Genomic DNA, 72,089 nt, shown 5'->3' on the forward strand with positions numbered 1-72,089 from the left:
AGTAGTCAATATATAATAATAGATAGTCAATAGATAGTCAATAGATAGTCAATGTTTCTAAAACTGTTCGGGACCTTAAATGGATGGCAGTTGTATGTTTTGTTTTAATTCTCTTTTAATTTAGTTGTTTAAGAACTCCTGGTACGTTAGTGTGATAGAAATGTGTGTGTATTTTGCGTGTATGTGTCTTGGTGTGATCAAAATGTGTGCGTATGTTGCATGTATGTGTCTTGGTGTTATACAAATGTGTGTGTATGTTGTGTGTATGTGTCTTGGTGTGTTTGAAGCTCCGCAATGTAGTTTTGGGAACAAAAACATGACATGTAGAATAATGTTTCAGTGGTTCTCTATAAAGTGCATATGCTCACTGTAGATTTTAAAGGCAAATACAAAATACTGTGAACTGTTACCACAAAAAAATGAAAATAAGGGAAAAAAACTACTGTTGATACACATCTGGTGTAAGATTAAGTAATGGATGAAGAGAAATACAAAATACAACAAGTAAACCCTGCATCAACAGCATATAAATACTGCTGGCCTGGGAATGTAACAGAAACTATCAAGTAGGTCCAAGCTTTTGCATCACTATTAAGGCATTCTTTAACAGCATCATAACACATTAAAACACATTTAGCTGGTTAGTGTTTGTCCTTGTATTTAAAGATATATCCATTAATTATGAATTTATAGCACTAGTACATTTCCATAATGTTTTGAATCGTTAGTGCAGTAGATCGTTTTATTATAATTATAGATCAGAGCTTTAATAATATAACTAATGGAGTTGATTTGTCACTCTGTGCTCAGTGATGCACAGTGATCAGACTATATATGCATCACTGTGCCTCACTGCATCACTGAGCACAGAGTGAAGTTACCATCTTCCTGGACTTTTACTTTTAAAACAACATTGTCAATATTACACTTACAATACACTTAATGTAGATATCTATTTGTTACTGTATTTATATTAGCATGTACATACATTACATAGGAAATGTGAATCCCGGACCGTATTTTATTTTATTCTTTATTCTTAGGCAATTTTTTGTTCTTATTTGTGATTTGTTTTGTCTACCTAAATGTTTACTGTGAGCAATTTGTAGTGCCAAATTTCCCTCGGGATGATTAAAGTATTTCTATTCTATTCTATTCTATTTATGTTACAGGGTTAGGTGCTGGGAATGTGGAGATGTAAGGGGTGCACAGAAACTGTATCAAATAGGTTCAAGCTTTTGCATCACTACAGGTTAAGACATCCACGATTTGGAAGTAGTTCTCCCTTTCCATGTACGTACCTGCACTGCCCATGTACATTTAAGACGTGGAATTCCCTTATTGTCCACCACAATAAAACCCATTCCACTGGGGTCACTCATAAATCCCCACAGTGGTGTCTTCGATGGCCTTGTTGATGTCTTCATCCATATACCCTGTAGAAAACAGACAAAGGTTAAACAAGGGCTAACACTATATTGATTGAAAACCTTTATTTATCCCTGAGGGGAGATTCAGATGTCCATTACAGCATAACAGCAATTTAAAAACAGTTAATACATAACATACACTTATTAGTATGTGTTAAAAACAAGATGGACAAATACATAGGGATAAAAATAGCTAAAATAGGGCTAAAATAGAGCTATAAGTGGTGAAAAGAAAAATAAACAAGTCCAACCATGATGTTAAATAATTTAATTAATTGGTTACAGTCCACAACCCAGCTCCTCCAGTCCACAGCAGTTAGCCCGTCCTGGCCCTGCCTGGTTGTGGAGCCTGATTGCCACCGGCACAAAGGACTGCCCGAAGCGCTTTGTGGTATGTCGGGGGGGGGGGGGCTAAGTCTGTGGCTAAATACTAAATATGTCTCAGCCCTGACAAACAGACATACAGTGGCATCAATATAAACATATACTTTCTGTTACAATTAGTCATGGGTCAGACCTTACTCTGCATGGACTACAAGACCCAATGAGAAAAGAAATAAGCACTGATCATTGTACATGCCACATATTCTCGCACAAGGCTTTCTGGATCTTCACCCATGTAGATACACAGTCCCTTCAGGATACACTCGTCCAGCATCCACATCATCACACTGAAATTTCTTGATTAGTGTCTTAATTCAGCCATTGTGCTTTATTTTAAAGTCTAACTGTTATATGACTACATATTTCTCTGAGAATATAACAGCAGGATTCCTACGATGCCACAAGCCTTGCTGCGAGTAGTGTTGCACGGTATACCAGTATTGAAAAAGTAACGTGGCACTAGAGGTTTGAAAGCGGTACTATACCTCATTTTAGAGGAAAGGTTCAAACTGAGACAAAAAGATGCAAATAGTCAAAGGAAAAAGATGAAAAATAAAAGCACTCATGGCCTCCTGTACAATCATTTGTGGTAACAAAAAAAATCATTTCCATAGCCTTTCCTCAATAAAAAAAAACTTAATTCCCCCAAAACAGCCATAATTCATAACTTTACAGGTTTTTCATGACAGTGGGACCAGTTAGCACTTACGTCAGCCATTTGTCTTTTGAGCTTTTCCCCTAGCTGTCCTCTCCTCTTTTGGAACAGCTTCATCAGGTTGTCAAGAGTGGAGATCAAGCTGAGACAGGAACTTGGACTGAAGTGGCATGGTGGTGATTCTCTTGAATTCAGCATTGATCTGAAAACAGGTAAAAAGCACAGGAATCAGAATAAAATGGTTAGAGGGTAGAAAGCCACTGTTATATATACAGCCGATCAGGAAGAGGGAGATATCATATAGCACAACGAAATATACAATCATATTAGCAGTTTGACAATGGACCCAAGACTTCCCTTGTAACGTTATCAACAGCAAATCCAAGATGAGATAAGCCATACCTCACTGACTTCAAAGAGAGCTGGCCACCTTGCCATGAAAGGCTCCACCATTGGTGCATCACGGACGACTTCAAGTCTTCTATGTGCGAAAGTCTTCTCCATCTTCAGTTTCACAACATCTGTTGTTCCTCTTCTTCACATCCAAGAGTAGATCTTTCTGCATGGCCTCCAGACTTTCCTCCGTTTCTGCTGACGGGTATGGTGGGCAGAAGTTAACCTCTGCTCTCTTGGCCTTTTTGACACCAAAGGCTGCACGCTTTCCTGTTGGTTTGTTTCTTAAAGAGTTCACCGTCACCTCTGGGCAGCCCAGTTGTCTCAGCTCTCTGTGGTAGTTACCCAATTTATATTTTAAACTCATCTTCCATGCGCCATATCCAGTGCTGGACCCCTTCTCAGTTAAACATGGATGTGCCTTGATAAGACTCTGGGCTGTTTGTTCCATCTCCGTATCACTGTATATACTTTATACAGAACAATTTCCTGCACTAAACCATCAAGGATGGCTGACTTCAACTTGGGATCAGGGGTAAGTACAGTGCCATTTTGACTATAAGCTAAATTTGCCTGCTGAAGTTTTATTTCAGCATCATAGGGGAACTTAGGCACGTGAAAAACAGCAGGCCAAGAGGACCGTGAGCTCCTAAACTCAATTGATGGCAATACATCTGGATCCACAGATTCAGGCACTTGAGAAGAAGTAGGCCAAGAGGACATTGTAGACTCAATCCATGATATTATATCTGTATCCACAGTAGATCCATCCGACGAGAGCAGAGAGGTATTTCCAGAGAAAGGACGGAGAGCTTGGGGGTTTAGGACTGGATAGAGAACAATGGGCCTTGACATATCCACAACTTTAAGAGTACCTTTGTCTTCTAGTTCTGAAATGGAGGTAAGGTTAAGGTAATCATTTCCAAACAAGGAGTCCTTAAATTGAAGTCTGAAGCTGCCCTGAAGTCCACACTGTTTCTTCACTTCAATAACAAGGCCATCAATGGATGCAGGGAATCCATGGGAGAGAGTCAATCTCTGAGAGCTGCCATCAGTCAAGATTATCTTAAGGATCACAGGAGTCGCCATCTTCAAAGTATTTTACTCTGTAGACACACACAAAAAAGTTATTAGACATCATATATTGCCTTCTCTTTCCGAGTGACCCCAGTGGAATGGGTTTTATTGTGGTGGACAATAAGGGCATTCCACGTCTTAAATGTATATGGGCAGTGCAGGTACGTACATGGAAAGGGATAACTACTTCCAAATCGTGGATGCCTTAACCTGTAGTGATGCAAAAGCTTGAACCTACTTGATAGTTTCTGTGCACCCCTTACATCTCCACATTCCCAGCACCTAACCCTGTAACATAAATCAAGACCATCATTAAAGCTCTGATCACTAGGCCTAATTATAATAAAAATGTCTACTGCACTAACAATTCAAAACATTATGGAAATGTACTAGTGCTATCAATTAATAAATAATGGATATATCTTTAAATACAAGGACAAACACTAACCAGCTAAATGTGTTTTAATGTGTTATGATGCTGTTAAAGAATGCCGACGATACTCAACTCTTCCTCTCCTTCCCTCCCTCAGATATCCACGTCTCTGAGCGGATCTCGGCCTGTCTGTCCGACATCTCCGCCTGGATGACGACCAACCACCTCAAACTGAACCTAAGCAAAACAGAATTGCTCCACCTGCCGGCCAAATCCTCCCCCCTGACCGACCTTTCCATCACAGTCGAGAATGCAGCTGTGACCGCGTCCCCGACCGCCAAGAACCTTGGTATTGTCCTCGACGACCAGTTGAACTTCTCTGCTCACATCGCAGCGACAACCAGAACCTGCCGATTCCTCCTGAGCAACGTCAGAAGGATCCGCCCCTTCCTGACAAAAGAAGCCACCCAACTCCTCGTCCAATCAACAGTCATCTCCCGCCTCGACTACTGCAACGCACTGCTCGCTGGCCTCCCGGCCACTGCCACTAAGCCTCTTCAACTCATTCAGAACGCAGCGGCCCGCCTGATCTCAAACCTACCGAAGTCGGCCCATGTCACCCCACTTCTTAGGGACCTGCACTGGCTCCCCATTGCTGCACGAATCCGCTTCAAGGCCCTCGACCTAGCATACCGTGCGGCAAAGGGAACTGCTCCCGCCTACCTCCGGTCAATGGTCTCTAACTACACACCCTCAAGACCCCTACGCTCTGCATCTTCTGGCCGCCTCAGACCTACTCCTATCCAAGCTCCGGGAGGGTCAAAGAGAAGTCGCCTATTCTCAATCCTTGCCCCACAATGGTGGAATGAACTACCCACCACAGTTAGGACAGCCGAAACACATCCAATCTTTCGCCGTCGACTAAAGACGCACTTCTTCAACCATTATCTGAATAAAATAAAATAAAATAAAAAAATATATCTAACCCTAACCCTAACTAACCATACTGTCATGCACTTGTCCTAATAAACTAACCTACACTGTAGCACTCAACACTTTGATGAACATTGTTACTCAGCTGATAGAGTTGTGCCCTTCCTGATGGCTTGTTGTACAGAACTTGTAAGTCGCTTTGGATAAAAGCGTCAGCTAAATGACTAAATGTAAATGTAAATGTAAATGATGCAAAAGCTTGGGACCTACTTGATCATTTCTGTTACATTCCCAGCACCTGTAACATAAATCAAGACCATCATTAGTTACATTATTAAAGCTCTGATCTCTAGGCCTAATTATAATAAAAATTTCTACTGCACTAACAATTCAAACCATTATGGAAATGTACTAGTGCTATCAATTCATAAATAATGGATATATCTTTAAATACAAGGACAAACACTAACCAGCTAAATGTGTTTTAATGTGTTATGATGCTGTTAAAGAATGCCTTAATAGTGATGCAAAAGCTTGGGACCTACTTGATAATTTCTGTTACATTCCCAGCACCTGTAACATAAATCAAGACCATCATTAGTTACATTATTAAAGCTCTGATCTCTAGCCCTAATTATAATAAAAAGGTCTACTGCACTAACAATGCAGGCTTCAATCTATGTTGTTTAGTCTATCTGTTCAGTACTGTCTCAAGATGCACAATGAGATCTTCTTCTTCTTCTTCTTATTTGAATTTCCGACAGTGTAGACGCATCGTGGCGTATTACTGCCCTCCGCAATTCTTTTTATGGGCTCTTCGTCTTCTTCTACTTCACCTTCTTCTTCTTCTTCTACTGGACCCCGTCATCAACTACATTGTCCATTGGAGTGCAGCTAACGCTGCTACTTCCTGTCTGAGCCCCCCTCCGCGGGACCCTCCTTGCCCCCTGCGATCTTTTTCTGGGCTGCTTTGTCCCTCGCAGCCCCCTCAGCCAATTCCCTAAGCACCACCTCCCAGTCCAGACCTTCCATACCCAGATGTTGAACCGCTATCCTAACAATCATCTTCACCATCGCTGTTCTACCCTTAGCCTCTGCCATACCAGTAACTACCCCTGCCACGAAGGCCACAATACCTAATTTCTCCTCCCTTCCCCTCTCTCTTTCCTCCTGCTCTACCCTCTCTGCCAAACGCCCTCCTTCAACCCCCTGCACCCTTTCTTGGCTGCCCTGTCCCACCCTGCTAACCGCCTCAGCATACGACAACTTACCCTCCCTTCTCACACCATGAACCTGAAACAAACAATAATTTCACTGATCACTGCAGTGTTGAGCTTATTTCTGTTCATCAATGGGACTTCATTTAGCTAGCTAGTAGTTAGACAATATAACACAGTGAGCTAGCTAGCCAAGTAACGTTAGGGCCCAGTCACACATTCACAATTATTGCAGGAGAAAATGCGCCTCCCATTCTATTTTTCACGCATGTGTGACCGGGCCCTAATTAACCATAGCTATCGTTAGCTAGCTACCCAGCTATAAGCATACCTTAGGGCTTAGAGGCACTAACTAACATTAGCTAGCTTTTCTAAAGCTACCGTTAGCTAGCTCGTCTATTGTAGCTAACGTTAGCTAGCTTGTCTATTGTAGCTAACGTTAGCTAGCTCGTCTATTGTAGCTAACGCGAGCTGTCCAAACATTTTATGCTGTGTAGCTAGCCAGTGGCTAACCCAACGCTTGTCTGATACAGAATTGTAAAATCATTACATATAATTTCCACAAGTAACTGGACCCAGGCATAATGAACCTCAAACTAGCTAACATTAGTAGCCCCTTTCGTAATGAAACAACGTTAGCAAAGTTAGCATTGACAAGAAACACCAAGACTTTTGAAATGGTTAAGTTACATACTGTACGAAAACAGCAATATAACATTAGAGGAAATGTCGCCAGGTGCCCACTTGAACACCAACATAAATCAATTTGATGAACTTACTTTCAATTTGGGAGTTCTTTCTCAAAAGAAGAATTTTCAGTTCTTCTCTCAACGAGTCGGTCACACTTTCTTGCGGTTGAATACTATTTCCGGTACTATTTCCGGTTGGTGACTTGAACTCAACTCAATTTCACTGAGTTGTCAGTTTTCAATCAACGCGAGAGAAACCAGTAAATTCAACATTCTCCATAAACAACGGAAGTTTACTTTATTAAAACATGATCACAAAAGGATTATAAATGAATTAGTTGAATGCACTAACTGTATTCGTGTAAATTCAAAGACCTGCTCTTTCCCATTTTTTCAGTGTTGTACAACGAGCAATTTGCCAGTTCTTCAGAGTTAATTATGGGATTTTATTGTCAAAAGACAGAATTATATTACAAAGAATTATATTCTTATTCTTGAAATGGTAAATGGCTGTTTTATTTTATAATTTGTGCACATTTTACCCATAGGAAAATCCCATATTAACTCTGAAGAACTGGTCCTCTGCGAAACGCTCGTTGTACAAGTATCGCAGAGAAAATTCAAAGGTACTCACAGTTGCACAAGGGTTTCCGACAGAGAAACACAATGGTTTGAAAGCTCGGCGTTGCTAATAAACATTTTAAATATTCTTTTATAAACTGCTGGTCAACACTGCTCAAAACGGCTTTAGCCGACTGATGCGCCTTGTACAACGAGCGTTTCGCCACTTCTTCAGAGTTAATTATGGGATTTTATTGTCAAAAGACAGAATTATATTACAAAGAATTATATTCTTATTCTTGAAATGGTAAATGGCTGTTTTCTTTAATTTTTTTTACAATTTGTCCACATTTTACCCATAGGAAAATCCCATATTAACTCTGAAGAACTGGTCCTCTGCGAAACGCTCGTTGTACAAGTATCGCAGAGAAATTTCAAAGGTACTCACAGTTGCACACGGGTTTCCGACAGAGAAACGCAATGGTTTGAAAGCTCGGCGTTGCTAATAAACATTTTAAATATTCTTTTATAAACTGCTGGTCAACACTGCTCAAAACGGCTTTAGCTGACTGATGCACCTTGTACAACGAGCGTTTAGCCAGTTCTTCAGAGTTAATTATGGGATTTTATTGTAAAAAAAAAGAAAATCATATTCGTAAGTAAAATGGTAAATGGCTGCTTTTTTTTTTTTTTTTTTTTTTTACAATTTGTGCACATTTTACCCATTCACATTCCATAGGAAAATCCCATATTAACTCTAAAGAACTGGTCCTCTGCGAAACGCTCGTTGTACAAGTATAGCAGAGAAAATTCAAAGGTACTCACAGTTGCACAAGGGTTTCGGACAGAGAAGCGCAATGGTTTGAAAGCTCGGCGTTGCTAATAAACATTTTAAATATTCTTTTATAAACTGCTGGTCAACACTGCTCAAAACGGCTTTAGCTGACTGATGCGCCTTGTACAACGAGCGATTCGCCAGTTCTTCAGAGTTAATTATGGGATTTTATTGTCAAAAGACAGAAATATATTACAAAGAATTATATTCTTATTCTTGAAATGGTAAATGGCTGTTTTCTTTTACAATTTGTGCACATTTTACCCATAGGAAAATCCCATATTAACTCTGAAGAACTGGTCCTCTGCGAAACGCTCGTTGTACAAGTATCGCAGAGAAAATTCAAAGGTACTCACAGTTGCACAAGAGTTTCGGACAGAGAAACGCAATGGTTTGAAAGCTCGGCGTTGGTAATAAACATTTTAAATATTATTTTATAAACTGCTGGTCAACACTGCTCAAAACGGCTTTAGTCGACTGATGCGCCTTGTACAACGAGCGTTTCGCCACTTCTTCAGAGTTAATTATGGGATTTTATTGTCAAAAGACAGAATTATATTACAAAGAATTATATTCTTATTCTTGAAATGGTAAATTGCTGTTTTTTTTATTTTTTATTTTTTTTTTACAATTTGTCCACATTTTACCCATAGGAAAATCCCATATTAACTCTGAAGAGCTGGTCCTCTGCGAAACGCTCATTGTACAAGTATCGCAGAGAAAATTCAAAGGTACTCCCAGTTGCACAAGGGTTTCGGACAGAGAAACGCAATGGTTTGAAAGCTCGGCGTTGCTAATAAACATTTTAAATATTATTTTATAAACTGCTGGTCAACACTGCTCAAAACGGCTTTAGCTGACTGATGCGCCTTGTACAACGAGCATTTCGCCAGTTCTTCAGAGTTAATTATGGGATTTTATTGTCAAGACAAAGTAATCATATTCGTAAGTAAAATGGTAAATGGCTGCTTTTAAATTTTTTTACAATTTGTGCACATTTTACCCATTCACACACCGACAGCAGCGGCAACCATGCAAGGTGCCAACCTGCTCATCGGGAGCAAGTAGGGGTTAAGTGTCTTGCTCAAGGACACATCGACACGCTGCCCGGGGAGGAGCGGGAATCTCCGGATTGCCAGACAACTGCTCTACCTCCCGAGCCACTGTCGCCATGAAACTAGTACTTCCAGGTCTTACCCGAAAATGGAACTAATGAATAAACATTTCATGCACTCACTCAAAAGAACAAAAGAGGCACTCAAAAGAACAAAAGAGGCGCAGGGACGACAGGAGCATGACAATTGTCTATGCAGACCATTCAAAGTCTATGAGCTTCTGAAGAAGGGTGGTCACGTGAGGGGACGACAGGAGAAGGACAATTGTCTTTGCAGACCATTCAAAGTCTATGAGCTTACTTACGAAGAAGGGTGGTCACGTGAGGGGACGACAGGAGCATGACAATTGTCTATGCAGACCATTCAAAGTCTATGAGCTTTCGAAGAAGGGTGGTCACTTGAGGGTTGATGGCGCTTCGCTTCTTTGCCCTGGAGCCTTTCTCCGGGTTGATACCCAAAAAGAACCTGTTAATAAGCAAAGATACATTTCAGTTTTAAATAGACTCAGCATTTATCAAGGCGCTCACCTGTGTCTTTTCCCACACCACACCCTTATGAAGACTGCTACTAGTTTAAACTTGTTGGATCATCCTCACAATAAAATGATTTTGTTTGCCTAGCAGAGTGCCTCATGGTACCTCTAACATAATGTTTACTTATCCGAATTTTGAAGCCATACTATAATGTGAATTAAACCATTATGTCAATTTCTTAACAAGATAGCACAGCAACATCAAGTGATGGTGTGGTCCCAATTCACATAGTTGGTTCCAGGCTTCATACTCAAAGCATTTAATCTACTTTATGGCCTGTGTAGAAAGGCATGGACTTAATAGCCAGATAGTCTTTGCATGATAAGTCTTACTGATGACATTGATCATGTGTTTGAGTGTTAAAATACCTTTGGATGAACTCCAGTGTGGATGATCCAACGGAAGGATACTCCAGGTTGAAGACATAGTAGCTGGTGAATAAAGCAGCTACCCCATGCAAAAATAATGGGTGTGGGCCCATCACAACTTGTCCCTCGATGGATAGCATCCATCCAGAAGGCTGCATTGTGTCACCTGAAATGAACAGATACCCCGTCATGCGTTATTGTGGATAGGTACATTCTTGCAAGGACATGACACAGAACCCTCCAGTTCAGGTGGACAGCACTTTTCTACTCCACTCGCAGATGGAATGGAGACATGCCAGCTCAGAATATTATTTATAAGCATCATATGTGTGCCGTATCACTAACTGGACTTGATGGGAGTGCGAGAGACGCAATGCCTTCTGTCAGATGTCCCCCCTTGATGCAAAGGAACACATAAGCTCATCCCTGAACCAGGGTTTCCCATTAATTACCTAGCCCGCCACAGTCACAATACAATTTAAATTTAATTTATTTATTTATTTATTATAATTTTTATTTTATTTTAAATATAAAGTTTGCCAATAGGGATGTATCAGTAGTATTAGCAGTGGTAGTTGTCATAATAGTAATCCACTATATTATTTAATTTTTAAAAAAAGAAACCAGTTCAACACAGGTAACCACTTTTGCTTCATTTCTTTAATGGCTCAAATGTATGCTCTAGTCCAGGGGTTCCCAAACTTTTCAGGCCGCGACCCCCGAAATAACAGTGTCAGAGAGCCGCGACCCCCACTATTATAGGAGGATTTTATTTTTTTTATGTATAATTTTAATTTTTTTTATGGAAATGTATGGTTGAAACATGCAAACTTCAAACGCACACACACTAATAAGCATTGGAGGCTTTTAACCAAGGCTGGACTGGGGAAATCATTCAGGCCAGGAAATATAGTGCGAAATATAGCCCTAGTCAGGCCACAAAAGTTCACCCCTCATAGTCTCTGAAAATCCTGTGGGAAACACTGCTGAACATTACATTACCTTGAGCAGGGGGTGCTTGGGAGTGCTGCAGTATTCACATCAGCAGCAGTGGCACAGGTCTGCAACAAAGTAACACACAATAGCATAGATTTAACATTATGAAAGGATGAAGATAAGCTAATCCACGCACTACAGCTCACCACACATCAGCTCGGCCCATTTGGAGCAACTTGGGGGTTAAGTGTCTTGCTCAAGGACACTTTCGACATGCGGACAGTCAGAGCCAGGATTCGAACGACCAGCTCTACCAACTGAGCTTCAGTCGCCCCTAATGTAATCACTCATTTAGCATTTCAAATATTTTAATATTTAAATAAATAAAACTTACATCAACTCCGAGCAGCAGTTTCTCCGTAGGCTCCTTGAAGTACACCATAAGGAGCAAGAGGATGCAGGCAGCCTTTTCCGAAGCCTCTGGATCATATCTGGCCAGAACTTCCCTGATCTCCGGGTTGTCCAGTTTCTGGCAGAACTGCAGGATGGTCCGTCCTCTCTGACCCAGGGCATCTTGGATCTTTTGAAGGGCATCGGTGTCTGTCAGGAGGCCAAAGTGGGAGAAAAGCCCCGTCTGAGAGAAGAGAAAAGGCCATTCCTCTTTGACCTCCACCATCGTTGGTGCAGGCATTTTGTTCAAGTACCGCCGCAGGATGACGTATTTCCTCTCCATCAGAAGTTCTGCTCTCTCTGCCCCACCCATCCCTTCCTCTGTGTACAGACATACAAATACATGTATTGAGTACCCAAGTAACAACAATTAGATTTGATGTCGCCACATCTGGGAAATTGAGTGGCAAACCTTTAATTTCATGCTCTCTCATCATTACTCATTCTGAATATTAAGGTGGCCTTTTTGCTTAATGTGGGATGTTTATTCATGTGTCAATTCACCAAAAGTAAAGTAGATTGCATGCCTGAGTAGATGTTCCGCAGATCCCTTTTCAAAGCCCCCAAGGCTTCCTCTGTCTCCCCGTCCGGTAAGTCTGCTGGGCCCCACCTCACACACCTACTGTAGGGATAGGAAGGAATCATAGGTTAACTCAATACTATTGGGGGAAATTATATTTTACAAAATCTATACATAACATTCAATCCAAATAACCTAAGTTAGTCTAGCATGGCAGTGCCCCTTTAACCCCTAATTGCTCCCAATGGAGTGTGAATGGAGAGGACACTGTTTTGCCACCCCTACACATACCCGTATTGGTTGACAGGACCTCTCATCAGCCTGGACACTCGTCTTCCCTCTCTGCGGCGTCTAGCCTTCTTTAAATACAAGGAGATTAACACTAAACAGCAAAAAAGAATTGTGATGCTGTTTAAAAAAAAAAATTATAAATGTTTTTCTTTTCTTTTTTCAAAACATACATGGAACAAGACATCACAATACAGTAGACTTAACACTTTGATTGCCTAAGGTTAAATTCATGATATACCATCCGTTGCCAGCTCTATTTAACATGGAGAAGTTCCCCTTCTTTGCAGGGCTATAACTTTTTAAATTCTATTGCTAGATTGCCATTATTAGGGCCCATTCAAGGTCCTATATGTATTGTTCATGGTGTAGCAACGTTAAACTTTTTCATTCACATATTCATACTAAAATATGGTCTAAAGTATAAGTATGTTTTCATCTCTTTCTGCAGCTTTCTCCAGAACGTGATTTATAGCCCCAAATGCATTATATTGATGATGAAATACAGTTTGGTAGGAATCTGTGCGAGATAAAAAATGTCAATTGGACGTACTTCTAGAATTTACTACACGTCATCTGATGTTGACCGGATGGGCGAGGGGTGTTTATAATTCCGTGGGCAACGTTATACCATTCATCTACTGTGGGTCATATGTTCATCATAGCAGTTAGTAAAGAACACGTTAGAATATAACGCTAAAACTCACCCCAGTCTCCTCGGGCCGTTGGGCGATCAGCGTGGAGTAAACAGTTTTCAATTATGGGATGTCGAAATACCGGATCTATTTCCAGGTTGTATAATAGTATATACGTCGAAATCATGTTGTTTTTTCGAGTTATTTCCACCGATCGATGTTCACTGTGTGAAGACTGAGTCTCTCTAACATTAGCGAGTGCCCGGACCACATATGGAGTGAGTCCTGCCGGGTTAAAGGTTGACATCCGGTTTTTCGATCTGCCGATCGGCCACCAGATGGCGCTCTTGAACCGCTAGAGGATTGAGAGGAGATCAGAACTGTGTGTCAAGGCTGCAGAGGGGAAATATGATTCCGATCACAGATTTTTGAAATATTGATATCAAAGACGAGTTCCGGCGTCCTCGGCAACTTGAGCATGGCGGGGAATGACGAGTTCCGGTGTTTTCGGCAGTTAAAGTGTTAATAACAAAGACACTAACAACACTAGCACTAACAACAATAACAACAATAATGACAATAATGACAATAAGCATAATAAAGACATAATATAAACTATAAAATACATTAACACTTTCAGTGCCTTTGATTAACGTTGATTTACCCCGTTGAATGCCGCAACCCACTTCAATGATAGCGTTGTGAACGCATATTCTCTCTTTTAAATTATGGCTATGTGTCTAATCTGCCTGTAGTTTATCAATGACTTGTTTGCAGTCAACATTGTTGAAACGGATTGTTTTTTTATCTGTTCTTTTTCGTTTTATAGCATTTTGAAAAGCCCTCGTTTTCAAGGAAAATATAAAGATTCCGTGATAAAAGACATTTACTGGAATATTCTAGAATACACAAAAACGTTGTCATTTTCGGCCTATTTATGAATAGTTTTCTAATAAATGCTAGATTATCGATAGTATATGTGTACGTATGCACGCTATAGAGGCGATCTGAAAAATCGATTCTCTTATTTCCTCATCAGCGATCACAGCCAAACAGCCACATCACACATAGGGCAATGAGATCTCCGTGAAAACAGGTCTGATTATCCTAAGACTGGTCAAATAGATTCCTTACCTGAGATCAGATGTTATCCAAAAAGATTATTCCAATTCCTGATCGCCGTTCCAAATATCGATCACGCTTATTGATTACAGTGTTGGTACTGTAAATACATAATCGTCGCTGTTCTGAGGGCCGGCGATCACTTGGTCTCTTCAGATGCCTTGACGGTAAAATAAAATGCGGAAACTGGCCACCCCCCCTGTATCAGTCTGAGCTGATGGGGTGCAGTTACATAGGGAGAGACGATAGGGGGCGGTATCTTCCCAATTGAGCTCAGAGAGACTCTGCAGCACTAACCCATGGCTCGATTGATGAAATATGAATTCAAATCGCCAATAAAAAAAATACGGCAAACAAACGACATTACGCGTCGTCGGCACTCAATGGGGGGACTGATAAAACGAGTTATGACGTCGCTGGCACTCAATGTGTTAACAGACATGACAAAGGACAAACAAAAAAAACATGGCTCAGATGGCTTCATATGTTATAGAATGTATATATAGCAATAGTGGCGATTAGGGAGTCGGCTCCTGGCCAATGATAGCACCCAGTGGACTGATACAGACTGTTTGACTGTTTGTTTCGTATATGTGTGTTTTTTATGTGTGTGCGTTTATTACAGTGTGCATGTGTGTTTTTATGTGTGCATGTTTTATATGTGTGAGTGCACGTGTGTGTATGTGTGTGTGTGTGTGTGTGTGTGTGTGTGTGTGTGTGTGTGTGTGTGTGTGTATGTGTGTGCGAATAGGTATGTACTTTTAAATACCTTATGATACCTTCTGAAACGACTACATACAAGACATTAGTGATCTCTAGGGAGGCTAAGAGTAATGGGTAAATCCGGAGAGTACAGTGGTGGATAGCGCAGGTCCAATATGAGATAGATATGGGTCCCATATTTCATAAAAAGTGTCCAACTTGGAGTGAAGCATACACGTAATGTATTCACAAGGAATACAGTCCATAATAATGTTGTGCCATGACCTCTTTGATGGGACCTCGTCCTTGATCCAGAACAACAGAATGTTCTTCCTAGCAGCAAATGTCAACAGATTGAAGTCTCTTATGTTTGAAATTGGCAATATGAATATCTGGGAGGCCTAGTAAGAGGCAGAGGGGATCCAGTTCGATGGGGGTCTGAAATATGTCAGATAGTTCCTCTACGATGTCGAACCAATAGCTCTGAAGCTTTACACAGGACCAAAAGCAGTGGACGTGGTTTCCAGTCTCTATCTTGCATTTAAAGCAGAGTGGGGATTTATTTTTATTTTTATTTATCCTTTATTTATCCAGGAATGTCCCATTGAGATACAAGATCTCTTCTTCCAGGGATCCATTTTACTCTTAAGGGCAGGGGTAATATGAATGCGGTGCAAGATTCTAACTTGGATAGACTTGGTGCGGTTGCAAACAGAGATTTTTTTTCCGTAGGTCCATGCATCCTGCCAGTCTACATCCGTGATCTCTATGTCCAAGTCTTTTTCCCAGGACTGTTTAGTAACAAGGGAAGATAAATATGAATTAAGGTTTAGAGTACTATAGAAGATAGATATTTGTTTTTTAGGAATCTGCAAGGAGAGGGCTTTCTCCACCTGCGAGGTGGAACTGTTAATTAACAGTGAGGTGTCCTTGGTGATAAACTGCCTAATTTGTAAGTATCTAAAAAAATCCGTTTTCAATAGCCCATACCGCTGCTGCAGCTGTAGAAAGGACATTAGGGTCTAGCCATCAAACAAGTGGCCAAGATCAGTTATGCCCTGCGTATGCCAGGTCTTGAAGCCACCGCCAATTTGGTCTTGCTTAAAGTCAGGATTGCCTACGATCGGGGTAAGAGGAGAGGTCAGCTTAGCTCGGCCCTCCAGCTTACGGACAGTCTTCCAGGCCTTGACGGAGCATAGTGTGATGGGGTTGGAGCATATTTTCCTAACAGACTTAAAGTCTTTGATAAATAGTAGGTTCCATAGGGGGGACTTAGATTGCGAGGATTCAATGTCTAGCCAGATTGATAGTGGGTCTGATCTGAACCAGCCGACAAGTACCCTAAGGTGTGCTGCTAGTTGGTAATGTCTAATATTAGGTAGGTCTAGACCCCCATCTTCACTATCCATCTGTAATTTGGCCATTTTCAGACGCGGTTTCTTCCCATTCCAAATGAATGAGCTTAGCCAGCCTTCTAGCACCTTGATAACCTTGTTTGTCAGCAGCACTGGGATCATTTGGAGAGGGTATAATAGTCTGGGGAGTACGTTCATTTTGACGAGGGCTATCCTACCCAGCCAGGAGATTGGTAAAGGGGCCCATCTAACTAAGTCTGCCCTTATGGTGTCTAAATGGGGGGGGGAAGTTGGCCTTAAACAATGTATCATAGGGCGGTGTCACAAATACTCCTAGGTAAACAAAGCCGGAGGGCGACCAGCGAAATGGGAAGGGCTCGGGCAGGATCGGAATGGATTTAAGTGTCCCAAGTGGCATTGCTTCGGATTTGGAAAAGTTATTTTTGTACCCCGAGAAGGTTCCAAATGTGGAAATCATGCGGGTTAGGCATGGGATGGAAGAGTCAGGTTTAGATATAAAGATCAGTACGTCGTCCGCGTAAAGAGTGATTTTGTGTTCCCTCTCGCCCACTCTAATACCTGAGATCTCGGCTGACTGCCTTATGGCCTGAGCGAGTGGTTCTATGGCCATGTCAAATAGTAAAGGGCTAAGAGGATCCCCTTGGGGGTTCCCCCGTTGTAGAGGAAAGTTGTTAGACCTAAGCCCGTTAGTCAGGACCGCCGACATCCGTGAGTTGTAAAGAACCTTGACCCAGTCAATAAAAGTGTCTCCTAGGACAAATTCAGTGAGGGTTAGAAACAAATACGGCCATTCTACACGGTCGAATGCCTTCTCCGCGTCGAGAGACAGAACCACCGCGGGGTGGTCTGTCTCACGAGTCATTTGGATGATATTAAGGAGCCGTCTCATGTTGTCGGTAGAGTTCCTACCCTTAATAAAAACCAGTCTGATCTTCGTTAATAATGAAAGGGAGTACTTTTTCTAGGCGCATGGACAGGATCTTGGAGAGCAATTTTTGGTCCGAATTAAGTAGGGCATAGGCCTATAGGAGGCGCACTTCTCAGGGCATTTACCTTTTTTAAGGAGAAGGCAAATATTAGCCTCCCGTAGGGACTGGGGTAATATCTCAACCTCAGAGGAGTGATTAAGCATTGCCAGCAGGGGATCCAAGAGAATATGACCGAATTCCTTATAGAATTCGCATCCGAAACCGTCCGGGCCCGGAGCCTAACCAGATGGCATACCCTTAAGGGCGCACAGAGCTTCTTCCTTCGTAATTGGGGCGTTAAGGAGCAAGTTCTGATCTTTCGATACCTTAGGGAGGTGCAAGTCAGCGAAAAAAGCTTGCATGTCAGAGAGAGCACCATCGGGTGGTTCAGTCCTATAGAGTTGGGCATAGAAAGAGGCAAACTCTTTATTAATAGTTTTGGTGTCAAAGGACCTGACCCTGTTGGAGTCCGAAATTGAGGCTATTACTTGGGTGTCAGCCCTTTTTTTTGCCAAGTTAGCTAGGCACCTGCCAGGCTTGTCACCGTGTTCGTACATTCTTTGTCTGGCAAATTTAAGAGAGTATTCTGCGTCCTGGATCAGAAGAGTGTTTAACGCGGTTCTGGTGGCCGTAAGCTCTATAAGCACAGCCGGGGCTGGGTTTGAAACATGTTGATTCTCAAGGTCAGCTAGTTTGGATTCAAGAAGTTTGCATTGTTAATTTTTCTTGCGTTTCTTGGATGATACGTAAGACATAATCAGTCCGCAAGAAAATACCTTGGATGTTTCCCAGAGCAGAGACAGGTTATCCGTAGAATGCGAGTTAATTGAGTAGAACATTTAAAATTCCGATTCGAAATAGGAGACAAACATATCATCCTTGAGGAGGTATGGGTTGAGTCGCCAACGCCTCGACAGCGCCCTCTCTTCTGACAAGGAGTAGACCAGATATATAGGGGCGTGATCCGATAAAACAATACTTCCGATTGTGCAGGACGATACTAGAAAGATCTTAGAGGAAGGGATGAATAAATAGTCTATTCTACTGTTGCTCTTGTGTGGGCCGCTAAAAAAGGTGAACTTCAGTTCGGATGGGCAAAGGGTTCTCCAGACATCTGAGAATCCAGTGTCTTTGCATAGGGAGGAGAGCATCTTTGCTTGCCTAGAGGGCGGGGCCAAACTGGGTGGGAGTTTGTCAAGAGTCGGTATAAGGTGACAGTTAAAGTCTCCGCCCACAAAAGCATTCTCAGAGGCCAGGCCATTAAATTCAGTAAATATTTTGGATAGAAAGTCAAGGGAGTAGCCTGGGGGACAGTATACATTCATAAATGTCATTTCTTTACCCTTAAGAACCCCTTTGATAATCACATAGCGACCTTGGCTATCTAAAGAGGAAGTTATGAGTCTAAAGGGGAGATTTTTATTGATCAATATGGCCACTCCTCTACTAAATGTAGAATAGTTTGTGGCGAAGACCTGTCCCACCCAACTCTTTTGGAGTTTAGCGGTGTCATTGGGTCCCATATGGGTTTCTTGTAGTAAAGCAATAGAGACATTCTCCTTCTTTAAAAAGGTCAGAATCGCCATCCTCTTCGCTAGTTTCTGAAGACCTCGAACATTCAAGGAGCAGAGCTTAAAGCTCTCAGAGTTAGCCGTAGCCATATAATATTAGGGGGTGTGTAGACAGGGCAGACCTAAAAAGGCCTGTGGGCACACCAAATTCACCTATTTTAATGTACCTAGAGCCATACATAAAACAAATATTTTCAGTAGTAGTCTAGACATGTGTCCTGAGCCATACATAAAACATACATAAAAAACATATAAAGGTGCGGGCCGGTGGGCTTTTCCCCAACAACACAGGGACTCACCATAGGGCCTAAAACCCTCAAACCTACCATAAGTAGATTACTCTCTCAGTGGCTGCTTGCCATACTCCCAAACAAAAAAAAGGAAAAGAAAAAGCCTTAAAACTTAGAGTAAATGGAAAAGTTCACATTAAACCTTATAAGAACATGGCTAGGTTCAGACACTAGACCTAGAACAGGAACCATAGCAAGAGAAAAAAAGGGGGGGGGGTAAGTGACCTGTGTGCTGCATGATAAACGTGTGCAGTACGTCCACCAGGCCGGAAGAGGGCGATACTCTGCTGACAGGTCCGTTGTTTCCTATGGTTCACACAGAGTAGTTTGCAGCCTTGTCATTTAGGCCGCCATGTCAGGAGAGGGCGCTGCGCAAAAGTTCGTTTGCCAGTGAGAGGATTCTCCGGTACCGCAGCTGGACCCTATTGAGCAGGTCAACAGCAGATGATGACGCCTCTGGCCGCAGACGCGACCATTTGCCATGTGTGTGGCTAGCAGAACGCAGCTGGAAGAGTGTGACTGATGGATCCATGAGATCCCAGTCCGAAAAAATATATACACACACACAAGAGAAAAAAAAGTGCATCACGGAGGCATTAAGCCAAGTCGTGATGAGGCGTAAGTGACACGCATAGAAGTCCTAGGTCATTTAACCAAAGCTAGCGCTTAGCTCCCCGGCATATAGTGGATGCAAAAAACAAACAAAATAAAGTGGCATTATGTAATAGTTATACAAAACAGACCAGGCCAACCCCCCCTTAAGTCAGACGCCGAGAAAAATAAAGCCTCCAGGCGATACCTAACGTCACACAGTCAACCATATTTATAAGAACGAAGAAATATAGAGTAATATGACGCTTGGCGCGTTTAGCCATAGCGAGGTGCTAGCGGCCCAAAATCAAGCTACTACCGCATCTGGTATTGGTGAGGCCGGCATCGGGGCCCCTCCACGCCGGGTCTTCAAGAAGTCCACGCCGTCCTCAGGCGATGAAAGATGTTTTCTCGTGCCGTCCTCTGTTGTGATGACAAGTCTCGCAGGGAATTGAAGAGACGGCTTGAGTCCTAGCTTGTAGAGGGGGGCCATGACGTCTTTGTAGCGGGAGCGCTGTTCCACGACTTCGGGGAAAGTAGTCTTCAAAGATTAGGACTGGTTTCCCTCTGTATTTCAGCATTCCCCTCCTCTTCTGTGCCTCCCAGATAATCCTCTCTTTGATTCGATAGTGGTGTAGGCGGGCAATAACCGCTCTAGGCCTGGAGCCGGGTGCTGGCTTGGCAGTAAGGGCCCTGTGACACCGGTCCAGTTCGGGTGGCGTAGAGAGGACCTCCTTCCCCAGAATTTCTACCAGTACCTACGCAAAATAGTCGCTGGGCCGGTCGCTATGAATGGACTCATCCAATCCCAAAATGCGTATAATAGACCGGCGATTCCGGGACTCAAGGTTAGTTAGCTTAGCCTTTAGCTTGTCGCCATTCTCTTCCAGCGCCGCACACCCCAGATAGCAAAAGGTGTTAATTCAATGTTGATTTATGGTCAAAATGCTTGATTTTTGGTTAAGGTCGACGATTGATGGTGAATCATCCATTAACCGCTAAAGCAATTGACTAATGTTGAAAACATATCATTGAATCAATATTGTTTTGTGGTTGCATTTTAATGATTGAAATGCCAATATCTAATAAATGTTGAATCAACGGATGCTGCTCAACGTATGCTGTCGTCATTGTCTCATCACCCAGACTGCACTGCACTTGTGCTGCCCCGCCTCCCAGAATGCACCTGTGCGGCAGCTTCCTGGCTGCTACCTCATGTCTCTCTGCATCGTTAAGACTGGTGAGTACTGCATGGCAATAATGTCGATTATGTTGTATGTTGTATGTTGTATGTATGCTTTCGATTGCAAACGCCAGCGGAGTAGTGCCGTGTTCGTTTTTACATGGTAGAGAATATTATATTAACCGTTATTCATGCCTGCTAGCTGAAGCTAATTTAGCTAGTAGCGTTAGCAGTTAGCTATGATGAATGTTTCTTGATTTTGGTGTTTAGTGATATCCACCTGTTGTATATACTGTTATACATTTTATGTAGGCTAACGCTCTTAAGCGCGGTGAAAATGAGTGCGGCGAAACTATTGAAAGAAGTAATGTAACAAGCGGTAGATACAATGTGCAAGCACTGGAGTCATATTGGGAGTTGGGGCTAACTAGCTTAGCTCTGTGGAAGAGCCGCGGTAAATCTAGGGACGTTAAGGCGGCGAGGTGAGAGATTTGACGAAACACTGTGGAAGATATTGTTGTTAAGAAGCGAGTCGAGTGGTTCGTTGGTGTGATTGTGGCCGTATTAATGGTTATATTTAATGCGGTAATAAGTGTAAGACGATGTTGTTATGGAGAAGCAGTCGCGGGTTGATGACGTCATATTGTGGGACGTAGGAAGGGGAGCATGAGGCTGGCTAGGCTGTTAGCTTGCGTGCGACTGTTTTGTGAGTTTGCTGGCGACATGTGTTATGATTAGAGTTTTGAAAATGATGGTTAGGAAGTATTAGAGGACGCGGTGGATGTCGTGGCATTGTATTAGGACGAAACTGAGTGTTTTGTGATAATAGTTGTACGTTGTCGCGGTGTACATCGGTTGCTGTGCGTTTGCGCTTCTGCGCATGCGCGTTACAACGCGGATCGCTGTTCTTTCTTTTCATTCGCTCTGGGGATGGATAACGGGTGAGGAAATATTTGGCATTGTGTTCAAATGTTTGTATTTGTATATTGATATTGTATGTTTGTGTAACAAGGGGAAGAGATGTGAAATGTATGATGATTAGATTATGGGAGTATGTTGTATGTTGTATGTATGCTTTCGATTGCAAACGCCAGCGGAGTAGTGCCGTGTTCGTTTTTACATGGTAGAGAATATTATATTAACCGTTATTCATGCCTGCTAGCTGAAGCTAATTTAGCTAGTAGCGTTAGCAGTTAGCTATGATGAATGTTTCTTGATTTTGGTATAGTGATCCACCTGTTGCATATACTGTTATACATTTTATGTAGGCTAACGTCAGTAACGTTTCAAAATGTGGCTTATGATGTATTCTTTAACAGGATACACTGGCACAATCAGTTAGCTTAGCATTGCTGCTACCTTGCTTGCTAAAAAGTCATGGTAAACCAACATGGCAGGGTGCAGGCATACAGGCCGGGCCTGTCTCTCTCCCTCCCTCCCTAATGTGTTTGTGCTTAAAACAGTGAATGATGACCGCATGTTCTCAGAGCATTTTCAGAGCACTGTTAAACTGTTAAATGGTCATTTTAAAACTAATATAAGAAATTAATGTATATAGTGGTATATTTATGAGGGAAAACAAATATTTGCAACAACTTTTAACATTTATACAGGTAGGTTATTGATAACTAATTCTGCTATGAGTGTCATATTATAATCAATCAAAGCGAGGAACATAGAACCCGGGGAACATAGGACCGGGGGAACATAGGGATGATCCCCTGGTGGGTATCCACTTGCATTCATTGTGCTACAGTAAGCTAGGCTAGCTGGTTTGTATCCACTTGCATTCATTGTGCTACAGTAAGCTAGGCTAGCTGGCCTGTTCTGTTTCCATTCATTGTGCTAAGCTAGGCTAGCTGGTTTGTATCCACTTGCATTCATTGTGCTACAGTAAGCTAGGCTAGCTGGTCTGTATCTGCTTCCATTAATTGTGCTAAGCTAGGCTAGCTGGCCTGTTCTGTTTCCATTCATTGTGCTAAGCTAGGCTAGCTGGTCTGTACCTGCTTCCATTCATTGTGCTAAGCTAGGCTAGCTTGCCTGTTCTGTTTCCATTCATTGCGCTAAGCTAGGCTAGCTTTCAGCAGGATATCTTTCTACTGAATGCACAGAGAGGAAACTGGTATCTATCTTCTTGTCTGACTCTGGAGAAGACGATAAGATAATTTCCCATAATGTTGGCGCATTCTACTTTAAACACTCACTTTTAACATTCACTTTAGACACTTTAAAAAATGTTTAACAGTCCATCATATAATATCTATGTATTACTAAACTATACTATATTTTGTATCCAGGTGACAGCCACTGGCCCACTATCGCCCCAGACCATTGCAATGGTTCCAGACAGTCTCCCATCGACATCGTGTCGGCTAATGCCACCGAGGACTCTGCCCTCACTGCCTTCTCCTTCGTCAACTACGGCAACACCTCTGCCCTGTACGAGAGCGAGAACACCGGCAAGACAGGTGAGCAATGATAGGGACCCTGTATTGAGAAAGGATAGGGACCCTGTATTGGGAAAGGATAGGGACCCTGTATTGGGAAAGGATAGGGACCCTGTATTGAGAAAGGATAGGGACCCTGTATTGAGAAAGGATAGGGACCCTGTATTGAGAAAGGATAGGGACCCTGTATTGAGAAAGGATAGGGACCTGTATTGATAAACTATAGGGAACATGTATTGATAAACGATAGTATTCAGTCACATAAAGAGGAACAAAAATAAACAGGATGATTAGTAGTCATTTAGAACAACGCCACCAGACTGTTTGTAAAGAGTTTCTAGTTTGAGGAGAAACAGGATTCCTTTCACTCGAGTCTCCAGTCAGTCTGGGTGTAGTTTGTGTTCAGTGCATCACCTCCATCCCAACAAGAAGACCCCCTGGAGACCCCTGTCCTAGAGGACCTCTCTCCCAGTCCAGACCCCTGTCCAGGACCTCTCTCCCAGTCCAGACCCCTGTCCTAGAGGACCTCTCTCCCAGTCCAGACCCCTGACCTAGAGGACCTCTCTCCCAGTCCAGACCCCTGACCTAGAGGACCTCTCTCCCAGTCCAGACCCCTGACCTAGAGGACCTCTCTCCCAGTCCAGACCCCTGACCTAGAGGACCTCTCTCCCAGTCCAGACCCCTGACCTAGAGGCCCTCTCTCCCAGTCCAGACCCCTGACCTAGACTAGAGGACCTCTCTCCCAGTCCAGACCCCTGACCTAGGGGTGGTTAAGGACGGGGACATGTAGGCCTAATGTATGGAGATGTTTTTCATCCACATGCTCTTGTACAACCCCATCATGTCTGACTCTGTGTGCATGTTATGCTTGTTCAGTTTATTATTCAACGTTTTGTGCCCTGGCTTTCTGGAATAACTTCTTTTTTTGTATGCAAGAATGTGCTTTAAAACTCAATGCATTATTCTGTGTTTTGGATTATTAAAGCTGCAGTAGGCAACTTCGGAGAAGTTTAGCAAATAGCAGTTATAAATAGAGGACAGTTTAGCAGTTATGAATAGAGGGCAGTTATGAATAGAGGGACAGTTTAGTTAGACGAATTGTGCACCATGACAATTCGACGAAAGGTCATAAGCCAGGATTTGAACCCGTAGCGTCGCCGTACGTAGCTGAACCCACCCTCTGTTTGTTTGTCTTCCAGTCAAAGTGACTCTGAGGAGTGGCGTGCAGGTGTCCGGGGGGGGTCTGTCCGAGGCCTACGACAGCCTACAGTTCCACCTGCACTGGGGCAACGGCTCTGAGGTGAAGGGGTCCGAGCACACGGTGAACGGCAAGCGCTACGCCATGGAGGTACGGGTTCGACTAGGGATCAGACTGGGGGCTAGATCCACAAAGAATGTATTGCACGGTGCTAATTGCACCCTTACTTACAATTCATTATGAATTCAAAATGGGGGACCCTGATGTAAACAAGACGAAAGTCTTTCTCTGGTCTGCATCCCCTTAACAATTGTGTGTATTGAGCCGTACTGTATTGTACCCATTCTGCAATCTGTTAATAAAATGTTCAATCAATCAATCACCTGCACTGTGATTGATTGAATGACATTTGTACTGTACTTTACTGTACATATAAAACCATTGAAACAATAGAAAAAAAGATGCAGGTGCATTGAAAAAGGAGTCCAAAGAAGTGGGCGCAGGCGAGCGTTTTGAGCCCCAGATGTTCATTAACCCCCGCATGGCTTCCCCTCAGATGCACATCGTGAACCTCAAGTCGTCCTACGGCGGGAACACGTCGCTGGGCGTCGCCGACCCCGCCGGGCTGGCTGCCTTCGGCTTCTTCAACGAGGTGAGGATGTGTGTGTGTGTGTGTGTTTGGGCGTTCGAACGTTCGGACCTTCGTTCATTACGTTGGCATTCAAATTCTAAATCAACATTAGAAAATTTTCATTTTTAATTAAAAAAATAAATCTATTATTTTTAATTGTTTATGTCTATTCATTCTGTTTAAACCAATGGGGTTTTTCTTCACAGTTGCAGATAGAGATTAGGCTACACTAATATTATAGTATTAAAAACTGATGAATTATATTCATTAAAGAAAGTTGATTTAATAAAAGAAAAAGACTCACTTTATTCAAATTGAGGATTTAGTTTGAGGATATTTATATATATAAAAAAAGAAATAAATTTTTTTTTAAAGATTTTTTTTTATTAAAAACGTAGGATCAAATGTCCGTTTGAAAAACCCTGACGAAGTTCGAATCCCAAAAACAGGCTTCGGGGACAGCTTTAGTGTGTGTGTGTGTGTGTGTGTGTGTGAGAGAACAGGATACAATAGACTCGAGCGCTAAACCATGACTGCGTTTTGACAGGAAATGTCTGGAAATGCGACTAACTCACCTGCCAGTTGGAACGCCTTGACCTCCCACCTGAGCAACGTCATGCTGAAAGGTAAGAGGATGTTTCGATATGTGTTGCCTTGTCCAACGAGAGTTAAATCATCTCCTATCAGGCTGTCTGGCTGCAGGTTCAACAAGTTAAATCATCTCCTATCAGTCTGGCTGCAGGTTCAACAAGTTAAATCATCTCCTATCAGTCTGCCTGTAGGTTCAACAAGTTAAATCATCTCCTGTCTGGCTGCAGGTTCAACAAGTTAAATCATCTCCTATCAGGCTGACTGTCTGCAGGGTTCAACAAGTTAAACCAAGACCTTTTAAGGCTTTAAATGGAGAATTATGAACGTAATACTTTTTAAGACTTGTTAACCCTTTCACTATCACACTACAGACGGTTAACCCTTTCACTATCACACGACAGACAGTTAACCGGTCTGTGTCTGTGTCTCTGAGGATGTGTGTCTGCGTCTCTTTTCTGAGGATGTGTGTCTCTTCTTTGAGGATGTGTGTCTGTGTCTCTTCTTCTTTGAGGACGTGTGTCTCTTCGTCTCTGAGAAAGTGTGTCTGTGTCTCTTCGTCTTCAGGTCAGCACGCGTCCCTGCCAGCAGGCCTTTCGCTGGACGATCTGCTAGAAGGAGTGGATCGTACCAAGTACTACCGCTACCTGGGCTCCTTGACCACCCCCGCCTGCAACGAGGCTGTGGTTTGGACCGTGTTCAAGGACTCGATCAAAATCAGCAAAGATTTGGTGAGGTTTCATTTCATCATAGATGTTAGCTAGCTGGCACCACAAGTCTCAAGAGAGATGTAAATGATCGACCACAGGAAAAAAGGTACATAATGTACATTATGTTATATCCTCATACGTCTTGTATAAGTCAGCAAAAGTCAAAAAGTGACCGGTAGTCGAACCAACAATGATTGTAGTTGTGGTTTGAGTGCTCTCACCACTTGACTAAGCATCCCACCCTGAAACAAACACAGCTCTCACCACTAGACTAAGACGACACCCACCCTGATACAAACACTGTGACAGACCCTCTAAACACTGATAGACCCTCTAAACACTGATAGATCCTCTAAACACTGATATATCTATCAGTGTTTAGAGGTGTCACAGTGTTTGTCGCAATTGAGTGATTAATCACAATTGAGTGATTAAAAAAAATCGCACTCGTGTGAAGTGAGGGGTGCTCTTATCATCGTACATCATCTCACCTCTCTTCCTCACTTTTTTATTTTTGTGTCTATCAGCTGCTGCTCGACAGTTTGACCCCAAGCTGACCGACCAGGACTACAGCGAAACTGTCAAGAAGTGGCTTCGTTATGCGCCAGACCGGGAGGGAGGCATCTCAAGGAACCGAAGTGACCCAAACTTAAGTCAAGCGAACCAGAGTCAAACTTAGGGTACCCCAGCACAGCACACACTGTTTCCCTGGTTCATACAGTACAAGGAATTACCCTCATGGACACTGTTCTTCCATGGACGGCATCTACTTGAATGACTTGCTGCTTCAGCCTGTTCTTGGAACCGAAGTGACCCAAACTTAATTGTCAAGCGAACCAGAGTCAAACTTAGGGTACCCCAGCACACTGTTTCCCTGGTTCATACAGTACAAGGAATTACCCTCATGGACACTGTTCTTCCATGGACGGCATCTACTTGAATGACTTGCTGCTTCAGCCTGTTCTTGCAGTGTTTATTTTTTTTATTTTTTATTTTAACCTTTATTTACCCAGGGTAGGTTCGCTGAGCACGGATGCTCTTTTTCAGCTACGCCCTGCTTCACATTCACAGAGTTCCATTCACACCTGGGAGCTGCCCAGGCCTAACAAAATTAATAGTTGGTTTCAGGTTGCCGACCGACCCTGCCGATTTAGGTGCGACCCAATATATTTTATGAGTTTTTAGGAACATTTTTTAATTTTTTTTTTTTTTTTTTTAAATAAAGTTTCATAGAAATCTTAGTCAAACATTTTGTATTATGGATATTAAACATGCTGGCAGAGTACATGCATCCATGTTGTTGTGAACATTTTAATTAAATAAAGAAATTCCCTATCCATAGTCGCCGTGGGAAAGAATAAAATAAAAAAATTAAATAAAATAAATTCCCTACCTACCCATGGCCAAACTGACAACCAACCTGAAACCAACTATTAATTTTGTTAGGCCCCAGTACAACCACAGTCTGACACTGTTGGCCACTGAGCAACTCCACTGGAGCAGTTGGGGGTTTAGTGCCTTGCTCAAGGGCACTTCAGCGGTTGGTGTTAAGGGTATGGGAGAGAGTTATATGGGAGAGAGTTATAGAAACATTAGGGGTGTAACGGTACACAAAATCCACGGTTCGGTACGTACCTCGGTTTTGAAGACACGGTTCGGTATTATTTTCGGTACAGTTGCTAAATAGATAAATTGCTTCATTTATCTATTTATTTAACTATTAAACAATATAAAACGAATTGGCCATAATTGACTGAGCAAACTAATGCTTACTGCTGTAACCTACTAATAACACTTAAGTAAATCTGAAGATTATTATATAGCAGATGCCTTGGAGGATAAGTCGTGGACAACTGTAGATCATCTAAGCTCCACTGTGTTTAAATTCAAATCCTATGCCATTGTTATTTAACCCTTGTGTCTGAAAACTAAAGTATTATACTCTTATTAGGGGACTAAATTGAAAAACTCCATAAAAAGATTATGTTGAAATAATTTCCCACTTTCTTTTCCATAAATATTTTATTCAACTTCAGCCCTGATCATAACCATTTTTTATATTATTTTTGTAATGAAATACTCCCACTTTTCTGAAAAGAGTTGTTAAATATGACAAAAAAAAAGAATATGTGGTGGTTATGATCGGGCTGAAGTGGAATAAACAATTTATGAAGAGTAAAAAAAAAAATACAAGATAATTAAAAGATTATGCCACATATTATGTTGGCTACAAACATAATCACTGCAAAGTTATCAAACAAATACGAATCTGATCAGACACAAGGGTTAAGTTGTTGTTCCCTTTCTAATTTCCTCAAACATCTAGTCTAGTTAATGTGATCAATATTATTTGACAATTGATGCTTTTTGTTGGACATTTCAGTCAGTAGTGAGCTCATACTTTATAGTTAAAATGATTGAGACAACGCAATCTTGTCTTCGTTGTGCATGAATGCGTGTGCTCACCACACACAATATGTGTGTCACTATTCTGGCAGTGGCTATATATGTATTGTTAATGAAAGCCTGTTATAAGGTCTGTTATTTTTTTTTTGTGTAAAAGGTATGGTCACTGGAAGTATGATACCCTAGAAAAAAATAAATTTTCATATTAAAGCCATGTTGTCATTTTTGTTCACACATTTTTGGAAATATGGTCATATAAGAATTTTATTATTATTTATTTAACAATAGTGTGTTTAACAGCAGGAAAAAAACATGTAATGTTATGATGTATACATATCAGCAGCAATATTTTAATGTAAAATGTACATTAATCAGTATTGATTCCTTAACTTTACAAGTTACAAGTAGATGTACAAGTTACAAATGTACAAGTAGAGTACCATTTAGATTATGGTTGAATAAACATTGATGTCTAACATTGATTCAATATAAAATCAACTAAAATGTGCATGTAGATTACCATTTAGATTATGGTTGAATAAACATTGATGTCTAACATTGATTCAATATAAAAACTAAAATGTGCATGTAGATTACCATTTAGATGATGGTTGAATCAACATTGATATAGTATCAGCTATGGTTGACACCTAACGTTGATTCAACGTGTAAGTCATAGACAACGATCTGTATAATTTAGATGTCAGGCTTCAACATAGATTCAATATTTCTGCCGAACCCTATTTCAACGTTGATTCACCCTTTTTTTGCTATCTGGGACCTAGCCTCTAGCTCGTTCACCCTGTCAGTCCAAGTATTTAAACCGCCTTCCACGGATGTCAGACGCTCGGCATGATCCAGAGGCTGTCGAGTTTGGTTTCGAGCGAGGCAGCGGACGCTCTGATTTCGTTGGTTAGGGCCTGCCTTAGCTCTTCAATTAGCCCAGCAATGGCGGCTATATCTGCGGGAGCTTTGTCCTTCTTGGATTCATTTCTCAGTTAAACCGCCATTGTGGTTCTTGCAGCCAAAATAAATAGGTAGAAACTAGGGCTGTCAGTTTATCGCGTTAATTAGATTAATTAATTACACAGCAAATTATCGCGTTATGAAAATTAACTCAAAATTACAATTTTTTTTTTTTTTTTATATAATATTTTTTTTGTATCTCATTCATTCCATAAGAATGTAGAATACACATTTACAGACTTTTTTTTTTAATATGGCCCATTTGCATGTTCTTGGTATCTGATTCTAGGGACATCTATGAATCTCAGGGAATGTATTCCCAGTGTCAGAAATAATGTGGGCTAGATCCACAAAGAATGGATTGCACGGTGCAAGTTGCACCCTTACTTACAATTCATTATGAATTAAAAATGGGGGACCCTGATGTAAACAAGACGAAAGTCTTTCTCTGGTTTGCATCCCCTTAACAATTGTGTGCTGTACTGTACCCATTCTGCAATCTGTTAATAACATTTTCATTCAATCAATCAATCAGCACGGTGATTGATTGAATGAACATTTTATTTTGAGTAAATTGTAATGAACCAAATGAGAATATCAATAATTTTTTTTTTTATCTTTGACTGTGAATAACACCATGCTCAAATTGACCAGACCTGAAAAATCTAAGCAAATTAATAGATGGAAGATGATTAAACAGAAGGTTTTGTAGATACAGTACTGAATTCTGCCATCCGGACACATGCAATTTGAAATATGATTATAGAATATAGAATATCAGGCATAAAATGGTTATGCGATTAAAATGCGATTAATTAGATTAATTAATTACAAATCCTGTAATTAATTAGATTAATTTTTTTAATCGCCTGACAGCACTAGTAGAAACATAAAGGGGGTATATACAAAAAGGTTTAACCGAGTTGAAAATATAAAAAGAGGCTTTTAGGACTAAATATAAAAATACGGGAGTCACATCGTGGCCATAAGCGACTATTCCATCCTCGACCCGGAACCGGAACTAGTCCATTTTATGATGCTGTTAAATGATAAGTTCACAATTTGACTGTAGACCCCTCTACCATGAACCTGAAACACAGAAACAATCATTTCACTCATCATTGCAGTAGTGTTGAGCTTACTTCTGTTCATCACTGTTACATTCAAGCCTAAAATATGGCTCGTGAAGGCCTTGAATGAAACGTGGTGGACACAGGACACTGGACAAGAGTTATCAAAAATAACTATTTATTAACACAGCACTAAATAAGTGGACAAAAAGATGGGGAGCTGGGTGCTCCAGACTCCCTAGTTCAGGATATAATTATAAAGAAAAGCCCAAAGGCAAAAAGGACAACAAGCCAAAAATAGACAAGTCAAAACAGTGAGCAGGTGAGACTCTGGAGAGCTGAGATCTCTTGTGACGTGGGGGAGACTTGGACTGCTGCCTGCACTCTGAATTTGTAGGGCGTGGTGCCTCATCACCACACCTGTGATCAATTAAAAAGCGGCCATTTTAAACACAAGCAAAATGACAACAGAAGTGTGTATCAATTAAACCACCAATTAGTGACAGCACACTTAACCACAATGTGAATATGCACCACAGACAGTAAGTATCCCTCCACCATGTGAAAGTAATACGTAACACCCCCACACCGAATATTTATGTTCTTCTCCCAACTATAGCCCAAAGAAACCACCACCAAGAGAACGAACATAAATAAATAAGGGGATACTTACCAACCTTACCCAAAAAAAATGCAACCACACACTCTAACATGTGCAGCGCCTGTACTGTGTTGAGTGTGAGCCCCGGTCAAGAGTCACTCAACTGTACACCAAAAATTAATAGCGACCCATAGCCCATGAGTCACTACCACCAAGCGATAACGGGTCGGCCCCTGTCGAACACGACCCTCAACTCCGTCGAATGCTCCCTATTGAGGAACACTCGACACCGTTGTTTAGCAACCCCGTCCTGATACCTGCCCAAGCGAGACCCCACCAAAATGTACCCAGCCGGGCCTGGATGGAGCGGAGCTAGTGGAAACATCTGGGCAACTAAACCCCACTCAGCCCCTACCGAGGCGCAAGGCCTAGAAGATAATCCACCCACACACACATCACCAAACAAAAAACTCATGTCAACAGGTCCCTCCGCCGATACAGACCTGACAAACAGAGACAACAAACTGGAGTCAGCATGAGACAGCAGCTCACTGCGCTCAGGACAGAAAACAGGAAAACAAAACACAGGCTCCACATCCACAGGCCGCTCCACCGACACGACCTGACAAAAGGAGACTGCAAACTGGAAACACACACTAGAGAAAAAACAAACTCATCGCGCTCCGGACAACCAACAGCACACTCCCCTGGTACCAACACAGTGCCCAACTCCTCCCCACCTGGCACTGTCAGTACAGGAGACTGCACCGAGGGCTGTACCCCCGTCAGCTGTACAGGAGACTGCGAACCACGAACATCCAGAGCAGGCACGTCCTCACCGTCTCTGGAACATAGCAACATCACATCAGGCACAAATATATCTGGAGCACCACCCAAAATGGTGTCACAAAAAATACCATGGTCAGGATCCAAAACGGTGGCACACTCATCAACACTGTGACTCAAAATGGCGCCACAAAAATTAGCACTGTCATCAGCAACAATGACAGAAGAAACAGCACCGTCATGAGTCAAAACAGTGTCACAAAAAATAGGACTGTCATGAGCAACAATGGAGTCACAGACAGCAACCTCGTCATGAAACAAAACAGCGTCTGAAACCTTTCTACTGTCACAAGCAAAAATGGTGGCACACACATCAACCTCGTCACAATCAAAATGGTCGTCACCCATTAGACTAGGTTGTGAAGACTGCCCCTGCTGCACAGGACACAGGTAACTAGGTTGACTAGCATACCCAGTGCCTGGCAGAGAGTCAGTGTGGTCACATGAATCAATGAATGAATCAATATCAGAAACACTGACCATACTGGGATCATCACTGCCGACAAGTGAGACATCATGAACATCAGAGCTACTGTAGGAAGGCTGGCAGCCCAATTCTGGCCTTGTAGCCTCCTCAACCAGAACGGTGCCACATGAAGTAGCAACAACCGTCTCACTCTCATCCCCCTCATTCTCCTGCTCCAATCCGGCTGTGGCCTCTGTAAAGGCTGGGAAGCCCACGAGATACCGCTCCGCCACTCGAGTATCTGGCACGCATGTCACCTCCGGTTTCACCAGTACTTTACCTCCAGCCAAGTCATTGCCCAAGAGCAACGTTACCCCCTTCATAGGGAGTTTGCCAGCCGTCACTCCGATCACCACTGGTCCTGATACAAGGGCACAATCAAGAAAGACATTATGCAGCGGCACATTCATCGTGTGCATTCCAAAAGCCTCAATAACAACCCCTGCACCCAACTCAGAGTGGTGCGTAAAGGGCAGGACACTACTGTGCACAAAAGATTGGGATGCGCCAGTATCACGGAGAATTGACACCGGTACTTTAGGACCTCCCTCTGTCAATGAAACAAACCCTTTACTCCTGAAAGGTGTGTAAAGGTCATCCACTCCTTTGCCATCTAGTGGAGACAGAACAACAGGGTTACGTACAGGTGTATTTATCAACATCACTGGTCTGGGTGGGTTAGACGGGCGCTTCTCTGGGTGCAAACGATAACAATTTCCCATCACATGACCTGCACTCCCACAATGCTGGCACTTCCGGGCATCATCGCTTCCCCATGCCCCATTAAACTTACCACTACCCCCAGCACTGGACCCTGCAGGCCTATTAGGAGTCCATTTTGGCCTCCCCTCATCATGCACAGGATAATGCTGTCTCTCAAAAGACGTCCTGTGGGTCAAAACATACTCATCAGCCAGGACCGCTGCTGCTGAACAGGTCCTGACTTTCCTCTCATTTAAGTACATAGCAATATCCTCAGATACGCCATACACCTTGAATTCCTCTAATAAGATTAGGTCCCTAATCTCCTCCACTGTGGTGACCTTTTCTGCTGCACACCACCGGTCAAAAAGCAACCGCTTTTCCCTCACAAACTCCACAAAAGACTGAGAATTCTGTTTCCTCAAATTGCGGAATTTCTGGCGGTAAGCCTCAGGGACCAATTCATAGGCTTTAAGGATAGCCTGTTTCACCAAAGCATAATCTTTATTATCAGGATACATCGACGCATACACGATCTGTGCCTTACCGCGCAAAGCACTCTGCATGAGGATAGTCCATTTATCCGCTGGCCAGCCGCAACTGCCAGCTATGTCCTCAAATAATAAAAAAAAACTATCGACGTCCCTTTCCAAAAAAAACGGAACCATGCTTTTCTGCCTAGCCATATCAAAACCCGGCTCCCGATGCACATGTATAGCACCAGCACCACCCGCATTACGCAACGCCATCTCCCGGTCATATGCTGCCTGGGCGCGTACCTCCCGTGCCACCTCAATAGCTTCCTGGGCCTCACGTTCTGCTCTGGCTGCAGCTGCTGCTGTAGCTGCTGTAGCTAATGTAGCTGCTGCTGTAGCTGCTGTAGCTGCTGCAGCTGCTCTCCTTATCTCACTAGCTTCAAGGTCCTCACGGTCTGCCTTGTTAACAGCTGCAAGCTCACGCGCTGCTCTAAGCTCCATATCTCGCCCACGCGGTAGCTCAAAGCCTTCTCCCTCCTCCTCCAGAGTTCTACCTGCAGCCACACCAAAAACCTTTAGTGTACTCAGTTCCTCAATTAATTGACCTACCAAGTTCTCCTTTTTCTGGCCTGCATCGAGGTCTATTGAAAACCTTGCTGCCACCTGTAGTAACTCATCCTTTGAAAATTCTCTCACCTTAGCCAGTGTTGGCTCTGCAATAAAGTCATCAATGTCCAACGTCATTGTCTATTAGTCACAGTAAACGACAACAAACGAATACAACAATATATATTAAACTAATAAAGTAATTAATCAACCAATTAATTAATTACTAATACAAGGCAACACTACCACCAATCCACAACAAGGGATATTGTTCAGTATCCAAAACACAAGCAACTCACCCACCGTTCCAACGACCTGGGGTTCAAACTCCAATTTCCCTGTATCCACAAAAAGGTGTAGCACGTAATTAAATAACAGTGATTGAAGATACACGGCATAACACAGCACGCAATGAAACTCACAAGCAGTAGTTCAAAACACGGCATTTATGATAGCATGCAAAACAAATCACACTGTATTTAAGACACACGGCATAACACATACTGGATCAAAAAGGTCAAGCTCAATAATGCACACAGATCCTATACTAGAGAATCACAGCAGACACTGCTACTGGACACTAGCTACAGGCCTCTGCTGAGACGAACCACCCACAAGACTAACCCTGTGGTAGGCATTTATCCCAAATACAGGAACAAACGCTCTTCAGTAACACAAACCAAGTGAGGCAAAACCTCTTGTGTTACACTCAAACAAATTAAACAAACAAATTCTAATACAAACAGGTGCTCCATACAATCTGATTTGACTCACAAATAGCTTCTAAAACCTAAATTGCAGTCAAAAGAAGCACTGCTAGGCCCACCACATGTCTAATCTAACAAAAAAAAAATACTTACATCAGGTCCTAACACACTAACTATATTCTCCGGCCCCCTAACCTACCTATACTGAAAGCCAATGCCCTGTAGACCTAGCTTTCTTCAACCACACCTGCTACCAGCCAAAGATCATATCGACCATATACCCGTCAAGTATATAGTATAAGACAAATATATGGTACTAATCCCTTCAATGACTGCCCCAGGATTACGTGGTCCACAGGAAGCTAAACACAGCCAGAAAACAATGAAAGTACCTACTTGTGGTGTCCACTAAACTAAATATTTAAACAGCATATAAGTGGTCAAATCAAATTATAAATTAAGAGCATACTTACCTGTTTGTAGACCGGCTAGAGCCCCCATGTTACATTCAAGCCTAAAATATGGCTCGTGAAGGCCTTGAATGAAACGTGGTGGACACAGGACACTGGACAAGAGTTATCAAAAATAACTATTTATTAACACAGCACTAAATAAGTGGACAAAAAGATGGGGAGCTGGGTGCTCCAGACTCCCTAGTTCAGGATATAATTATAAAGAAAAGCCCAAAGGCAAAAAGGACAACAAGCCAAAAATAGACAAGTCAAAACAGTGAGCAGGTGAGACTCTGGAGAGCTGAGATCTCTTGTGAAGTGGGGGAGACTTGACTGCTGCCTGCACTCTGCATTTGTAGGGCGTGGTGCCTCATCACCACACCTGTGATCAATTAAAAAGCGGCCATTTTAAACACAAGCAAAATGACAACAGAAGTGTGTATCAATTAAACCACCAATTAGTGACAGCACACTTAACCACAATGTGAATATGCACCACAGACAGTAAGTATCCCTCCACCATGTGAAAGTAATACGTAACAATCACCTATGGGACATAAGATCTCTCCCTGTGCAAGCTGTGTAAGGATGATGAACCTTCAACCTATTAAAGAAAAGAAAAAACATTTTAGAATCAGTGAAGCAAATGTGACCACTGTGTTTCTGTCCTGTGTGAATAACGGACACGGGAGTCGAGATGGATGGATCACTTCTCTTTTACTGAGCTGTGAATGGGACACACAACCAGCAGGTTAACCTGTTCCACCCGAGTGTTGCATAAAATATTTCTGACACTGTGAATACATTCCCTGAGCTCCATAGATGTCCCTAGTAGGGCTGCAACGATTAGTCGACATAATCGACGATGTCAATTATTAAAAAATCGCAGACGAGGAATTGTTGCGTCGATTAGTCGCTTAAAAAAAATTGTATTTATTTTTTGCACTACCTATCTTTGTGAAAGTGGCTTCTCAGCTCTGGTCCAGCTGAAGACTTCTTAGCTTAACATAACAGACCGACAGTAAGTTTGGGGGAACTAATGGGATAACTGGGGATGTTGTTTGGTCCTGACAAGAGTCTCAAAGTCTGGGGTGATGGTAGACAAAGCAACTCTGAGGTCATGCTCAATGTCCAATCTGTTCCTCTGCTCTGTCTTCAGCTGGACCAGAGCTGAGAAGCCACTTTCACAAAGATAGGTAGTGCAAAAAAAAATTACAATAATAAATTATAAAAAAAAATATATATATATAAATTATCGACAGATTAGTCGACTACCAAAATAGTCATTAGTTGCAGCCCTAGTCCCTAGATACCAAGAATATGCAAATGGACGTTGTAGAAGTGGAGCAATATTCCATTGACCTAGGTATATATTTTAGGCGAAAATATTCCACGGGTGGAACAGGTTAAATACTGCAAGACAGTCGGCAGCTCTGTCCTGCTTGCATCAAGCTACAGAACAGGAAAAAATATGCACATTAGCAACTAGCAACATGTTACACCGTTACACAAAGATACAAGAATAGACATTAACTTTGAAAGTACTTTCTAGGGCTGAGCCGAATGCTTTGCAGCTCGGAAGCACAGTTCATGGGGGATGGGGATTCTAATCCTAAATTCAGATTCAAACAGTCCTAGAATTTGTAATACAGCACGATGTTTTACACAATGACAAGGCATTTAAGGAGTTTGTTTGAAGTGAGGTAGCTAGCTAGCACTAGCTAAGTTAGATAACCAAAAAACAAACCTTTCAAATATATCCTGGGAGAGCGGTTGGATAGCCAAATTGTACAGCTATCACAAATACCGTCCTCGATGACTTAATTTAGCTAGCTAGTACTAGTAGTTAGACAATAACACAGTGAGCTAACTAGCTAAGTAACGTTAGGGTAAGGCCCAGTCACACATTCGCGAAATTATTGCAGGAAAAAATGCGCTTCCCATTCAAAATTTGGCCTAACGTTAGCTAACTTTAGCTACCCAGCTACATTAGCTAGCTTCCACTAACGCTAGCTTGTCTATTGTAGCTAACGCGATCTGTCCACACATTTCATGTGTGCAGCTAGCCAGTGGCTAACCCAACGCTTGTCTGATAGACAGAATTGTAAAATCATTACATATAATTTCCACAAGTAACTGCACCCAGGCAAAATTAACCTCAAACTAGCTAACATTAGTAGCCCCTTTCATAATGAAACAACGTTAGCCAAGTTAGCATTGACAAGAAACACCAAGACTTTTGAAATGGTTAAGTTACATACTGTACGAAAACACTCACAACAGCAATATAACGTTAGAGGAAATGTTGCCCAATTGAACACCAACATAAATCAATTTGATGAACTTACTTTCAAATCGGGATGAGTTGTTGCTTTCTTCTCTCAATTCTCAACAAGTCCGCCACGTTTTTTGCCATTCGAATGCTATTTCCGGTTGCTGATTCAACTCAACGGATCTCAGAATTCCACCAACGCGAGAGTTTGATTGATTGATTGATTGATTGAAAATTGTATTAACAGATTGCAGAATGGGTACAATACAGTACAGCTCAATACACACACTTGTTAAGGGGATGCAGACCAGAGAAAGACTTTCGTCTTGTTTACATCAGTGTTAAAGTTAGAGGTTCTATGTAGGATTGCAAGTAACTGTCTAACTGTATTTAACTGTTTCCACTGACTGTACATAACTGTTTCCACTAGAGGGTGCTATAGGCGGAGTCACTAATGCTACCACCAGGTGGAGAGTATTTAAGGAGATGTCTCCTCCCCCTCTACCTCTTTCCCACCTGCCTCTCACGGAGAGGAGAACTCTTGTACTGCTGCCTTACCATGCAAATAATAAACCATGCTGATTAATGGCTGAAGGTAGAAACCATGCCTGTTGACCACATTATTGCCGCCCCATAGCCAGACTCTGTCAACAGATTATGGGCCCAGATCACGCAGGGGAGAAATAATAAGGGTAGCAAGTTTAGCTGAAGTATAGGCTAGGTTAGCACCGGGAGCACCGCGTGGCTAGACGCTAGGCCAACAAGAGCTAAAGCTACGCCTACCATCAAACAAGAGGATGGCGACCAAGGGAAGGAGCAAATGGCCCTCATTCAATGGAAAGGCAGAGGACTACGAGCTCTGGGAAGAGCGCATGTTATGCTGCATGCACGGTGTGGGACTGAAGACGACGATCTTGGCGGCCCCCACGGGAGACCTGATGGCGGAAACACAAGCCCTGGACGACAAGCGTAATGCAGACGCATACTGTGAGCTAGCACCACTGCTCGACGACACAAGCTTGGGGCTGATATTCCGCAACACTAAAGACAAAGGCAGAGAAAGCCTGGGGGTGTTGAGAGAACATTATATCGGGCAAGGAAGACCCCGAGTCGTGGCCCTCTACATAACACTAACAGCACTGAAGAAGGGGCACACCGAGACTGTGACCGATTACGTCATCAGAGCTGAGCAGATCATGATGGCATTGAAGAGTGCAGGAGAAGCACCAAGCGATGGGCTAATGATGGCGATGGTGATGAGAGGACTACCGGAGCTGTACAAACCGTTCACATTCCTGGTAACACGCGGTTCAGCGGACATGACGCTGGGAAAGTTCAAGGCCAAGTTACGAAACTTTGAGGCCTCAGAAGATACCTACCCAGCCGCCGCGGAGGCGGGAGAGAGGGTGCTGAAGGCCCGAGCGACGCCAAGGGAGAAGTCCAGGCCCACGGCGGAGCTGGCGTGTTGACGATGCAGAGAGAAAGGCCATCGGAGAGGCGACTGCACAAAGACTGTGTGGTGTAGCTTCTGCAAATCCATGGGGCACACAGACAGAGCTTGCATGAAGAAACACGACCAGAGCGCGCGATGCGCGCATGGACAAGATGACGGCCATGGACGAGACGGCGGCTATGGACAAGATGGCGGCTGTGGACAAGATGGCGGCGACGGTCGACGTGAGACGAATCGAGATGGCGCCCGGAGAGTAACGGGACAAGAAGACTTCGCCTTCGGGCCGCGGACAGCGTGCGTAGCAGGCCCAGAGGAAGGGACAGATCGTGGACACAGGTGCGTCGTCTCACGTCATCAACGACAGGAGTTGGTTCAAGAACTTTGACAACACTTTCCACCCGGAGAGACACAGCATGGAGCTGGCAGACAGGAAGTGCACCTACGGGTTGGCGCAAGAGAGAGGAGACGCACAGGTATGCCTCACAGACAGTGAGGGGCACCGGTGCACAGTGACGTTAAAGAACGCTCTCTACGTACCATCGTTCCCACAAGGACTATTCTCTGTAATAGCTGCTACTGCGAACGGTGCCAAAGTATTCTTCGATAAAGGTAAAAATGTTCTTGTAGAGCCTGACGGTACACGATTTAACATAAAGATGTACCAGAGAATGTATTATCTGCAACAGAGTGTAATGACAACGACAAGTGTAATGATAATAATGATATGTGTAGCGTGACTGTCAGTCACGATATTCAGACATGGCATGAGATTATGGGTCATTGTAATTACGAGGATTTACTGAAACTGCAAGCAGTGACAGAAGGCATGCACATTGAAGGTGAAAAGCGTAGACCTGACAAAGAATGTGTAGTGTGCATAAGGGGGAAGTTTACTCAATCGAGAAACAGAAATCCCACAGAAAAAGTAAAGGTACCACTTGCGCTAGTTAACACAGATCTAGCCGGTCCAGAAAGCAACGAGTCCATAGGAGGCTTTAGATATGTACAGTCTTTTACAGATGTGTGCACAGGGGCAGTGTTTGTTTACTTTCTCAAAGCAAAGGGTGACACACTCCAGGCCACGGAGAAATTCCTGGCAGACGTAGCCCCTTATGGTAACGTAAGATGCTTGAGGTCCGACAACGGAACCGAGTTCACAAACAGAGAGTTCCAATCACTGTTGAGAAGGAACAAGATAAGACACAAGACGTCATGTCCATATTCCCCACACCAGAACGGAGTGGCAGAGAGGGAATGGCGCACTCTTTTCGAAATGGCTAGGTGTAAGCTAGTAGACAGTAACTTACCTAAGAGTCTATGGCATTATGCGGTGCAAGAAGCCGCTTACACCAGAAACAGGTGCTTTAATAAGCACACGGGCACCACCCCGTATACAGCACTGACAGGAAAGAAGTGTAATCTAGCTAGAATGCACCAATTTGGATCAGTGTGTCATGCTTACCTGCAGGACAGAGGAAAGCTCGAGTCCAGATGTGAAAAAGGACTCTTTGTAGGGCACGACAAAGGAAGCCCCGCTTTCCTAGTTTATCATCCCGGTAAAGGGAGAGTGCAGAAACACAGGCTAGTCAAGTTTGTCACAAAGACAACATGTGAGAGCGATACACAGACAGAGGAGCCAGAGCTGGACTCCAGAGTAAGGTGTGAAGAAACAGAGACACCTCAGCCCAGTGTACTTAGCACGGTCGTGCAGACAGACAGTCAGCAACCCCCAGAGGGCGATGACGAGGAGCACCCGAGGGTGACATCACGTGCCCCAAGCACTGGGAGGTGTCCCTCAAGGGAACACAAACCCCCAAAGTATCTGACAGACTATGCCCGGAGAGAAAGTGACGAGGATGACAGTACACTTACCACCATTGATTACTGCTACAGAGTAGTCAGTGGGGTACCTCCAACCTTTAAAGAGGCCATAGTGTCCCCTGAATCAAGTAAATGGGAGAGAGCAATGGATGAGGAGATGAGGTCCCTAGAGGACAACCACACCTTTACTCTAACCAAGTTACCAGAGGGCAGACAGACAGTGGGAGGGAAATGGGTGTATTCAATCAAGGAGGGTATTGCAGGCCACAACAAGTACAAAGTAAGGTTCGTAGCTATATGTTTAAATACTGAAGGAGGGTACTCCATGTTTAAATACGGAAGGAGGGTGGCTACATGCTTAAATGCAGGAGGAGGATACTCCAGGTTTAAATACAGAAGGAGTAGATTCCAGGTTTAAATACCTGAGTGGATTCCATGTTTAAATACAGAACTGGATTCTATGTTTAAATACAGAAGTGAATGATTTACCATGTTCAAAATGATTTAATTATGTGGAAAAGATCCTGAAACGTTTTGACTGATGTAAAAAAATTGTTTACAGAGAAGCTGTGGGTAGCCTCATTTATTTGACAACATGTACTCGCCCTGACCTATGTTTTGTAGTGAGTAAATTGTCACAGCATTTTGCTGACCCCACAGAGGAGCATTGGATTACAGCAAAACATGTTTTTCGTTATCTCAAAGGTACAGCAGACAAACAGCTGTGTTTCAGAAAGGGCAGCGAGGGCTTAGGGCTTAAAGCCTACAGTGACACTATCAACTTGTGAAGCCGAATATATGGCTCTAGCTATGACAATACAGGAATGTATTTATCTAGAACAACTGCTCGAAGGGATGGATACCTATGTATATATGAAGACTGTTGTTTATGAGGACAACCAGGGAACCATTGCAAATAGCTAGAAACCCTGTGTGCCGACATAGATGTAAACATGTCGATGTAAAATATCATTTCATCAGATCTGTCATCAGAGAAGAAAGAATGACACTGATTTATTGTCCAACGGACGACATGGTAGCAGACACTATGACGAAACCTGTTTCCAAACTGAAATTGAAGAGATTTGCAGAGGTCATGTTTGGTGTGTAAATATTGACTGCCATATTCTTTTTGATGTTCTGAACTGTATTATTTTCTTTGTAAATTGTTTTTGAAGAAGTTATACAGTGTGCTATACAACCCTAAGTGGGAGTGTTAAAGTTAGAGGTTCTATGTAGGATTGCAAGTAACTGTCTAACTGTATTTAACTGTTTCCACTGACTGTACATAACTGTTTCCACTAGAGGGCGCTATAGGCGGAGCCACTAATGCTACCACCAGGTGGAGAGTATTTAAGGAGATGTCTCCTCCCCCTCTACCTCTTTCCCACCTGCCTCTCACGGAGAGGAGAACTCTTGTACTGCTGCCTTACCATGCAAATAATAAACCACGCTGATTAATGGCTGAAGGTAGAAACCATGCCTCTTGACCACATTATTGTCGCCCCATAGCCAGACTCTGTCAACAATCAGGGTCCCCCATTTTCAATTCATCATAAGAACATAATGACATACATGACATACAGATAGACAGTACTGCGATTGATTGATTGATTGATTGAAAACGTTATTAACAGATTGCAGAATGGGTACAATACAGTACAGCTCAATACACACAATTGTTAAGGGGATGCAGACCAGAGAAAGACTTTCATCTTGTTTACATCAGGGTCCCCCATTTTCAATTCATCAGGACATATATGACATACATGACATACAGATAGACAGTACTGCTACATCTATTTATGACATTCCAGATTTGCAAATATAGTACTGTTTGTGATACAAAAATAGTCCAGAAAAGAGAGTATATACATTTGATGTAAAAACTGTACATTGGGGGAGGTTGGGTAGGTGGGGTGGGGTTGGGTGGGTGGGGGGGGGGGTGGGTGTACATTGGTGGTGGTTGGGTGGGTGGGTGGGTGGGGGGGTACATAGGAGGGGTGGGTGGGGAACACTGTACAACTGTACAAGCAAAACTGTACATTGGAATATTGACAAAACCATACAGGGTAATTTACTGTACATAGGAGGGGGTTGGGTTAGGACATTTACAGGGGCCAGTTTCGAATTGCAGTCTCCCGTAGGTGTTCTTTGAGAGTGGTTTTGAAAGTGGGTAGTGATTCACATTCCTTTACAGCTTTGGGTAGGGCGTTCCACATTGATGTGGCATAATTGCGAAACGTGTTTAGTCCCTTGTTTGAGCCGAATCTGGGTTTAACATGATTTGTGGAGCTCCCTCTGGTGTTGTGATCGTGATTCACTGACCTTTGGGAAGTATTTTGACATGTACATGGGTACCTTGGTTGTGTAGTGTATCTTGTAGACCTGCTGCACCTGCTTCCTGAGACTCAATGTATACATTTGACGAAGAAACTGTACATCGGAGGAGGTTGGGGGGGTGGGGTGGGGGGGGTGGGGGGGTGGGGTTGGGTGGGGGGGTGGGGGTTGGGTAGGGAGTTGGAATAACTGTGCATTGGAGGTGGTTGGGTGGGGGGGGGGGGGGGGGGGGTTGGGTAGAGAAACCAGTAAATTCAACATTCTCCATAAACAACAGAAGTTTACTTGAAACATGATCACAAAATGATTATAAATGAATTTGTTGCATATATTGCATATACTGTATTGATGTAAATTCAAAGACCTGCTCTTTCCCGTTTTTTCAGTGTAGTAGCAGTGACGCAGACTACACAGGTGCTGAAATATTGCTATCCTATTGTGAGATTACAAAATCTGATGTGATATTACAGAGGATTTTGATTGCAATATTTTATTGTGAAATAATAATAATATAATGTGAAATATTGCTATGCTACTGTGAGATTACAAAATGTGATATTACAGAGGATTTTGATTGCAATATTTTATTGTGAAATAATAATAATAATAATATAATGTGAAATCAAAGGATACTGTCTTTTTTACATGTATTTGTTGGGATATTACAGGGGGCCTTCATTACAATATGTTACTGTAAGATAATACTGTTAAATGTTGTGAAATGCTGGTTAATTTTTACAGCGTATTGACTCACAGAACCTCCTCCAGCATTCTTTCTTCACTTTCTTTACTACATTCCTAACTATTGCCTGCTTTCTTTTATACTCAATTACAAAAAAAGCCTTATTCCTATTTTTAATTGCCTCAGTGGATTCTTTCATCCACCATGGAACTATCTTTTTCCTGTTACTATTTTTAACTTTCGGTATCGCTTTTCTCCCTGCTTCTACTATACCATTACTTATTTCTGTGTTGAGGCCATTAATATCCTGGTCTACATTTATTTCCCTCAATTTCTCATCAGTTAACATTTTGTATTTGTCCCAATCTGCCCCTTCAAACTTCCACCTCCCCTCTCTCTCATCCTGTTCTATTTCCCTTTCTGCCCTTCCTAATGCATATTGGGTAATGATCACTACCTATAGTACTCTCTTTATGTACTTCCCAATGAATATTTCCAGCCATAGCTTGCGTTACCAAAGTGAGATCTAATACTGATTCTGTACCCTTTATCAGATTCACTCTTGTCCCCGACCCATCATTTAAACCAATTCCTTTTCATCCATTATCTCTTCTAATACTTCCCTATTTGCATCTTCTTGTTCACCCCATATTGTGCTGTGTGCATTGAAGTCTCCACACCAAACAACATTACCTCTCCAATTTTCTAATATTATTTCTAGTTTTATTTTCTCTAACCCTTTGCATCGGTTATACAAATTTATTATCTTCCAACTCTCTGTCTTACTCCATACTTCAATAACTATTACTTCCAGTTCTTGTATTGTTCCTAACCTTCTATAGTGTATGCCCTCTTTAATAAACATTGCACACCCTCCCCCATTTCCACTGCATCTATCTTTATGTACTGTTGTATACCCTTTAATGATGAAATCCAAACTTGGTTTCAAACATGTTTCCTGAATGCATATTATATCTGGTTTCCTTTTCAACTTGTCAACATATCCCTTAAACTCCTGTCCATTCGCTATCAGGCTTCTAGCGTTCCATTGTAATACTAACATACACCATAAGGAGGCTCCTTTGATGTTCCTTCTCCTGCAGCCATTTCTTTCACTCCTCCCTAGGAATATAGCTGCTGCCTTTACTACCATTTTGATTCTTTCCGTTTTGGATTTTGCTTGTCCTGAACAGTTGATAACGTACGCTAGAAACACCACTATCTTATCTTTTACTACTTCTGGTTTGCTGTTATGCTCTTTCTCTGGTCTTATTCTTCCTTCATTATTGCTCTGGTTTTTTTTTGCTACTGGGCTGTCGTTGGCTGTATTCCTCCTCTCTTCTATCATTTTTATGAAACTTTACTGCCTCTGCATATGACACTTTGTGTTCCCTTTTAACTTGCTGAATCTCAACCTCTCTCTTCCTCACTTCGCACCCACCATACGCTGCTGTATGGTTCCCTCCACAATTGCAACACTTAATCTCCGCCTTTTCGTCACATTTGCCATATTCATGCTCTCCTCCACACTTCCCGCACCTTTGCTTCCCTCTGCATACATTCGCAATATGTCCATACCTCTGACATTTGTAGCATCTAACCAGCGGGGGAACGGACTCCCTTACATAGAAGCTCATATACCCGATCATTACTGTCGTTGGAAGCACTTCACTCCCAAAATGTATCAACTCACTGTCCGTCTTCTCCCCATTTCTAGAGGTCTGTAGCCGTTTTATTGCTAAAACTTCTACTCCTTTACTAGTAATCTCTTTTTCCAACCTTTTCACATCTTCTCCCGTGTGTACCCCTGTTATGACTCCCCTAGTCCCTCTCTGTTCACCAACTATCTTTTTCTCCGATATATCTCCTTTTCTATACAGCATTGTTAGACTCATGGCTTTCTTTCTCTGCTCCTCACTTCTGCACTTCACAAACAGGCTCCCATCCCATAAGGTCCTTGCCATTTCTATATCCCCTCCTAGTGCCTTCCTCAATACATCCGACAACGCCGTTGGGCTAAGCCCTTTTACCCCCTTTCCTTCGTTACATTTTATTATCACTTTAAACTCTTCCTCCTTACCGACATTTATTTTCTTCGCACTCCCCACTACCTGTCCTTCATCATCCCGCCCATCTCGGCTCCTCTTCGCAATCCCCCACCCCCTCTGCCAATCTGTGAATACTCTTCTCCACTCTCTCCCCCTTCCATCTCTTCCTCATCCTCTAAGTGCACATCCATCCAACTCCAGTCACAAATCAGTTTAGCCAACAAAGAAAAAACTCGCCACTCAAACCGTGTGCCATACAACTATCCGAATAGATTAGACACGTCAACTTTTCCGTTCTCCAAACAGCTGGCGCTCCTCTCCATTCACAAACATCATCTCTCCATAATAACTTCAATCGGTTCGGATCCTTTGAATGAAATGAAAATGTAAACAAACACTGGCCTCGCGTTAGAAAGTAGCACTGGTGACGGGAAATCACTGAGCCCAGAGAGGAGTGGTTCGGCAAAAAATAGTTCTGAGTATATCTGTTTAGAAAACGTAAATGTCGAATTCAATCATTTTTTATTTCTCCACGTGGTAAATACACAGGTCACAACATGTTTACAGGAACATTTTGGAGTTGTATTTGGAGTGTATTTCGTGACTGTAGGGGACTGTAGGGAACTTCAGGGTAAAGGTCTGACCCACTTCCAGTGATGAAGCTAAGCTACGCTAACGGTGCGGGCGTTCCCTAAGCCTAATGCATGCAGAGAGACAAAAAAGGTCTTCTTGTCTAACTCCAGGGAAGATGTTAAATAAGCAAATTTCCCAAAATGTTGGAGTTTTCCTTTAACAATAAGACATTTAATTACACTGGCCTTATTCAGGAAACCAGGTATTATATTATATATTTTTGGCTGTATATTTTAGAATGTACATACATATCTCAGAATGTATATCCCTGACTGTATTTTATTCTTATTTGTGATTTTAGATTTTTGACTACCTAAATGTTTACTGTGTAGTGCTGAATTTCCCTCAGGATCAATAAAGTACTTCTATTCTATTCTATTCTATTCTATTCTATTCTATTCTATTCTATTCTATTCTATTCTATTCTATTCTATTCCATTCTATTCTATTCTATACACTCTTAAATGTATATCAAGTGTCAAGTATATATCAAGACATGCAGATTTCTTTCTCACCTTCCCAAGTCCAGTATATCATATATTCCATACTTTTTACATACTCCCCCCCCCCCCCATTAGGTTGGTCTACATATCACCCATTATCGTAATACCTTTCAGCAATCCTGTTTTCCCTCACTTCAAAATTAAGTGAGAATGGTCTCCTGTATCATGCGTTAAGGACTAAGGCCATTAACACTCCTGGGATGAGAAGTGCTGAGTGATGTCCAAATGGCCACTCTGAGGCCCCCCCGAAGCAGCGCCCCGTTGTAACGGGAGCCGAAGTGGCGGCGTCATGGAGACCTTCAGTAAACTTAAAGAGCTGACTGGGGGATTCTTTTTCTGCCTTCTCGCCGCTTTGTTGAAACCAAACCTCTCGCTCTTCGACGTCTGAGGAGGACAACCAGAGTTCTGTCAAGACAGCCACATCTTGACGTGTCGGCGGGTTCCCGAGTCGATCCGATTCAGACCTCGAGCAGTTACAGTACACACACGACAGTCTTTGAAATGTTCCTATCCACCGTGCCGCTCCCATCCGTCATATAGTAGTTTGATTCTGAAAGCATTCTTTCCATCTTCTAACCTTGCGTTATGAAACTTGGATGACGCCAATGAATAAAACATCGGTCGCGCCACCGAAGAATCAGCCACATCAAGCGGATATAACAGAACGTCTGTAAAGGCATTAATAATTCACCAGTTGGAACTCTGACAAAGACCCCCTCTTCTACTCTGCAAGCAAATCAAACCCATTATTGGTTAAACTTGTCCTATTATACTCCGCGAACAAGTGCAACAGTAAACATCTTCTTATCTTCTTAGATGTCCAACCTAGTAAAAGTGTATCTATGTACATCTCCAATTAGTAAAAGACTTGACTTAAATTTCCAATATCGTGTTGAGGTAGGCCCTACTGAGCTCTGCGAAGCCAAGGTGACAATAAACACATGACTTAGATTTCAAGCTTTGAATTATGTACAAGCCAGGTTGGAATTGGATTAAAGGCCCAATCAGTGATCCAAACTTAAACAAATGGGTAGTGTGGAGGAAATTACCCGGATCAATGAATGTAGATAGTCAAATATAGACTTGGTTAAACACAGGTTTATTATCAGAGTTATAGCGTATGACTCAACGAGGACAATGGCTTGGTGTCCCCAGGTGAGCTCCAGAATCCAGTCAGACGTGGGTTTAAAGGGTCCTACTAATCACCCCAAAGTACCAGAAAATACCCTAAAGTACCCCAAAATACCCCAAAGTATACCCCAAAATACCCCAAAGTACCAGAAAATACCCCAAAGTACCCCAAAATACCCCAAAGTACCCTAAAATACCCAAAATACCCCAAAGTACCCTAAAATACCCCAAAATACCCGAAAGTACCCCAAAATACCCCAAAGTATACCCCAAAATACCCCAAAGTACCAGAAAATACCCCAAAGTACCCCAAAATACCGTAAAGTACCCCAAAATACCCCAAAGTATACCCCACAATACCCTAAAATACCCCAAAATACCCCAAAGTACCCTAAAACACCCCAAAATACCCCAAAGTACCCCAAAATACCCCAAAGTACCAGAAAATACCCCAAAGTACCCCAAAATACCCTAAAATACCCCAAAATACCCCAAAGTACCAGAAAATACCCCAAAGTACACCAAAATACCCCAAAGTACACTAAAAAAAACAATACCCCAAAGTACCCCAAAATACCACAAAGTATACCCCAAAGTACCAGAAAGTCAGGAATATAAAACATCAAGTATCAAAAGACCAGAGGCCTTCTGGTAATCGAACCAATACGGCTGATGAGCTTCAGACAGTTCTGAATATGTTGCAGGAAAATCATTATGTTCAGCAAATCATTTCTAGGAAGGGAAAACCACCTTGTGTCATCCTTTACTTTGATGAACAATTAGAAGATGTTAGAAGATTTTGTTGTGGGCAGGAGGCTACATCTGTTTTAGGAGTGGATCGCACATTTAATTTGGGGGCTTGCTTCTTAACAGTGACTGTGTTCAAAAACCCAAAACTTTTTAAGAAAGAGACTGGAGAGCCACCATTATTCATTGGGCCACTGTATTTGCACTGGGACGGCAGCTTTGAGACTTACCATGATTTCTTTGCCCATTTGAAATCAAAGTTGTCGATGGCATATTTAGCAACAGAAATAAATATAAGTGAGGACATAGTTATTGGATCCGATCAGGAACGGGCCATTTTAAAGTCCATAGAGTCTTTGTTTCCTGAGTCATATTTTGTGTTCAAAACATATTCGGGATAATGTGAAACATTATCTAACACAAAAAGTGGGAATGGACGCAAAAAAGAGAGAAGTACTTGAGAATAAGCTGTTCCATAATGCTAATTCTCTTATCTACTGTAAAAACGAGTATGACTTTTGTGAAAAGGTACTTGAACTTGAAACATATATAGAATAAAATTGCCCAGAGTTCACTACATATTTCTCTAAGTTAATACCTACATTGAAAAAGAAAATTATGGAGACAAAGAACAGAAAGAAATGGATTCCTGATCATTGGACAAATAATAATTGTGAAGCAATGAATCATGTAATTAAGCTGGCTACTAATTGGAAACCACAAAAGTTACCAGATCTGATATTAAAACTCCAACAAATTTCTCAACTTCAAAATATAGATGTGCGCAGATGCCTTCATGGCCAAGGTAATTATACTTTAAAGACAGTATTTAAAAGATATGAGGTCCCCAATGTCATATGGGACACTAAAACTAAAGATGAGCAGAATGAGCTATATTTAAAGTTCTTGAAAGTTAAGATGGTACCTAAGGCTAAAACAATAGAATCAAATGATAGTCAGTTGAGCATTCCAGTGGTACCCCATAGCCAAAAAGCCTGGCCAAAAAAGAACGGCAAAAAATTTGCGAACAACTTCAAAAAGAAGAAAAGTGAAGACATAAGTATGTTCACTTCATGCATGCTCATAAGAGATTTGATTTCGTTTTTTCAATTTTTTTATATATGTTTTTTTTTAAAGATTACACAGAATTTTATTTTGATTTTGTATTTAACCAGGAAGTCCCATTGAGATACAATATCTCTTTTGCAAAGGAGACCTGGCCAAGATGACAGCAATACAATTTGCAATATATCAGACAGCAATAATGTGCGGTACATCACACAAGAACATAATAAAAGTGCATATATACAATATACAATACATGTAAACACAAAAACACAAAACAGAATAGGCTACATAATAGTAAAAGTGTATGACAGTAAAATACAGGGTAATACAGTAATTTAGCAGTTTTGCAGTTGGGACCCGACTACAGAAAGCAGCGAAATATTTTTTGTAGGAAGTTATGTAATATGTTGAGAGAGACCAGGGTATCTAAGTGGATATGGTCCTGTAGCCCATTCCATGCCCAAGGTGTGAAGCTTGAAAAAGCTGTTCTTCCTAGTTCAGTGTGTATTATCGTTTTTTTTTTTAGCCATCTTGTGGACCTGAATGTAATGTAATGACACAGTTAGAATGTCCTGTTCTGTATCGTATTAGCTCTCGCTCGGCGTCACTCTCTGCACTGTCCTCGCACACGTGCACACGCACTGAATAAAGACCATAATGTACCTTTAATCCCAATATTTGTCTGACCACACCCCTATCAGCTTACCCATATAAGCAGGGGTGGGGCCACCCACTCGCCTCCTTCTCGCTTTCACCACAAGGAAGTGCCTTGGTAGATCCCCACACTTGAAGTGATGTGATGGTAGGAGAAGAGTTGGAAAGCAAGGATACGTTGACATCATATCTTTATTTTCTCTCTCACTATTTTTGAGAAAATACGGCGATATTGTCTTCGTACTGGAGTGTCTGGAAGATGATGATCATTCTAAAAATCCTCCACCGGTTTTCGTATTGGGAGTTCGCGCCGCTACATGCTTTTCCAACTGCAGTCCTTGCTGTGTGCTGGTTGCGGTAAAGGCACAGCTGGGCTGTAGGATGCGCCGCTGTTGTGAGAAGCGGTGGGTTCCTGGTTTTGGTGAGTTATGTTTGCTGGCAGGCTCCACTTGTCTGTTAGTGCTATGGGGGCTAATTGACAATGTTTATGAAAACCGGCCCCAGGCTAGGGTCCTTTGTTCAGCCTCTTAGGCGACAGAAGACCTTGGTCTGAAGCCCATTATAGTTTTAACTAGTGGGCCGCGACCATTAACACTGGTGATCCCTGTGTTTTCTGGACGAGTGGATATCTCTCTGTCACCGTGTAGCCCCTTCTTTCATATCCAAATGAGAGTATTCCTTCACGAGGAGATATGGGCATAGATGTTCGATAGCGGAAGATCCATGTTCAAGTCAGCTACACAGGCCAGTTTGGGTATTGTGCTGGCTTCGTCGGGTGTTGGTTAAATCACCGTTGTAAAGCTGTGTTAACATCTTGTTTCTCTTTTCTCTTAAAAAGTGAGGAGGGTTTCAGAATGGCGGCCTGTCTGGGTGAGTGTTATATCATTGTGTACGAGTTCAGGTGATAGCTGCTTAGCTTACGGTTAGCCAGTCAGCTGTTAGCTGCGGCGTTAGCCTGCTGTGATCACTGCGTGGCCTACATAGGTTGGGCCTACTGTTAGCCAGTCAGCTGTTAGCTGCGGCGCTAGCCTGCTGTGATCACTAGGGAACGTTAGCTTGCTGCTATCGGCCAAGGCCCAGCGCGGGGTAGCTCCGGCTCCTCGCGCGCGGCCGCGAGCTCCCCTCTGGTCGCGTGCGCAGTTCGCTTGCCGTCTCACGGGCAGGGGCAGTAGCGACCGACGGTTGGAGCGGCCGTTAGCTTAATGCTACTCTGTTGAACGTGCTTTGATTATAACATGTTTTAAACACTCTTGACTACGACGTCATCTTTGACAGAGGATGTTCGTCGAACCTGCCCTGGGCCAGGACGGCAAAGCCTGCGTCAACAAAGGGGACCGTAGCGACGGGTTGGAGCGGCGACGCTGCCCAGATCGAACAACACAGGACGGCTGTGTTTTCTACGGTGTCTTGAGACTGCACTTCGTTGATCTACGCTCCGGGTAGGCCTGGTCTGACCAGACCTTGTACACTTCTTCTGGCTTTCCCTTCTAAATGTTTTGTAAATAACGATGTTTTCCAAAACGAGTGTTACTGCACTACATTTAGGATACGACGCGAGTTGTGTGTGAATTGTCTTGTCACTGGGTATTTAGCTTCTCCGTGCAAATCGGGTTGTTGTTTCAGATGTGAAAATGATCTGGTTTGTTGTGTTGAGAAACATCATGTGTGTTTATACAGTATGTACCGTGTACTCACAACTAAGGGGGTTAACTAACCTATAAAGCTATGCTTAGTGACAAATGAGTAAAGAATATTCTTTTCTCAGCCTGTAATGACAATGAACAGTGTGTTCACATATTAACAGGTTTTCCTGTTTTAACTGGCCGTATTAAGGGTAAAGTAGGAGGATTGTGTTTCCCCCCGGTTCCCTGGGGACTTCTTCATCCTCCTATCAGACATGTTGTTGCACTACATTGTGTCTTTGTGTGGTAGGGATGCGATGTAACCCTTAGCTTGATTTCTGAGGTTGTGCTAAGACTGCTGGAGAAACTTTATTTTCCTAAAAGAAAAGATTGTTTGGTCGCTTTCGTGTGTGCTTAGCAAGGCCTGTGGCCGATACTAACCGAGAATTATGTATTCTCTCATTATGAAAAACGGCGTTCCTCTGTAGAGTGTTTTTGCCATTTTTTATAGGTGATGATGGGTTGTGTGTGTCATGTGACCTACAACTGGGTTGGACTGGCCACAGAAGCACATGTGTAAGTTTGGACCGGGGCTCTTAGAGAGCCCTCTCTATTCTGTGTTTTTTCCTTAGTAAAAATCAGATAGCAGGTTAGCTCATGCGCTGTGTGAAGCTGTCAAACGCTTCATAGAGCTGACTATGACTGTGTCATACTCTCTTTTTGTCATTACATCGTATCATGGGTGTGGGTTCGTAAAGGGGTGAACTGGTAACCTTTCCTCTCCCCCTTTTTTCTGTTGGTCAGGGGTACACCCCCTGTCCTTCAAGGTTCCTGTCACGTTGCGGTTCGGCACGTTACGGGGTGAGGGGGGGGGGGTGGGGGGGGGGAGGGAGTTTCCTGGTCCCACGGCCTGGAATATTGGGCGTGTGCACCGCAGAAATTCCCCCGCCATAGAGTACGTCACCGTGCACGTCTCTGTTGGTAGGACTTCCGTGTGCTGTTCAGGTCCATGTGATGGATCTGTTTTCGGGGGGTGGTCAGGGCTCCTCCTCACCAAGCGCCTATTCGGGCCTTCTGTGAGTTCGGACTCCTCCTTCCATGTGAGGGAGCCTCCTTCAGAGTACAGAGCCTCCTCCTCAGATTGTCAAGGTGAGTGGACCCTCTAGAAGGTGTCCTATTCTATTGTGTATGTATTCGATTCAATTCGATTATTGAGTGTGTATGGGTTCAGTGCCTCTTCCCCGGAGAGCCCTAAAACCAATTTTTTACATGGCTCAAGGTGCAATATATTCTTTTCAATCTGTACAGCTCGCGTGGGAAGTCTCTCTGGGGATTCCCGTCTCCTTCCTATGGGAGGGTGGTGGGATGTAAAAATGTGAAAAAATTTTACCCCCGGCTGTGTAGACTGGGATACATACGGTTGGTGCTTCCTTCTTTTCTATTAAAAAAGAGTTGGAGTTAGGAAGTGTCACACCCCTCTTGTCGTTCCCCTGGGGGCCTTGGGGATTCAATGACGGGTCTAAATAGCCTGTTCATTGATGTGGGTGTGTCCCGACGCACGTATAGTGCTAGCTCGCTGTAAACAGGCGACTGACTGGCACGCCTTGGTTGCTTGAGGTTAAAACGGCGTTTTTATAAAGCAACTGGGATGGAGGTTTTTCCTCTTCCGACGACCACATCCCACGACCTGGGTTGGTTATCGACGGATTCTCGTTCATGTCTGGGGGATGATGACGGAATGGATCTGAACATATGTAGAGGGGTCTCACGCCCTGGGGGTGGGCCACCGGGCGCGGTTCGCCCGAACGTCTGGGTGGCGCCTTCTTTTCATGTTAAGATCAACACGCATATCTGCCCTTTCTCCTGGAGTAGGCATGTCGGCGTGGTTAGGGCACGGGACTGGTTCTGGTCACGCTGGTCCGGATCAGTTGAACCCGTTGTCCGCCGGGGATGCAGATCTGCTGTTCTGGTACCCTGAGGGACTTGGGCTTTTTTCAGGGGGAAAAATGCCAGGTCGGTCCGGGTGTCACAAGGTTAAGCGCTATGGAGACCCTGGTGGTCCGACGCCGCTGCAGCCCTTGATCTCGCCTTGTGGTGAAAGCTTGGGAAGGAGGCGAGTGGGTGGCCCCACCCCTGCTTATATGGGTAAGCTGATAGGGGTGTGGTCAGACAAATATTGGGATTAAAGGTACATTGTGGTCTTTATTCAGTGCGTGTGCACGTGTGCGAGGACAGTGCAGAGAGTGACGCCGAGCGTCGCTATACTAACAGAACTTGGTTATAGTCATAACCTAATGTTATGTTGTCATGTATAGCCTACTGTTGTCTCTTTTCTTCCGTCCTTACTGGAATTTGTTCAAAAATGTTATACTGTTCTGTTATTATTGTTGTTGATGTTGTTTTGTTATTGTTGAACTTTTAAAATAAAATTGATTAAAAAATGTATACTGTTTGTTCAGTGTTCAATACAGATGTTATTACATTTGGAGATTATAATATTAAAATAAACATTTGTTTTGAAAATATGTGGTACTTTGGGAATGGGAAATGGACTCCACATATATAGCACTTTCCTACCTGCACAAAGAGCTTTATAATTGCCTCTCCTTCACCAATTCACACATGCACTCACAGAGCAATGGCAGCCAGATGCCATGCAGGGTGCTAGCCTGCTCATTGGGAGTCATTTAAACGGTTGATTCTGATCACTGATTGGCTGAGAGCTATACTATCATGGCTAGGATTTGCATATACAGAGCTGAATTAGCTATAGCATATAGCAACACATATATCAGTGTTTTATTCACAATATAAAATCAGATATTTTATGAGAACTGTTGTATAAAATCAATAGAACACATGGTTAAGTGTTACAGCCAGTAAATAACATCATGGTTGAGAGGATAGATGCCCTCGCCTGCGTCTGGTGCCTGGGACCACAGCCATGCTGCCATCTACTATAACTCACTCCCTCTCAGTTTGTATTGCTTAAATACAATTGGATATGGTGGCCATACGGTTTGGCCTATCAATGATCTAAATTGTATATTTAAAGACTGCCTCTAGAGCCACACTAGTTTGGGGAGAATCAGGTGATAGACAGAGCAGGAATAGGGCAAAAAGTCATTTCCCCAAAAATTACAAATGGAAAATCTAATATGGCAGACTTCATAAATGATTGGTAAAGTTGTTATCCACAAGGAGCTGCATCGCTATGTATAATTTCTGTTACTGTACGACGAAGTCTTGGCCTGATGATGGTGCTTCGAAATCAATAGGATACGTCCTTTTGGAGTCAAGAATGTTCCCAGCTGATTTGAAAAGATTCACACCCAGGATCTGCATCCGCGCCGGATGCCGTGCTGGTCGAGGTGAATCCATAACATACTTAACACTGTCGTAAAAAGTGACTTTTAACCCTTTCACTACCACACTACAGAAGGTTAACCTTTCACTACCACACTACAGACGGTTAGTGAAAGGGTTAACCTTCTGTAGTGTGGTTGTGAAAGGGTTAACTATTTGGTAGTGTGGTAGTGAAATGTTTAAAGACTTCTGTAATCGAGCCAACGTGATTAACCCTTTCACTACCACCCTACCAAAGGGTTAACCCTTTCACTGCGACAACACAGAATGTTAACCCTTTCATTGCCACACGTCAAAGGGTTAACCCTTTAACAACCACACTACAGAAGGTTAACCCTTTCACTACCACAGACCGGTTAACTGTCTGTAGTGTGGTAGTGAACGGGTTAACCTTCTGTAGTGTGGTTGTGAAAGGGTTAACCATTTGGTAGTGTGGTAGTGAAATGTTTAAAGACTTCTGTAATCGAATTGTTCACAACGAGCCAACGTGATTAACCCTTTCACTACCACCCTACCAAAGGGTTAACCCTTTCACTGCGACAATACAGAATGTTAACCCTTTCACCGCCACACGGCAAAGGGTTAACCCTTTCACAACCACACTACAGAAGGTTAACCCTTTCACTTCCACAGACCGGTTAACCGTCTGTAGTGTGGTAGTGAACGGGTTAACCGTCTGTAGTGTGGTAGTGAACGGGTTAACCTTCTGTAGTGTGGTTGTGAAAGGGTTAACCATTTGGTAGTGTGGTAGTGAAATGTTTAAAGACTTCTGTAATCGAATTGTTCACAATGAGCCAACGTGATTAACCCTTTCACTACCACCCTACCAAGGGGTTAACCTTTTCACTGTGACAATACAGAATGTTAACCCTTTCACCGCCACACGTCAAAGGGTTAACCCTTTCACAACCACACTACAGAAGGTTAACCCTTTCATTACCACAGACCGGTTAACCGTCTGTAGTGTGGTAGTGAAAGGGTTAACCTTCTGTAGTGTGGTAGTGAAAGGGTTAATAATGTGAAACACTTGTCACCTGACAACTCTGTGTGAGCGTCTGTGTGTGTGTGTGTGTGTGTGTGTGTGTACACATGTGTGTGTACATGTGTGTATGTGTGTCCATGTGTGCAGCAGAGGAGCTGAGGATTAGTCTTCTCCCACTAGACCTCTGTAGACAGACAGCCTGTCTGGCTCTGTAAGGTGTGTGTTTACTGGGGGAGCAGAGAGGGCTGGCAGGGGAGCATACCAATGGTGGGATGTTGTGCTTGAAGGGAAACGGAAGCAACAAATCCACTTTGCAGGGTCTCAACGGACTTCCCTCCTTCCCACCCTCTGCTGCTGTCCTGTTCTACAGCACTACTGCTGTCCTGTTCTACTGCGCTGCTGTCCTGTTCTACAGCACTGCTGCTGTCCTGTTCTACAGCGCTGCTGTTCTGTTCTACAGCGCTGCTGTTCTGTTCTAGAGCCCTGCTGCTGTCCTGTTCTACAGCACTGCTGTTCTGTTCTACAGCCCTGCTGCTGTCCTGTTCTACAGCACTGCTGCTGTCCTGTTCTACAGCACTGCTGCTGTCCTGTTCTACAGCACTGCTGCTGTCCTGTTCTACAGCGCTGCTGCTGTCCTGTTCTACAGCGCTGCTGCTGTCCTGTTCTACAGCCCTGCTGCTGTCCTGTTCTACAGCACTGCCTCTGCTGCTGTCCTGTTCTACAGCGCTGCTGCTGTCCTGTTCTACAGCCCTGCTGCTGTCCTGTTCTACAGCCCTGCTGCTGTCCTGTTCTACAGCACTGCTGTCCTGTTCTACAGCGCTGCTTCTGTCCTGTTCTACAGCCCTGCTGCTGTCATGTTCTACAGCCCTGCTGCTGTCCTGTTCTACAGCGCTGCTTCTGTCCTGTTCTACAGCCCTGCTGCTGTCTTGTTCTACAGCGCTGCTGCTGTCCTGTTCTACAGCGCTGCTGCTGTCCTGTTCTACAGCACTGCCTCTGCTGCTGTCCTATTCTACAGCCCTGCTGCTGTCCTGTTCTACAGCCCTGCTGCTGTCCTGTTCTACAGCGCTGTTGCTGTCCTGTTCTACAGCGCTGCTGCTGTCCTGTTCTACAGCACTGCTGCTGTCCTGTTCTACAGCGCTGCTGCTGTCCTGTTCTACAGCGCTGCTTCTGTCCTGTTCTACAGCCCTGCTACTGTCCTGTTCTACAGTCCTGCTGCTGTCCTGTTCTACAGCCCTGCTGCTGCCCTATTCTACAGTGCTGCTGCTGTCCTGTTCTACAGCGCTGCTGCTGTCCTGTTCTACAGCACTGCCTCTGCTGCTGTCCTATTCTACAGCCCTGCTGCTGTCCTGTTCTACAGCCCTGCTGCTGTCCTGTTCTACAGCCCTGCTGCTGTCCTGTTCTACAGCTCTGCTGCTGTCCTGTTCTACAGCGCTGCCTCTGCTGCTGTCCTGTTCTACAGCCCTGCTGCTGTCCTGTTCTACAGCGCTGCCTCTGCTGCTGTCCTGTTCTACAGCGCTGCCTCTGCTGCTGTCCTGTTCTACAGCGCTGCTGCTGTCCTGTTCTACAGCCCTGCTGCGGTCCTGTTCTACAGCCCTGCTGCTGTCCTGTTATACAGCCCTGCTGCTGTCCTGTTCTACAGCCCTGCTGCTGTTCTGTTCTACAGCGCTGCCTCTGCTGATGTCCTGTTCTACAGCCCTGCTGCTGTCCTGTTCTACAGCGCTGCTGCTGTCCTGTTCTACAGCCCTGCTGCTTTCCTGTTCTACAGCACTGCTGTCCTGTTCCACAGCGCTGCTGCTGTCCTGTTCTACAGCCCTGCTGCTGTCTTGTTCTACAGCGCTGCTGCTGTCCTGTTCTACAGCGCTGCTGCTGTCCTGTTCTACAGCGCTGCTGCTGTCCTGTTCTACAGCCCTGCTGCTGTCCTGTTCTACAGCGCTGCTTCTGTCCTGTTCTACAGCCCTGCTGCTGTCCTGTTCTACAGCGCTGCTGCTGTCCAGTTCTACAGCGCTGCCTCTGCTGCTGTCCTGTTCTACAGCACTGCTGCTGTCCTGTTCTACAGCCTGCTGCTGTCCTGTTCTACAGCCCTGCTGCTGTCCTGTTCTACAGCGCTGCTGTCCTGTTCTACAGCCCTGCTGCTGTCCTGTTCTACAGCGCTGCTGCTGTCCTGTTCTACAGCACTGCTGCTGTCCTGTTCTACAGCGCTGCCGCTGTTCTGTTCTACAGCCCTGCTGCTGTCCTGTTCTACAGCCCTGCTGCTGTCCTGTTCTACAGCGCTGCCTCTGCTGCTGTCCTGTTCTACAGCGCTGCCTCTGCTGCTGTCCTGTTCTACAGCGCTGCTGCTGTCCTGTTCTACAGCGCTGCTGTCCTGTTCTACAACCCTGCTGCTGTCCTGTTCTACAGCGCTGCTGTCCTGTTCTACAGCGCTGCTGCTGTCCTGTTCTACAGCCCTGCTGCTGTCCTGTTCTACAGCGCTGCTGTCCTGTTCTACAGCGCTGCCTCTGCTGCTGTCCTGTTCTACAGCCCTGCTGCTGTCCTGTTCTACAGCCCTGCTTCTGTCCTGTTCTACAGCACTGCTGCTGTCCTGTTCTACAGCGCTGCCTCTGCTGCTGTCCTGTTCTACAGCCCTGCTGCTGTCCTGTTCTACAGCCCTGCTGCTGTCCTGTTCTACAGCGCTGCCTCTGCTGCTGTCCTGTTCTACAGCGCTGCCTCTGCTGCTGTCCTGTTCTACAGCGCTGCTGCTGTCCTGTTCTACAGCGCTGCTGTCCTGTTCTACAGCGCTGCTGCTGTCCTGTTCTACAGCCCTGCTGCTGTCCTGTTCTACAGCGCTGCCTCTGCTGCTGTCCTGTTCTACAGCCCTGCTGCTGTCCTGTTCTACAGCACTGCTTCTGTCCTGTTCTACAGCACTGCTGCTGTCCTGTTCTACAGCGCTGCCTCTGCTGCTGTCCTGTTCTACAGCCCTGCTGCTGTCCTGTTCTACAGCACTGCTGCTGTCCTGTTCTACAGCGCTGCTGCTGTCCTGTTCTACAGCGCTGCTGCTGTCCTGTTCTACAGCGCTGCTGCTGTCCTGTTCTACAGCGCTGCTGCTGTCCTGTTCTACAGCCCTGCTGCTGTCCTGTTCTACAGCCCTGCTGCTGCCCTGTTCTACAGTGCTGCTGCTGTCCTGTTCTACAGCGCTGCTGCTGCCCTGTTCTACAGCACTGCCTCTGCTGCTGTCCTATTCTACAGCCCTGCTGCTGTCCTGTTCTACAGCCCTGCTGCTGTCCTGTTCTACAGCTCTGCTGCTGTCCTGTTCTACAGCGCTGCCTCTGCTGCTGTCCTGTTCTACAGCCCTGCTGCTGTCCTGTTCTACAGCGCTGCCTCTGCTGCTGTCCTGTTCTACAGCGCTGCCTCTGCTGCTGTCCTGTTCTACAGCGCTGCTGCTGTCCTGTTCTACAGCCCTGCTGCGGTCCTGTTCTACAGCCCTGCTGCTGTCCTGTTCTACAGCCCTGCTGCTGTCCTGTTCTACAGCCCTGCTGCTGTCCTGTTCTACAGCGCTGCCTCTGCTGATGTCCTGTTCTACAGCCCTGCTGCTGTCCTGTTCTACAGCGCTGCTGCTGTCCTGTTCTACAGCCCTGCTGCTGTCCTGTTCTACAGCCCTGCTGCTTTCCTGTTCTACAGCACTGCTGTCCTGTTCCACAGCGCTGCTGCTGTCCTGTTCTACAGCCCTGCTGCTGTCCTGTTCTACAGCGCTGCTGCTGTCCTGTTCTACAGCACTGCTGCTGTCCTGTTCTACAGCGCTGCTGTCCTGTTCTACAGCGCTGCCGCTGTTCTGTTCTACAGCCCTGCTGCTGTCCTGTTCTACAGCCCTGCTGCTGTCCTGTTCTACAGCCCTGCTGCTGTCCTGTTCTACAGCCCTGCTGCTGTCCTGTTCTACAGCGCTGCCTCTGATGCTGTCCTGTTCTACAGCGCTGCTGCTGTCCTGTTCTACAGCCCTGCTGCGGTCCTGTTCTACAGCCCTGCTGCTGTCCTGTTCTACAGCCCTGCTGCTGTCCTGTTCTACAGCCCTGCTGCTGTCCTGTTCTACAGCGCTGCCTCTGCTGATGTCCTGTTCTACAGCCCTGCTGCTGTCCTGTTCTACAGCGCTGCTGCTGTCCTGTTCTACAGCCCTGCTGCTGTCCTGTTCTACAGCCCTGCTGCTTTCCTGTTCTACAGCACTGCTGTCCTGTTCCACAGCGCTGCTGCTGTCCTGTTCTACAGCCCTGCTGCTGTCCTGTTCTACAGCGCTGCTGCTGTCCTGTTCTACAGCACTGCTGCTGTCCTGTTCTACAGCGCTGCTGTCCTGTTCTACAGCGCTGCCGCTGTTCTGTTCTACAGCCCTGCTGCTGTCCTGTTCTACAGCCCTGCTGCTGTCCTGTTCTACAGCCCTGCTGCTGTCCTGTTCTACAGCCCTGCTGCTGTCCTGTTCTACAGCGCTGCCTCTGATGCTGTCCTGTTCTACAGCGCTGCCTCTGCTGCTGTCCTGTTCTACAGCGCTGCTGCTGTCCTGTTCTATAGCGCTGCTGCTGTCCTGTTCTACAACCCTGCTGCTTTCCTGTTCTACAGCGCTGCTGTCCTGTTCTACAGCGCTGCTGCTGTCCTGTTCTACAGCCCTGCTGCTGTCCTGTTCTACAGCGCTGCTGTCCTGTTCTACAGCGCTGCCTCTGCTGCTGTCCTGTTCTACAGCCCTGCTGCTGTCCTGTTCTACAGCCCTGCTTCTGTCCTGTTCTACAGCGCTGCTGCTGTCCTGTTCTACAGCACTGCCTCTACTGCTGTCCTGTTCTACAGCCCTGCTGCTGTCCTGTTCTACAGCCCTGCTGCTGTCCTGTTCTACAGCCCTGCTGCTGTCCTGTTCTACAGCTCTGCTGCTGTCCTGTTCTACAGCGCTGCTGCTGTCCTGTTCTACAGCCCTGCTGCTGTCCTGTTCTACAGCGCTGCTGTCCTGTTCTACAGCGCTGCCTCTGCTGCTGTCCTGTTCTACAGCCCTGCTGCTGTCCTGTTCTACAGCCCTACTTCTGTCCTGTTCTACAGCGCTGCCTCTGCTGCTGTCCTGTTCTACAGCCCTGCTACTGTCCTGTTCTACCGCACTGCTGCTGTCCTGTTCTACAGCGCTGCTGCTGTCCTGTTCTACAGCACTGCTGCTGTCCTGTTCTACAGCGCTGCCTCTGCTGCTGTCCTGTTCTACAGCGCTGCTGCTGTCCTGTTATACAGCGCTGCTGCTGTCCTGTTCTACAGCACTGCTGCTGTCCTGTTCTACAGCCCTGCTGCTGTCCTGTTCTACAGCCCTGCTGCTGTCCTGTTCTACAGCGCTGCTGCTGTCCTGTTCTACAGCACTGCTGCTGTCCTGTTCTACAGCACTGCTGCTGTCCTGTTCTACAGCGCTGCTGCTGTCCTGTTCTACAGCGCTGCTGCTGTCCTGTTCTACAGCCCTGCTGCTGTCCTGTTCTACAGCACTGCCTCTGCTGCTGTCCTGTTCTACAGCCCTGCTGCTGTCCTGTTCTACAGCCCTGCTGCTGTCCTGTTCTACAGCGCTGCCTCTGCTGCTGTCCTGTTCTACAGCGCTGCCTCTGCTGCTGTCCTGTTCTACAGCGCTGCTGCTGTCCTGTTCTACAGCGCTGCTGTCCTGTTCTACAACCCTGCTGCTGTCCTGTTCTACAGCGCTGCTGTCCTGTTCTACAGCGCTGCTGCTGTCCTGTTCTACAGCCCTGCTGCTGTCCTGTTATACAGCGCTGCCTCTGCTGCTGTCCTGTTCTACAGCCCTGCTGCTGTCCTGTTCTACAGCACTGCTTCTGTCCTGTTCTACAGCACTGCTGCTGTCCTGTTCTACAGCGCTGCCTCTGCTGCTGTCCTGTTCTACAGCCCTGCTGCTGTCCTGTTCTACAGCACTGCTGCTGTCCTGTTCTACAGCGCTGCTGCTGTCCTGTTCTACAGCGCTGCTGCTGTCCTGTTCTACAGCGCTGCTGCTGTCCTGTTCTACAGCCCTGCTGCTGTCCTGTTCTACAGCCCTGCTGCTGCCCTGTTCTACAGTGCTGCTGCTGTCCTGTTCTACAGCGCTGCTGCTGCCCTGTTCTACAGCACTGCCTCTGCTGCTGTCCTATTTTACAGCCCTGCTGCTGTCCTGTTCTACAGCCCTGCTGCTGTCCTGTTCTACAGCTCTGCTGCTGTCCTGTTCTACAGCGCTGCCTCTGCTGCTGTCCTGTTCTACAGCCCTGCTGCTGTCCTGTTCTACAGCGCTGCCTCTGCTGCTGTCCTGTTCTACAGCGCTGCCTCTGCTGCTGTCATGTTCTACAGCGCTGCTGCTGTCCTGTTCTACAGCCCTGCTGCTGTCCTGTTCTACAGCGCTGCTGTCCTGTTCTACAGCGCTGCCTCTGCTGCTGTCCTGTTCTACAGCCCTGCTGCTGTCCTGTTCTACAGCCCTACTTCTGTCCTGTTCTACAGCGCTGCCTCTGCTGCTGTCCTGTTCTACAGCCCTGCTACTGTCCTGTTCTACCGCACTGCTGCTGTCCTGTTCTACAGCGCTGCTGCTGTCCTGTTCTACAGCACTGCTGCTGTCCTGTTCTACAGCGCTGCCTCTGCTGCTGTCCTGTTCTACAGCGCTGCTGCTGTCCTGTTATACAGCGCTGCTGCTGTCCTGTTCTACAGCACTGCTGCTGTCCTGTTCTACAGCCCTGCTGCTGTCCTGTTCTACAGCCCTGCTGCTGTCCTGTTCTACAGCGCTGCTGCTGTCCTGTTCTACAGCACTGCTGCTGTCCTGTTCTACAGCACTGCTGCTGTCCTGTTCTACAGCGCTGCTGCTGTCCTGTTCTACAGCGCTGCTGCTGTCCTATTCTACAGCCCTGCTGCTGTCCTGTTCTACAGCACTGCCTCTGCTGCTGTCCTGTTCTACAGCCCTGCTGCTGTCCTGTTCTACAGCCCTGCTGCTGTCCTGTTCTACAGCGCTGCCTCTGCTGCTGTCCTGTTCTACAGCGCTGCCTCTGCTGCTGTCCTGTTCTACAGCGCTGCTGCTGTCCTGTTCTACAGCGCTGCTGTCCTGTTCTACAACCCTGCTGCTGTCCTATTCTACAGCGCTGCTGTCCTGTTCTACAGCGCTGCTGCTGTCCTGTTCTACAGCCCTGCTGCTGTCCTGTTATACAGCGCTGCCTCTGCTGCTGTCCTGTTCTACAGCCCTGCTGCTGTCCTGTTCTACAGCACTGCTTCTGTCCTGTTCTACAGCACTGCTGCTGTCCTGTTCTACAGCGCTGCCTCTGCTGCTGTCCTGTTCTACAGCCCTGCTGCTGTCCTGTTCTACAGCACTGCTGCTGTCCTGTTCTACAGCGCTGCTGCTGTCCTGTTCTACAGCGCTGCTGCTGTCCTGTTCTACAGCGCTGCTGCTGTCCTGTTCTACAGCCCTGCTGCTGTCCTGTTCTACAGCCCTGCTGCTGCCCTGTTCTACAGTGCTGCTGCTGTCCTGTTCTACAGCGCTGCTGCTGCCCTGTTCTACAGCACTGCCTCTGCTGCTGTCCTATTTTACAGCCCTGCTGCTGTCCTGTTCTACAGCCCTGCTGCTGTCCTGTTCTACAGCTCTGCTGCTGTCCTGTTCTACAGCGCTGCCTCTGCTGCTGTCCTGTTCTACAGCCCTGCTGCTGTCCTGTTCTACAGCGCTGCCTCTGCTGCTGTCCTGTTCTACAGCGCTGCCTCTGCTGCTGTCATGTTCTACAGCGCTGCTGCTGTCCTGTTCTACAGCCCTGCTGCGGTCCTGTTCTACAGCCCTGCTGCTGTCCTGTTCTACAGCCCTGCTGCTGTCCTGTTCTACAGCCCTGCTGCTGTCCTGTTCTACAGCGCTGCCTCTGCTGATGTCCTGTTCTACAGCCCTGCTGCTGTCCTGTTCTACAGCGCTGCTGCTGTCCTGTTCTACAGCCCTGCTGCTGTCCTGTTCTACAGCCCTGCTGCTTTCCTGTTCTACAGCACTGCTGTCCTGTTCCACAGCGCTGCTGCTGTCCTGTTCTACAGCCCTGCTGCTGTCCTGTTCTACAGCGCTGCTGCTGTCCTGTTCTACAGCACTGCTGCTGTCCTGTTCTACAGCGCTGCTGTCCTGTTCTACAGCGCTGCCGCTGTTCTGTTCTACAGCCCTGCTGCTGTCCTGTTATACAGCCCTGCTGCTGTCCTGTTCTACAGCCCTGCTGCTGTCCTGTTCTACAGCCCTGCTGCTGTCCTGTTCTACAGCGCTGCCTCTGATGCTGTCCTGTTCTACAGCGCTGCCTCTGCTGCTGTCCTGTTCTACAGCGCTGCTGCTGTCCTGTTCTATAGCGCTGCTGCTGTCCTGTTCTACAACCCTGCTGCTGTCCTGTTCTACAGCGCTGCTGCTGTCCTGTTCTACAGCGCTGCTGCTGTCCTGTTCTACAGCCCTGCTGCTGTCCTGTTCTACAGCGCTGCTGTCCTGTTCTACAGCGCTGCCTCTGCTGCTGTCCTGTTCTACAGCCCTGCTGCTGTCCTGTTCTACAGCCCTGCTTCTGTCCTGTTCTACAGCGCTGCTGCTGTCCTGTTCTACAGCACTGCCTCTACTGCTGTCCTGTTCTACAGCCCTGCTGCTGTCCTGTTCTACAGCCCTGCTGCTGTCCTGTTCTACAGCCCTGCTGCTGTCCTGTTCTACAGCTCTGCTGCTGTCCTGTTCTACAGCGCTGCTGCTGTCCTGTTCTACAGCCCTGCTGCTGTCCTGTTCTACAGCGCTGCTGTCCTGTTCTACAGCGCTGCCTCTGCTGCTGTCCTGTTCTACAGCCCTGCTGCTGTCCTGTTCTACAGCCCTACTTCTGTCCTGTTCTACAGCACTGCTGCTGTCCTGTTCTACAGCGCTGCCTCTGCTGCTGTCCTGTTCTACAGCCCTGCTACTGTCCTGTTCTACCGCACTGCTGCTGTCCTGTTCTACAGCGCTGCTGCTGTCCTGTTCTACAGCGCTGCTGCTGTCCTGTTCTACAGCGCTGCTGCTGTCCTGTTCTACAGCGCTGCCTCTGCTGCTGTCCTGTTCTACAGCACTGCTGCTGTCCTGTTCTACAGCGCTGCCTCTGCTGCTGTCCTGTTCTACAGCGCTGCTGCTGTCCTGTTATACAGCGCTGCTGCTGTCCTGTTCTACAGCACTGCTGCTGTCCTGTTCTACAGCCCTGCTGCTGTCCTGTTCTACAGCCCTGCTGCTGTCCTGTTCTACAGCGCTGCTGCTGTCCTGTTCTACAGCACTGCTGCTGTCCTGTTCTACAGCACTGCTGCTGTCCTGTTCTACAGCGCTGCTGCTGTCCTGTTCTACAGCGCTGCTGCTGTCCTGTTCTACAGCCCTGCTTTTGTCCTGTTCTACAGCACTGCCTCTGCTGCTGTCCTGTTCTACAGCGCTGCCTCTGCTGCTGTCCTGTTCTACAGCGCTATTGCTGTCCTGTTCTACAGCGCTGCTGTCCTGTTCTAAAGCACTGCTGCTGTCCTGTTCTACAGCGCTGCTGCTGTCCTGTTCTACAGCGCTGCTGCTGTCCTGTTCTACAGCCCTGCTGCTGTCCTGTTCTACAGCGCTGCTGTCCTGTTCTACAGCGCTGCCTCTGCTGCTGTCCTGTTCTACAGCCCTGCTGCTGTCCTGTTCTACAGCCCTGCTTCTGTCCTGTTCTACAGCACTGCTGCTGTCCTGTTCTACAGCGCTGCCTCTGCTGCTGTCCTGTTCTACAGCCCTGCTGTCCTGTTCTACAGCACTGCTGCTGTCCTGTTCTACAGCGCTGCTGCTGTCCTGTTCTACAGCGCTGCTGCTGTCCTGTTCTACAGCGCTGCTGCTGTCCTGTTCTACAGTGCTGCCTCTGCTGCTGTCCTGTTCTACAGCACTGCTGCTGTCCTGTTCTACAGCGCTGCCTCTGCTGCTGTCCTGTTCTACAGCGCTGCTGCTGTCCTGTTCTACAGCACTGCTGCTGTCCTGTTCTACAGCCCTGCTGCTGTCCTGTTCTACAGCCCTGCTGCTGTCCTGTTCTACAGCGCTGCTGCTGTTCTGTTCTACAGCGCTGCTGCTGTCCTGTTCTACAGCACTGCTGCTGTCCTGTTCTACAGCACTGCTGCTGTCCTGTTCTACAGCGCTGCTGCTGTCCTGTTCTACAGCCCTGCTGCTGTCCTGTTCTAGAGCACTGCCTCTGCTGCTGTCCTATTCTACAGCGCTGCTGCTGTCTTGTTCTACAGCCCTGCTGCTGTCCTGTTCTACAGCCCTGCTGCTGTCCTGTTCTACAGCACTGCTTCTGTCCTGTTCTACAGCCCTGCTGCTGTCCTGTTCTACAGCCCTGCTGCTGCCCTGTTCTACAGTGCTGCTGCTGTCCTGTTCTACAGCGCTGCTGCTGTCCTGTTCTACAGCACTGACTCTGCTGCTGTCCTATTCTACAGCCCTGCTGCTGTCCTGTTCTACAGCCCTGCTGCTGTCCTGTTCTACAGCTCTGCTGCTGTCCTGTTCTACAGCGCTGCCTCTGCTGCTGTCCTGTTCTACAGCCCTACTGCTGTCCTGTTCTACAGCGCTGCCTCTGCTGCTGTCCTGTTCTACAGCGCTGCCTCTGCTGCTGTCCTGTTCTACAGCGCTGCTGCTGTCCTGTTCTACAGCACTGCTGCTGTCCTGTTCTACAGCCCTGCTGCTGTCCTGTTCTACAGCACTGCTACTGTCCTGTTCTACAGCGCTGCTGCTGTCCTGTTCTACAGCGCTGCTGCTGTCCTGTTCTACAGCGCTGCTGCTGTCCTGTTCTACAGCGCTGCCTCTGCTGCTGTCCTGTTCTACAGCACTGCTGCTGTCCTGTTCTACAGCGCTGCCTCTGCTGCTGTCCTGTTCTACAGCGCTGCTGCTGTCCTGTTCTACAGCGCTGTTGTTGTCCTGTTCTACAGCCCTGCTGCTGTCCTGTTCTACAGCGCTGCTGCTGTCCTGTTCTACAGCGCTGCTGTCCTGTTCTACAGCGCTGCTGCTGTCCTGTTCTACAGCCCTGCTGCTGTCCTGTTCTACAGCCCTGCTGCTGTCCTGTTCTACAGCCCTGCTGCTGTCCTGTTCTACAGCGCTGCTGCTGTCCTGTTCTACAGCCCTGCTGCTGTCCTGTTCTACAGCCCTGCTGCTGTCGTGTTCTACAGTGCTGTCTCTGCTGCTGTCCTGTTCTACAGGGCTGCTGTCCTGTTCTACAGCGCTGCTGTCCTGTTCTACAGCCCTGCTGCTGTCCTGTTCTACAGCCCTGCTGCTGTCCTGTTCTACAGCACTGCTGCTGTCCTGTTCTACAGCACTGCTGCTGTCCTGTTCTACAGCGCTGCTGCTGTCCTGTTCTACAGCGCTGCTTCTGTCCTGTTCTACAGCCCTGCTGCTGTCCTGTTCTACAGCCCTGCTGCTGCCCTGTTCTACAGTGCTGCTGCTGTCCTGTTCTGCAGCACTGCCTCTGCTGCTGTCCTATTCTACAGCCCTGCTGCTGTCCTGTTCTACAGCGCTGCTGCTGTCCTGTTCTACAGCACTGCCTCTGCTGCTGTCCTATTCTACAGCCCTGCTGCTGTCCTGTTCTACAGTCCTGCTGCTGTCCTGTTCTACAGCGCTGCTGCTGTCCTGTTCTACAGCGCTGCTGCTGTCCTGTTCTACAGCGCTGCTGCTGTCCTGTTCTACAGCGCTGCTGCTGTCCTGTTCTACAGCGCTGCTGCTGTCCTGTTCTACAGCGCTGCTGCTCTCCTATTCTACAGCGCTGCTGCTGTCCTGTTCTACAGCGCTGCTGCTGTCCTGTTCTACAGCGCTGCTGCTGTCCTGTTCTACAGCGCTGCTGCTGTCCTGTTCTACAGCACTGCCTCTGCTGCTGTCCTGTTCTACAGCACTGCTGCTGTCCTGTTCTACAGCGCTGCCTCTGCTGCTGTCCTGTTCTACAGCGCTGCTGCTGTCCTGTTCTTCAGCACTGCTGCTGTCGTGTTCTACAGCCCTGCTGCTGTCGTGTTCTACAGCCCTGCTGCTGTCCTGTTATACAGCACTGCTGCTGTCCTGTTCTACAGCCCTGCTGCTGTCGTGTTCTACAGTGCTGTCTCTGCTGCTGTCCTGTTCTACAGCGCTGCTGCTGTCCTGTTCTACAGCGCTGCTGTCCTGTTCTACAGCCCTGCTGCTGTCCTGTTCTACAGCCCTGCTGCTGTCCTGTTCTACAGCGCTGCTGCTGTCCTGTTCTACAGCGCTGCTGCTGTCCAGTTCTACAGCGCTGCTGCTGTCCTGTTCTACAGCACTGCTGCTGTCCTGTTCTACAGCCCTGCTGCTGTCCTGTTCTACAGCGCTGCTGCTGTCCTGTTCTACAGCCCTGCTGCTGTCCTGTTCTACAGCCCTGCTGCTGTCGTGTTCTACAGTGCTGTCTCTGCTGCTGTCCTGTTCTACAGCGCTGCTGCTGTCCTGTTCTACAGCGCTGCTGTCCTGTTCTACAGCCCTGCTGCTGTCCTGTTCTACAGCGCTGTTGCTGTCCTGTTCTACAGCGCTGCTGCTGTCCTGTTCTACAGCACTGCTGCTGTCCTGTTATACAGCACTGCTGCTGTCCTGTTCTACAGCGCTGCTGCTGTCCTGTTCTACAGCGCTGCTGCTGTCCTGTTCTACAGCGCTGCTTCTGTCCTGTTCTACAGCCCTGCTGCTGTCCTGTTCTACAGCCCTGCTGCTGCCCTGTTCTACAGTGCTGCTGCTGTCCTGTTCTGCAGCGCTGCTGCTGTCCTGTTCTACAGCACTGCCTCTGCTGCTGTCCTATTCTACAGCCCTGCTGCTGTCCTGTTCTACAGCCCTGCTGTTGTCCTGTTCTACAGCGCTGCTGCTGTCCTGTTCTACAGGGCTGCTGCTGTCCTGTTCTACAGCGCTGCTGCTGTCCTGTTCTACAGCACTGCTGCTGTCCTGTTCTACAGCGCTGCTGCTCTCCTATTCTACAGCGCTGCTGCTGTCCTGTTCTACAGCGCTGCTGCTGTCCTGTTCTACAGCGCTGCTGCTGTCCTGTTCTACAGCGTTGCCTCTGCTGCTGTCCTGTTCTACAGCACTGCTGCTGTCCTGTTCTACAGCGCTGCCTCTGCTGCTGTCCTGTTCTACAGCGCTGCTGCTGTCCTGTTCTACAGCACTGCTGCTGTCCTGTTCTACAGCCCTGCTGCTGTCGTGTTCTACAGCCTTGCTGCTGTCCTGTTCTACAGCCCTGCTGCTGTCCTGTTCTACAGCGCTGCTGCTGTCCTGTTCTACAGCCCTGCTGCTGTCCTGTTCTACAGCACTGCTGCTGTCCTGTTCTACAGCGCTGCTGCTGTCCTGTTCTACAGCCCTGCTGCTGTCCTGTTCTACAGCGCTGCTTCTGTCCTGTTACAGCGCTGCTGTCCTGTTCTACAGCGCTGCTTCTGTCCTGTCCTACAGCACTGCTGCTGTCCTGTTCTACAGCGCTGCTGTCCTGTTCTACAGCGCTGCCTCTGCTGCTGTCCTGTTCTACAGCCCTGCTGCTGTCCTGTTCTACAGCCCTGCTGCTGTCCTGTTCTACAGCCCTGCTTCTGTCCTGTTCTACAGCGCTGCTGCTGTCCTGTTCTACAGCGCTGCCTCTGCTGCTGTCATGTTCTACAGCACTGCTGCTGTCCTGTTATACAGCCCTGCTGCTGTCCTGTTCTACAGCGCTGCCTCTGCTGCTGTCCTGTTCTACAGCGCTGCTGCTGTCCTGTTCTACAGCGCTGCTGTCCTGTTCTACAGCGCTGCTGCTGTCCTGTTCTACAGCGCTGCTGCTGTCCTGTTCTACAACCCTGCTGCTGTCCTGTTCTACAGCACTGCTGCTGTCCTGTTATACAGCGCTGCTGCTGTCCTGTTCTACAGCGCTGCTGCTGTCCTGTTCTACAGCGCTGCTGTCCTGTTCTACAGCACTGCTGCGGTCCTGTTCTACAGCCCTGCTGCTGTCCTGTTCTACAGCCCTGCTGCGGTCCTGTTCTACAGCCCTGCTGCTGTCCTGTTCTACAGCCCTGCTGCTGTCCTGTTCTACAGGGCTGCCTCTGCTGCTGTCCTGTTCTACAGCCCTGCTGCTGTCCTGTTCTACAGCCCTGCTGCTGTCCTGTTCTACAGCGCTGCTGCTGTCCTGTTCTACAGCCCTGCTGCTGTCCTGTTCTACAGCCCTGCTGCTTTCCTGTTCTACAGCACTGCTGTCCTGTTCCACAGCGCTGCTGCTGTCCTGTTCTACAGCCCTGCTGCTGTCCTGTTCTATCGCGCTGCTGCTGTCCTGTTCTACAGCGCTGCTGCTGTCCTGTTCTACAGTACTGCTGCTGTCCTGTTCTACAGCACTGCTGCTGTCCTGTTCTACAGTGCTGCTGCTGTCCTGTTCTACAGCGCTGCTGCTGTCCTGTTCTACAGCACTGCTGTCCTGTTCTACAGCCCTGCTGCTGTCCTGTTCTACAGCACTGCCTCTGCTGCTGTCCTGTTCTACAGCACTGCCTCTGCTGCTGTCCTGTTCTACAGCGCTGCTGCTGTCCTGTTCTACAGCCCTGCTGCTGTCCTGTTCTACAGCCCTGCTGCTGTCCTGTTCTACAGCACTGCTGTCCTGTTCTACAGCGCTGCTTCTGTCCTGTTCTACAGCCCTGCTGCTGCCCTGTTCTACAGCCCTGCTGCTGTCCTGTTCTACAGCCCTGCTGCTGCCCTGTTCTACAGTGCTGCTGCTGTCCTGTTCGACAATTTACGACATTACATATATAGAGAATAGGTTTATCTACATCAATGTTTAGTGT

General features: G+C 45.6%; 1 protein-coding gene across 1 annotated transcript; it reads left to right on the plus strand.

Annotated features, from left to right (window-relative positions):
* Positions 1 to 3,370: 3,370 nt before the first annotated feature.
* On the plus strand, positions 3,371 to 27,389 carry LOC311239473 (carbonic anhydrase 4-like; the record flags this gene model as incomplete). The annotated part of the gene is made up of 8 exons (XM_084327780.1): positions 3,371 to 3,397; positions 21,159 to 21,252; positions 23,493 to 23,663; positions 24,842 to 24,990; positions 25,397 to 25,492; positions 26,019 to 26,097; positions 26,627 to 26,790; positions 27,297 to 27,389. The coding sequence occupies 8 exons, from the start codon at positions 3,371 to 3,373 to the stop codon at positions 27,324 to 27,326; spliced, it is 810 nt and encodes a 269-aa protein (XP_084183906.1). The 3' UTR covers positions 27,327 to 27,389.
* Positions 27,390 to 72,089: the final 44,700 nt, after the last annotated feature.

This window comes from Notolepis coatsorum (genome assembly GCF_963971535.1).
Source record: "Notolepis coatsorum genome assembly, chromosome: 13".
NCBI classification, from domain to species: Eukaryota; Metazoa; Chordata; class Actinopteri; order Aulopiformes; family Paralepididae; genus Notolepis; species Notolepis coatsorum.